General features: G+C 50.9%; 2 protein-coding genes and 1 pseudogene across 2 annotated transcripts in view; 1 reads left to right on the top strand and 2 right to left on the bottom strand.

Moving 5' to 3' along the window:
* Positions 1-9,870: 9,870 nt before the first annotated feature.
* Positions 9,871-15,853, bottom strand: LOC125637822 (tryptase gamma-like; annotated as a pseudogene).
* A 5,882-nt stretch (positions 15,854-21,735) lies between these two features.
* LOC125637821 (RING finger protein 112-like) lies at positions 21,736-40,240 on the top strand. Its single transcript, XM_075129051.1, has 13 exons — positions 21,736-21,989; positions 22,423-22,440; positions 27,368-27,583; positions 27,970-28,107; positions 28,372-28,476; positions 28,692-28,742; positions 29,832-29,888; positions 30,094-30,180; positions 31,176-31,305; positions 31,460-31,590; positions 31,797-31,850; positions 39,018-39,092; positions 39,956-40,240. The coding sequence occupies exons 1-13, from the start codon at positions 21,741-21,743 to the stop codon at positions 40,238-40,240; spliced, it is 1,596 nt and encodes a 531-aa protein (XP_074985152.1). The 5' UTR covers positions 21,736-21,740.
* Positions 40,241-52,222: 11,982 nt separating this feature from the next.
* Positions 52,223-58,099, bottom strand: part of LOC125639068 (RING finger protein 112-like) — a 16,605-nt gene continuing 10,728 nt past the window's right edge. Inside the window, 5 exon segments of the mRNA XM_075129160.1 lie at positions 52,223-52,744; positions 53,216-53,290; positions 57,307-57,360; positions 57,567-57,697; positions 57,845-57,974. Coding sequence (XP_074985261.1) covers positions 52,223-52,744; positions 53,216-53,290; positions 57,307-57,360; positions 57,567-57,697; positions 57,845-57,974 — 912 coding nt within the window.

Below are 58,099 nucleotides of genomic sequence, written 5' to 3'. Positions count from 1 at the left end.
GGCTGCACAACTGGCTCCCCTGGTGACATGTGACTTGCCCAGGTGGCTACAAACCTCATCTTCTTGCTGTGACTTTGCAAAGAAGAACAAAGGCCCACAAGAGAGAGAATATAAAGGGCCTTGGAAGCCCCTCCATTTGGTCTGCAGCTGGCTCAAGAGACAGACTCTCCACCCCAAGGAGATGCCTGAAAGAAATTGGAACAAAGGACAGTAACCGCGGGGGGTGTTAGTGATTGCTGGACAGAGTCCAGTCTGTGAAAAAAACGTATCGGAACGTCTCCAGGGTGAGAATTCATCTATGATCAGTTTCTTAAATGTATTGGCTTAGACTTGCGTATTTGCTTTATTTTACTTGGTGACTTACTTTGTTTTGTCTGTTCTTACTTGGAACCACTTAAATCCTACTTTTTATATTTAATAAAAACACTTTTGCTTATTAATTAACCCAGAGTAAGTAATTAATACCCGGGGGAGCAAACAGCTGTGCAGATCTCTCTATCAGTGTTATAGAGGGTGGACAATTTATGAGTTTACCCTGTATAAGCTTTATACAGGGTAAAACTGATTAATTTGGGGGTTGGATCCCATTGGGAACTGGGTATCTGGGTGCTGGAGATAGGAGTACCTGCTAAGTGGTTTTCAGTTAAAGCCTGCAGTTTTGGGGGATGTGGTTCAGCCCTGGGTCTGTGTTTGCAGCACGCTAGCGTGTCTGGCTCAACAGGGCAGGGTTCAGAAGTCCCAAGGTGTTACAGGGAAAACGGGCTCAGAGGCAGTCTCAGCACCTCAGGTGACAGTCCCAAGAGGGTCTCTGTGACCCAACCTGTCACAATCTCCCCCTCCTCCATACAGTCACGGTCGATGTAGTTAGGCCGACACACTGTCAGTGTAGGTGCTGCGTTGCTTGCGATCCACTGTTGTGAGCCTTCCCACAATGCCCTGCACTGTCAGTTCAATCGATACAGATGCTATGAGGATGCGCATCGCCGACACAAGGAGCAAAGTCTATCCAGGCACAAGCGAAGCAATTACTGCGGTGACTCTAGGCCAACATAAGTTAGGTCGACTTCATTTGGTCGTGTAGACACGGCCATAGTCTTGCTTTCACTACATCTGTAGCTCCGTGCTGTGCTACCGTGAAGCACAGCGTGGGTTCTGAGCTGAAGTTGTTCCAGCCGCTGTGTAGCCTCCCTGTGGGACAGCACACCTGGTACTTCTGTGCCTGTCCAGTGGATCGGGGATGGATGCTCCAGGGGGACGCTTGGAGGATGCAGGGGTCAGTGGGTGCCTAATCCTAACCCAGATACGGCCTGCGGGGCCCGGGCAGGCAGTGCTTGTCGGACCAGAAGCAGGTGGTTTTGGGGAGCTGATGCACACTAGCCCCAGACAAAAATGCTTCACGTGGAGGGCAGGGAGAGGAGAACCTTACGGCGAGAAAGCTTTTCCTAATGTTCAGCGTAAATTTCCCACACTGCCAGCTAAGCCGGTGCCTTCTTGTGCTGCCTATGGAGACTGTTCCATCTCCGTCCTTTTATAACAACCTAGCACATATTTGAAGCCTATTCTTAGGTCCCGCCTCAGCCTCCTTGTCTCTAGGTTCTTTCAATCTTTCCTCGTAGGTCAGGTTTTCTAAAGCTCTGATAATTTTTGTTGCTCTCCTCTGGACTCTCTCCAATTCGTCCACTTCTCCTTAAAGTGCAGCACCCAGAATTCGACACAACACTCCAGCTGAGGCCTCCCCACTGCTGAGTAGAGCGGGACAAACATCTCCTGTGTCTCACATACGACTCTCCTGTTAACACAGCCCAGAATGACATTAGGGGATTTTGCAACTGCATCACGCTCTTGACTCAAATTCAATTTGTGATCCACTGGAACCCCAGATCCTTTCCAGCCGTACGACCCCCTAGCCAATTGCTCCCCAGTTTGTAGTCGTGCATTTGATTTTGCCTTCCAAATGCAGCACTTGACTCTTGTCTTAATGGAATTTTTTCTCATTCATTTTGGACCAATTCTCTAATGTGTCAAACTCACCTTGAATTAAAATCCTGCCCTCCACGTAGCTAAGAAGAAACCAGCCACCACTGACAGCTGGAAACAATCCTAGCAAGGACCCTGCCCATGTGAGACTTTGTGTCAGTTGACTTGTCAGCATCTGCACGATTGTCCCAGTGAGGAAGATGATCTCACGGGCATATTTGTGTGACGCTGTCCCTATCTGGAGAGCATGAGGATGGGTGTGGTATCAACCCCGAGCTAACTAGTTAGATCTTTGTATGTACTGTGCCCTGTCCAGCTATCCAGCCATGTCCCATCTATAATCCCTGTCTCTAGCTATCCCTATCAGCTCTGTCTCGATCTCTATATCTTTTCTCTCTGTCGCATTATAAGCGAGGGTGGTAGAGAGGCTACCAGTCAGGGCTGCCCGACACTTTCCATTTTAAGACCCTGTTTTCAGTTGCCTATAACTTTGCCAAACTAACCATTTGGGGTGAAATTTCCCAGGTCGGGTGTCTGCCTCCAGCTGAAGTTTTGGGGAAAGTTTCCCTAAAATCATAGAATCATAGAATCATAGAATATTAGGGTTGGAAGGGACCTCAGGAGGTCATCTAGTCCAACCCCCTGCTCAAAAGCAGGACCCATCCCCAATTAAATCATCCCAGCCAGGGCTTTGTCAAGCCTGACCTTAAAAACTTCTAAGGACGGAGATTCCACCACCTCCCTAGGCAATGCATTCCAGTGTTTCACCACCCTCCTAGTGAAAAAGATTTCCTAATATCCAACCTAAACCTCCCCCACTGCAACTTGAGACCATTGCTCCTTGTCCTGTCCTCTTCCACCACTGAGAATAGTCTAGAACCATCCTCTCTGGAACCACCTCTCAGGTAGTTGAAAACAGCTATCAAATCCCCCCTCATTCTTCTCTTCCGCAGACTAAACAATCCCAGCTCCCTCAGCCTCTCCTCATAAGTCATGTGTTCCAGACCCCTAATCATTTTTGTTGCCCTTCGCTGGACTCTTTCCACATCCTTCTTGTAGTGTGAGGCCCAAAACTGGACATAGGACTCCAGATGAGGCCTCATCAACGTCGAATAGAGGGGGACGATCACGTCCCTCGATCTGCTCGCTATGCCCCTACTTATACATCCCAAAATGCCATTGGCCTTCTTGGCAACAAGGGCACACTGCTGACTCATATCCAGCTTCTCGTCCACTGTCACCCCTAGGTACTTTTCCGCAAAACTGCTGCCTAGCCATTCGTTCCCTAGTCTGTAGCTGTGCATTGGGTTCTTCTGTCCTAAGTGCAGAACCCTGCACTTATCCTTATTGAACCTCATCAGATTTCTTTTGGCCCAATCCTCCAATTTGTCTAGGTCCCTCTGGATCCTATCCCTGCCCTCCAGCGTATCTACCACTCCTCCCAGTTTAGTATCATCTGCAAATTTGCTGAGAGTGCAATCCACACCATCCTCCAGATCATTTATGAAGATATTGAACAAAAGCGGCCCCAGGACCGACCCCTGGGGCACTCCACTTGACACCGGCTGCCAACTAGACATGGAGCCATGGATCACTACCCGTTGAGCCCAACAATCTAGCCAACTTTCTACCCACCTTATAGTGCATTCATCCAGCCCATACTTCTTTAACTTGCTGACAAGCACACTGTGGGAGACCATGTCAAAAGCTTTGCTAAAGTCAAGATACTATACATCCCCTGCTTTCCCTTCATCCACAGAACCAGTAATCTCATCATAGAAGGCGATTAGATTAGTCAGGCATGACCTTCCCTTGGTGAATCCATGCTGACTGTTCCTGATCACTTTCCTCTCATGTAAGTGCTTCAGATTGATTCTTTAAGGACCTGCTCCATGATTTTTCCAGGGACTGAAGTGACGCTGACTGGCCTGTAGTTCCCAGGATCCTCCTTCTTCCCTTTTTTAAAGATTGGCATTACATTAGCCTTTTTCCAGTCATCCGGGACTTCCCCCATTTGCCACGAGTTTTCAAAGATAATGGCCAATGGCTCTGCAATCACAGCCGCCAGTTCCTTTAGCACTCTCGGATGCAACTCGTCCAGCCCCATGGACTTGTGCACGTCCAGCTTTTCTAAATAGTCCCTAACCACCTCTTTCTCCACAGAGGGCTGGCCATCTCTTCCCCATTTTGTGATGCCCAGCGCAGCAGTCTGGGAGCTGACCTTGTTCGTGAAGACAGAGGCAAAAAAAGCATTGAGTACATTAGCTTTTTCCACATCCTCCGTCACTAGGTTGCCTCCCTCATTCAGTAAAGGGCCCACACTTTCCTTGACTTTCTTCTTGTTGCCAACATACCTGAAGAAACCCTTCTTGTTACTCTTAACATCTCTTGCTAGCTGCAACTCCAGGTGTTATTTGGCCTTCCTGATTTCACTCCTGCATGCCCGAGCAATATTTTTATACTCATCCCTGGTCATTTGTCCAATCTTCCACTTCTTGTAAGCTTCTTTTTTATGCTTAAGATCCGCTAGGATTTCACCGTTAAGCTAAGCTGGTCGCCTGCCATATTTACTATTCTTTCGACACATCGGGATGGTTTGTCCTTGTAACCTCAACAGGGATTCCTTGAAATACAGCCAGCTCTCCTGGACTCCTTTCCCCTTCATGCTAGTCCCCCAGGGGATCCTACCCATCCGTTCCCTGAGGGAGTCGAAGTCTGCTTTCCTGAAGTCCAGGGTCCGTATCCTGCTGCTTACCTTTCTTCCCTGCGTCAGGATCCTGAACTCAACCAACTCATGGTCAGCGGTAGCTGAGAATAAGGCTAGGAGGAGAAAATACATTGTTTTGCCCTGTGTCTTGGTTACAGGGCTCTCACTACTTCTCTGAGACTGCCTCTAGGTGCACCCCATCATGGGCCATTATTAGCACAGACAGACACACAGCCTACCCCTCCTTTCACTGGCTGGGAGGGACAGTTCTGGGTTTCCACTCAGCAAAAGGGCCTGGCACTTTGCTCTAGCTCTTCACACAGGTGGATCCCAGCCAATCCCCCATGGCGTGGTCATTCACCTCCTCGGGAACCTGCCCCCCCGTATCTTGGCTGACACGTCCAGCATCACATCCCTGGGAACCTGCCTATTCAAAGGTCTTTCTGGGACCTTTTGCCCAGGAAGATCCCAAAGCCCTTTATGAAGTGAGGGGAGCTGCTGGTATCTGGAGATTAGGCAGGGGACTTGGTGGGCAACCGTTAGGAGAAGGCAAAAGAGGGATCCCTCCATGGGGTTCCCCACCTGGACATGTGGGGTACAGGGCTGGCTGTGCCTCACTGCATCTATGCAGGGGTCGTCCCTGTTACCTCTCCTGTGGTGGAGTCGTGCTCTTGGCCTGCTTCCAGACCGAGCCCTCATGGATCCATTGTTTGTGTCCTAGCAGGACTGAAAACGTGCTGTCCTGCCCTTACGAGTGGTATCCAGTGACCAAACAAGCGAAGCATTGTTTATTTAGCAGCAGAAATGTGGCATTAGAGAAAAAGTTGTTAAAACAACAGCCTGTATGTATGTCTGTCTACCTAGAATCCTACCATTTCCTGATGTTAGCCCTGGTAGGTCGGGCTTCTCCAGCAGGCTCCTGTGCCTGGATCCAGTTGCCCTCCCTTTGCTCTTCCACCCGCCCCAAGACTTGGGCCACATTTAACTCCTTCTGGGGTTCTTTTTTCTCCTGAATTCACAGGAATTGGCCATTCCCAGTGAAAACAATTTTGTAGGTTGGAAGGAGACAAGAACTGGGGGGAGGGATCGCTCAGTGGTTTGAGCATTGGCCTGCTAAACCCAGGGTTGTGAGCTCAATCCTTGAGGGGGCCATTTAGGGATCTGGGGCAAAAATTGGCGATTGGTCCTGCTTTGAGCAGGGGGTTAGACTAGATGACCTCCTGAGGTCCCTTCCAACCCTGAGATTCTATGAAAATCTAATAACTCTGCCATTGTTCCTTTAACATTAGAGCTGGCTGAAACTTTTGGAGACAAACTCCCGCCCCAATCCCCACCCATTAAAAAAGGCAGATTGAGCCCCAGCTTCTGTTTTTGAAAGTAAAAGTTGAGACTTTACAGTTGGGTAGAAAATAGGGACAACGTGGCTGGAGGGTAACAGAGGCCTGTCTGGTTTCAAAGTAGCAGCAGTGTTAGTCTGTTTCCGTGAAAAGAAAAGGAGGACATGTGGAACCTTAGAGACTAACAAATTTATTAGAGCATAAGCGATGAAGTGAGCCGTAGCTCACGAAAGCTTATGCTCTATTAAATTTGTTAGTCTCTAAGGTGCCACAAGTACTCCTTTTCTTTTTACAGAGGCCTGCCTGAGTCTGCAGAAAGCCTGAGATGGGAAAATACCATATACCTCTTGACAGAGGGTGTAAACTTCTAGGCCCACTACTCTGCGGGGTCCTGCGAGCCCCACCCCAGCAGTGCTATCTATGTAGCACAACAGAGGATGAACCCAGTCAATGCTGTGAATGAACTAGGGAACCCCACTGCTGTCACCAATGCCCCCTCCAGAGAAAGGAGCGGAGCAAGATGCATCATGCTCCTTTCACTTCTAATGTTGTTGTGGCCACAATATGCGGGTGTTGCCATAGGCTGGTCCACGTGCCTACAGCTCCAAAGGGATGGATTGTGAAGCCTGGAGTGGGAAGGAACCTCTCAGTAATCCCAATTTCTCTGCCACTCTAGAGGGATTCTGGCGGGCCGCTGATATGTGACCACAATGGGGCCTGGTTCCTGATGGGGGTTGTGAGTTGGGAGGATGGCTGTGGCCAGCCCAATAGTCTGGGTGTCTATGTTGAGACGGTGCCCTATGCTGAATTTGTATGGGGATATGTGGGCTCTGGGGGTCCAAGCCATGAGCCTGGAGTCCTGAACCTTGTTAGGATAAAGATATTCAGGCCTGTCTGCAAAGGCCTGTACTTTAAGAATTTAGGTGTATTCTTATCACTTGGCTAGTTCTAGAGGTATAAAAGAAAGAATCAAAATCACTGTCTGCTGGTGTAAGGGCCTTCTCTTACTGTGACAGTCTGAGGCCCTGTTCTTAGGCTAAGGCCTTTGGCTAAGCAGCAGAGGCAGCCATAAGCTGGGAAGCGACCGGTCACCTCCTCACATTCCAAACTAGTCACATTGAAATAAGGTGCTATTGGGCTGTTAGGCACTATCAGGACAGGATTGTATTCCTATCACCTCCAGAGAAAGGGAAGTGCCTAGAAAATGTAAAAGGAAACTTAGTTTGATAGCATCCTGTCTGGCAAGAACTCACTTATCAATAGCTGGGATGTGAAATCCTCACTTCTGTATTGTCTTGTCATTATAGTTCCCACTTTGCTATTGTTTGTCTGTATAATCTCTGTCTGGTTCTGTGATTGTTCCTGTCTGCTGTATAATTAATTTTGCGGGGTGTAAACTAATTAAGGTGGTGGGATATAATTGGTAACATAATCATGTTACAATATGTTAGGATTGGTTAGTTAAATTTCAGGAAAATGATTGGTTAAGGTATAGCTAAGCAGAACTCAAGTTTTACTATATAGTCTGTAGTCAATGAAGGTGTGGGTGTGGGAGATGGGAACAGGGAATGGGGGTAAGGAAATTGCAATCATGTTTTGCTAAAGGGGGAAATGGGAACAGGGAATGGGGTAAGAAAATTGGAATCATGTTTTGCTAAAGGGGGAAATGGGAACAGGGAATGGGAGTAAGGAAGTTGGAATCATGTTTGGCTAAGGGTAGGAATGGGAACAGGGACACGGGTGTAAGGCTCTGTGGTGTCAGAGCTGGGAAGGAGGATACTAAGGAAGGAAACTGGAATCATGCTTGCTGGAAATTCACCCCAAAAAACATTGAATTGTTTGCACCTTTGGACTTCGGGTATTGTTGCTCTCTGTTCATGCGAGAAGGACCAGGGAAGTAAGTGGGTGAAGGAATAAGCCCCCTAACAAACCTCAAGGATGAATGATGCCAGAACCTCCTTCAGCACGTTCATTCTTCTCTTCATCACTCTTCATATGTCACTGTGACCCCCCTTACATCTGTCCCTCTTCCATTCATCCAATAATGAAACTCCATTGTCTGGGGGCAGCGTGACATGACTACAGGAGAGGATCTGAGATCTACCAGCAATGCCCACAAGCCTGAGTCTGCAGAGAGCCTGAGCCAATTGCTCTGAGAAGGAGGAGCTGCTCTGTCATAAATATAAAGGGAAGGGAAAACCCCTTTAAAATCCCTCCTGGCCAGAGGAAAAATCCTCTCACCTGGAAAGGGTTAAGAAGCTAAAGGTAACCTCGCTGGCACCTGACCAAAATGACCAATGAGGAGACAAGATACTTTCAAAAGCTGGGAGGAGGGAGAAAAACAAAGGGTCTGTGGCTGTCTGTATGCTGCTTTGGCCGGGGACAGAACAGGAATGAAGTCTTAGAACTTTTAATAAGTAATCTAGCTAGGTATGTGTTCGATTATGATTTCTTTAAATGGCTGAGAAAAGAGCTGTGCTGAATAGAATGACTATTTCTGTCTGTGTGTCTTTTTTGTAACTTAAGGTTTTGCCTAGAGGGATTCTCTATGTTTTGAATCTAATTACCCTGTAAGGTATCTACCATCCTGATTTTACAGAGGTGATTCCTTTACTTCTATTAAAAGTCTTCTTGTAAGAAAACTGAATGGTTTTCCATTGTTCTAAGATCCAAGGGTTTGGGTCTCTGGTCACCTATGCAAATTGGTGAGGATTTTTACCAAACCTTCCCAGGAAGTGGGATGCAAGGGTTGGGAAGATTTTGGGGGGAAAGACGTGTCCAAACTACGTTACCCAGTAAACCCAGATAGAGTTTGGTGGTGGCAGTGGAAGTCCAAGGGCAAAGGGTGAAATAGTTTGTACCTTGGGGAAGTTTTAACCTAAGCTGGTAAAAGTAAGCTTAGGAGCGCCTGCACTCTGCCATCCCACAGCTAATGCCAAGCCGCGGAGCCCGTGGGAGGCTGTGGCCGTGGCAGCACTGGCCCTAGCGGGAGGAGGCACCGGCTGCTGCGGGGCAGGTCACGGTTGCTACCAGGAGGAGACAGAATTTGCAAGGCTGATTTATTGACGATCTTCAGAGCACAAGTCCTGAGATCAGAGTAACGACAGGGCCCTTCCCTGTCGACTTCCCAGTCACCCAAGGGGGTGCTGCAGAGCTGCAGGAAGGGCTGGATATAACCCCCCACCCCCTGCCCTCCCCACCCCTGTAGCACCCCTGTTCTTCCATCCACCAGCCTCTCCCAGCGACGTCCCGCAGACCCCAGCAACGTGAGGCCCACACCCAGTGCTAAGGGGGGGTCTATACACACCCCAGCTGATGGGGGGCTGCCAGCTCTGCTTTCTCTGCAGCTCATGCTCAGGAGGGGGGTGCTGCTCCCATGCTATCTGTGCTGGGGGGGTTGGCAATGGGGCAGGTCACAGGCCCGTCAGCAGGAGCCCAGCAAAATGGGCACCTAGGCTCCCTGCTCTAACCCACCAGACCCCACTTCCCTCCCAGAGCTCGGGATAAAACCCATTTCCCTCTCATGCCATGTCCTGCTGCAGTGCTGGGGCAGAGCTACCATCCTTGTTAGGTTTGTTTTCTCTGGCATTAAGCTCAGGTTAAGTTTAACCTTCTCAGTTCAGCAGGCCCAGAGCTCAGAGAGTCTCCCCCCATTCCTAGGGTGATTTGTGAGATGTCCCAGAATGCACTGCTGCGGGGCGAGCTGCTTTCTCTATCAATGAGATGCGGAGGAAGATCAAATTAGAACATCACCCACGCGAGCCTTTTTTGAGAGTGGGGGAGGAAGGGCCAATATTTACAAACAGAACAATGGGCCAGATAGTTTCTAGGAGCACCAGGGCTGCCCCCCTAAGCCAAGAAGCCCACCTGGCAGGGGCCGCTAGGGTCACCTCTGGACCCAGGGCATAGCATGTCATTTTTGATCCAATGGCTGCATTTCCCAAAGCGTTCTCTGCAGGTCGGCACAGTGATGAGAGAAACCTGCAGCTCCTGAAGGGTCTTGGGCGGCTTCAGCGTATCTGGAACGAGAGAGCCGGGGATGGAGCATAGTGGGAGGCCGAGGGAGCTGGAAAGGACAGGGGGGAGCTGGGAAAAATCTCTCCCAGTGTAACGGACTGGCCAAGCGCGTGAGCTACATCGCCGTCTAGGGGCTGCAACTCACAATGCACAGAAACGTCACAGATTCTTTGTGTGTGTGTGTGTGCTCTTGTGGCTACACAGCCCTGTGTGTTCAGAGCTCCAGGGAAGGCCTCTCCGACTCTGGAGGCATCAGCCACCCCCGGGAATAGGGGCTGAATAGCAGCCCCCTCAATCGCCCCTTAGATCCATCACACTCCCATCCCCCCTCACCATCACAGCCCCATCCAATGCGGCCCCAGCCCATGACCCAGACTTTTCCCCTGCTGGGAACGGGGTGGAGAAGCCCAGCAGGGCAATGGGGCGGATGGTGTCCGTGAAGGTGACAGGTTCCGTCAGCTGCACGAGGGCGATGTCGGCGATAGACGTCTTCTGGTTGTAGTCGCGGTGGACGACGATGCGACGCACGGGAGAGGCGCTCCCGGTTGGGAGGGAGAGCTGGTACCTTCCCAGGTGCATGCGATACGCAGAGTCAGGGAAAGAGCTGGGAGAGGAGGGGCAGAAAATACCGATCAACACCCCCTTCTGGCCCGGGCCCCTCCCCCACTCCACCTCTTCCCCTAAACCCCCACCCATCTCTTCCACCCCCTCCCACGAGCGACACCAGAAGCCGGTGGGATGGAGCAGAACGGGGTGGGGTCGGCTGCGGCTGGGTCGCTCACTTTTGCCAGCACCAGGCGCTCCGCTAACCCCCCAGGCCAACCTGGACCTCACGTCCAGAAGCACGGGTCCCCCCAAAGCACAGGGCACGGGGAAGTTGCCCCACTCTATCCTATGGATGGGATGGCTCTGACTAACGTAACACAAGGTAGCTCACATCGACCTGACTCTGGAAGTGTCTTCCCTAACCTTTTGCTGCTGCCGATGTAAGGGCCCCACTGCGCCAACTTAATAACTCCACCTCCGTGAGCGGCCTAGAGACAAGGTCGATGTAATTAGTTTGATACATGTCAATGGTGACACTGCGCTGCTTACGTCAACTGTTAATGGCTTTCACGAGCCTTCCCACAATGCCCCACACTGACAGTACAATCGATACAAGCCCTGCTGATAAGGACACGCACCACCGACACAAGGAGAAAGGTGTAGCCATGCACAAGCGATGTAATTACTGCGGTGGCTGTATGCTGACGTAGGTTAACGTCAGTGATGCTGATGTCTTATCAGACCTGTATGTTTGCCTGAGATAGACTATTTTTGTCCTTTTGACTTTTGATACTTTTATATACTTAATAATGTAAGCGGAGTCTGAATGAGCTCTCCCCTGACATCTAGCGGTGAGCTGTGTGAAAGGACTTCAGGAGCTGATCTCATTTGCATGGACACACCCACCCTGCCTAAGTGCTCAGCATGATGGGATTGCTTGCCCAAATGATCACTTGTGTCTGGTGTTGGATCCCCAGTCTCCTTGTTATTGGGGCAGGAGTAATAAAGGGTTGTGTTACCCTTGTTGTGTGAACCGAGGGCAGCAGAACTGTACCTGGCATACCCCGATAGAAGGACTCACCCTCAACTGAATGGCACTTGCTAGGCTGGGGACATGGGTTCCAAAGTGCCATAAGAAGAAAGGGTTGGTGGTAGGTACTTGTACTTGGGTCTGGCAGACACACCATTTGACCTTTCTCTTTCCATGGTATAATAAAAGAAATAATTTAGATTCTATTGAGAGTCTTGTTACATGCTGCAGAGCTAAAATCACTGATAACCAGGTCTAAATAATAAACCTTCTTTGAGTCAGTGTCTCTATTGCAAGAGACTGCCCAGTGTACACTAGGAATGGGGCTCCCTGACTAAGCTAAAATCACTGAAATCTGTGTGAAGTGGGGGACCCTGAAGACATCTTGGTGAGCGGCCAGCAGGGAAGTTGGCAGAGAGGGGTGTTAATTGGCCATTGGGGCAACTAGCGAGTGCTTGAGCAGCAGAGTGTTTGAGGTGCCTCCTTCTCCCCCCACTTCCATCCAGGGTGGGAGGTGAACTCGGCGGCTGAACCTCTGAACTCTGGGACTGCACTGGCCAAGGACAGCAACTGTGAGTGGGGTGCAGAGAAGGGACGGGCACGTTAAAGGGACTTTTGGGTTACTGGACTTAAGAACCTGAGGGGAAAAGGACAGTGCCCAACTTACTTGGGGGTGGGTCTTTTGCTCATGGTTTATGTTTATGAATCCTAGTTGCGATGTTTCCACAAATTAATGCAGAGTTACTTCCCTCCTTTTATTAAAAGGTTTTACTACACTCAGACTCTGTGCTTGCGAGAGGGGAAGTATTGCCTCTCAGAGACACCCAGTGGGCGGTGTGTAATTGTCCCAGGTTACTGGGTGGGGGCTCGAGCCGGTTTTGTGTTGTATTGTTGAAAAGGAACCTCCAGCTATTAAACCAGGCCCTTGTCCTGCTGGCTCTACCTGGCAGAAGGGTGACACTAATCTGTGTGAACAAAGAACCAAGACGCTGTGTGTTGCTTCTGCCTAACTAGTTGGGGGTTTGAGCACAATGAGAAAAGATAAGAAACAGAGTTAAAGTGTTACCAGGTATGGTGGGAGTGGAACTTCCCCAGGCCACTGGCTAAAGTGACCTCACTCCGTTCGGTCTCAAAGGGGGCAGAGATGTGACGAAGTGGGGATTTTCCCTTGTTATGTTGTATGTGAGTCTTACTGTTGAGCCGATGAGAGTTTTACTGTTTTGCATGAATACGGTGTGTGGCTCAGTTTCCCTGTGGGCTGCACCAGTTCCTCGGTGGTGGGAATAGAGGTGTGTGACTTTGGCTGAGACCTCTAGGGCAGGTGAGGCTGCTCCTGCTGCCTGCACCTATGCTGTGACCAGTGCCCTTCGTAGCCTGAGACCCATGAGGGGGATGCAACCAGGTGATGACCAGGAAGTGAGGCAAAGACAAGGAGGAGGAGCAACGGGCGTGTTGGAGGTTGGGTCGCTGGAAGTCTGCTTGGGGGGACTGGAAGATGGGGAATCCAGGCTGCCTGGTCCAGGACTCCCCAAGATGGATTTGGCTGAAAGTCACTGATGTCTGTGCCACAAGTACTCCTTTTCTTTTTGCGAATACAGACTAACATGGCTGTTACTCTGAAAACTGTGATATCAAGGTCTGTTCTATGCTGTGTTCCTGTCAACTTATAAACTTTTACTAGCTGGCTGAGAGTCACTTTTGACTGTGGAGTTGGAGTGCAGGGCCCTCTGTCTTCCCCAGATCCCCGCCCGGGCAGACTTATTGTGGGAAGTGCACAGCATGGAAGGGGATGCTGAATGCTCTGAGGTCAGACCCAGGAAGGTCAAAGCTGTGTAAGCTTCTTGCCCTGGCACAGGATGCTCAGAGAGAGGAGGCTTGCTTTCCCAAAGTCCTGACTGCCTTTGTATGGAGTAGTTCCAGAGCATTGGTCCAGTGACTCCATGAAAGTGGTTTGTCAGACAGAGCCCAGAAAACATAACCCTCTGGTCTCCCAGAGGATATGAACCGCCTTTGGGTTATGGGGTCCCACAATTAGGGTGTAATCTTACCATGTGTAATCATAATGGTACCTCCATAAAGGAAAATCCCTGAGCTTGCTGTTATGTACATAGGATCATAGGACTGGGAAGGACCTCGAGAGGTCATCTTGTCCAGTCCCTGCACTCATGGGAAGACTATTCTCTAGACCATCCCTGACAGGTGTTTGTCTAATCTGCTCTTAAAAATCTCCAATGGTGGAGATTCCACAACCTCCCTAGGCAATTGATGCCAGTAGTTAATCACCCTGAGAGCTAGGAAGTGTTTCCTAATGTCCAACCTAAACCTCCCTTGCTGCAATTTAAGCCCACTTGTCCTGTCCTCAGAGGTTATCAGACTGGGCATAAAGTCTCCCCTGGGATGTTGGGTCGATGACATTTAACCACTTTGCAGAATGTAACCTACAGGTAATATGAATACCAAGCTAAAAAAAAAATACAAATTTAAGCTGGCCACAGCCAGGAGCTGGAAATACTCCCTGATGGGTGAATGTATGGAATCCTCTGTGGAAGCAAGTGCAACCCGCACTCTCCAATGTGTCCTTTCAGACCATTACATGGATGGTGCACCCCAAAGAATGGTGGGTGGACTGAGTACATCCCAACTGCAGTACATACACAGAAGGGTTAAAGCAGTAATTTAGTTGGTGGGTGAGGGGACACACATGGAATCGTCGCCGGAGAAGGGATTTGCGGGCAGCAGGAAACACAGGGTTGGGTGCATGGACCCTGGGGGACAGCTGGGTACCCAAATAACTGATAAGCCAAAATGTGAAACTTCAAAACCAAATCAATGAACTACTCGCTCAGCAAGTGTCTGCAATGGTGACAGGATGGAGAAGGGCAGCAGAGGTGAACTGGCAGTTAACTCAATGGACAGGAAACCTGGTAATGTGGGTGGGGGATGGTTTCAGAAGGCTAACCTGGAGGGAGGTGTATATGCTCAGCTAGCAATGTTAATGAATGTCATGAGGGACACATGGGCGGGACGATGTCCTTCAGCTTTAAATCGTGAAGCTAGTCCATAGTTATCCACACTTGCCCGACACACCCGTCTGCATGGAAAATAACATCTTCCACCTGTGGGTTTAGCACCTGGGTAATAGTCACCATGATACTTTGGAACAGGACGGTAACAAAGGTGGTCCCCAGGAGCCCTGTGGGAGTAAGGAGAAAGGGGTTAGCTCACTGGGAACCATTGGGGGATAGAGAGGGAGGGTTGAATGGTGTAAGTTGGACAATAATCAAGTAGAGCAATGTATGTATCTTTCAATGTCCATGAAAGATATTTGGATGTGCCCCTCCTCAGTGGCCACAGAAGAGGAGGATCAGTGGCCTGTTGCAAAAGGGGAGTGATTAGGGTGTTGTAGATGGGGTATGATGTGTTTTGCTGGGAATGTACACAATCCTGTAATATAACACTAGGGGGCACAATTATACCAGCACATGATGAAATTACACACATCTACACACTGCCATCAGGACTATGGTGCATGAAAAGGGGTGGCTTTTGAGATTGCTTGTGGTGATAATGTCGTATTCAGGCCTGTATATTTGCCTGAGATAGAGTTTTGGGTCTTGTTTGCCCATTTGACTTTTCATATTTTTATATCCTTCCTAATATGTGTGTGAACAAAGACACTGTGTGTTGCTTCTGCCCAACCAGATGGGTTTGTTAGTACAATGAGAAAAGATAAGGAATAGCGTTAAAGCATTGCTGGGTTTCGTGGGAGTTTAATATACGAGTGTACACTTGCAGGACAGTCCTGCCTCAACTCCTTTCCGGAGATAAGGTCAATCTACCAGTTGGGAGGGGCGAGTGGGATGGGAGGGGTGGGGTGGCATAAGAAACACTAAAAGCCAACAAATGCCTGGCCTTGTCCAGTACACAACCTCACTCCTTACCTCTCCCATGGGATATAAAGAAGGTGGTACCAAAGCCCCCAGACTCAAGACCCTCCAGAACAGAATATGACCACAAATTGTAAGGGGGTGGGACCCAGGGCGTGCGCTACAGGTATAATTAAGCCTGCTAAGAAGAGGGAGGTGGGGAAAAAGGAGACAAGGGAAAAAGGCTCTGTCAGCAAGCAGAGCTATTGATATGCTTGCTTGATTAACCCCAATAAACATTGCCTTGCCTGCACTTCAGATGTTGAAATGCCAATCATGATCCTGGGAAACCCAGCCTACCCCTTCCTACCATGGCTCATGAAACTGTACACAAGCAGCCTGGAAAGCAGTAAGGAGCAGTTCAGCCATCGGCTGAACAAGCGCAGAATGGTGGTGGAATGTGCCTTTGGACATTTAAAAGGTCGTGTGCGTTGTTTGCTTCCTAGGTTAGACCTCAGTGAAAGCAATATCTCCATTATTATTTCTGCCTGCTGTACGCTCCATAATATCTGTGAAACAAAGGAAGAAAAGTTTCTGCCAGGGTGCGGGGTTGCAGCAGATCACCTGGCAGCCGATTTTGAGCAGCCAGATACCAGGGGAAGAAGAAGAGCCCACCGAGCAGCTCTGCATCTCTGTGAGGCTTTGAAAACCAGTGTCAGCAATGAGCCAGAATAAGGTGACACTTATCTGTGTTGTTCCTTACCAATCTGTCTCATTCAGTGCATTTTCTCCCTTGTTGACTCCACCCCCACAAACCACCATGTGTGGAATGAATAAAGAGCTTTTTTCCCCCTCAGTCTATTTTGTTTTATTATGGACACAAACATACAGACAGCAAAGAAAAGTAAGAGAGTCTTGAGCAAAAGGGCTGATAACACTATGAATCAGTGACCTGTCCTCTTCATTATTTACCACGTCCCCAAATTTTGTGTCATCAGCAAACTTTCTCAGGGATGATTTTATGTTTTCTTCCAGATCATTGATAAAAATGTTAAATACTGTAGGGCCCAAACCAGATCCTTGTGGGATGCCACCTGAAATAGCCCAGCTCAATGATAATTCCCCTTTTACAGTTACATTTTGAGGCTTAACAGTAGCCCAATTTTTAATCCATTTAATGTGTGCCATGAGAATTTTTTAATCAGAATGTCATGTGGTATATTCATTACTATCACCTTCCCCTTTCTTCCAAATGTTAGATATTATTTTTATTATTATTTTTACAGGTGCCTTCACTTCCCCTCTAAACCGGGTCAGTTTGTTAACTAGTACAACCTTCTTCCTCAGTTGTGGTATTGTGGCTTTTTGGGAATCTAGTTAGGTCTTCTTAAACGATTCCCAATCATCATTCACGTTTTTCTGATTAAATTTTTCCTCCCAGTTGATTTGGCTCATAATTTGTTTTAGCTTTGTGAAATTGGTCCTATTAAAACACTATTACTGCTCTGGACTTTATTCCGCTCGCACATTAGAAATGTGATCAAGTCATCAATAACCATTAACGTTTAGTTCTTGCGATCCATTCCTCTTTATCTGTTAGGACAAAGTCTAACATAGAATTCACCCATGCTGGCCACAACAGTTTTTGAGTTAGGAAATCGTCTTCTGTTATGTTCAGACATTCCAAGGCTGTTTTAGTCCTGGCAGTGGGAGACCTCCAGCATATGTCACTCACATTGAAGTCCCGCATGATCACACAGTGTTTTTTCCTACACATTCCTTCCCCATAAGGAAGCAGTTGTCCTGTTCCCTAGTGTGCTTTGGTGGCTGTAGAAGATGCCAACTAGTACCCTATCTTGTGCTTTTATCTATAAGGACTTTAATCCGTAAACATTCAAAATCATTTTCTTCTGAGCCATGAGTGACGCAGAAACAGATAATGCCATATTAAAGGTAGAGTGCTCCTCCCCCGCCCCTTTTCCCCACTTGCTCCTTCCTCGGTTGATTTTAGCATTACTATTGTGTCATTCATTCCAACGGTTTTCAGATAGAATTATAAATGAACAATTCCAATTCCTCTTGTTTATTATGCAGGCTCCTAGCATTGGGGCACAGGCAACTAAAGAATTTCTTCTCTTCAAGTCCTTTGGTTTCTTGTCCTTTGTTCTGAACATCTCAGTTTCAGAGCTAGCGGAGTGCTCTTGTCGTCCCTCTTTTTACCTTCCCTGTTTGCTAGTAGTTTAACCCCCCTCCTGACACTTCTAGCCAGTCTGTCCCAGAGCAGATTGGTCCCCCTTCTGCAGAGATGGAGGCCATCCAAACTGAATAGCCCCCTGTCACTATAGACGGTGGACCAATGTTCCACAAAACCAAACCCCTCCACCCTACACCACTTTCCTAGCCAGTGGTTCTGTTGTCTGCTTGTCCCTTTGTAGAATCTTCTTCCAATTCTTCTGAGAATTGATTCTCCAACAAGCATTGTCCATCTTGCTTGGACGGTTGGAGGACTCTTTGTGGGTGAGCTTGATTTCTTTACAGTTTGGGCCAAGCTGCCATTTGATACATCTCTCCATTTCCTCAGACCAGCTGGATCTTCAGAGGGATCTTCCCTAGTTTCAACATAGATGACCTAGAATTGATTGAAACTTCCAGCAGTGTGCAATTTCTCCCAGTCCTCTTCTCTGTGGTGGCCACAGCCTGCCCATCCTCATCTATCTCCAACGGTGTAGAAAGCCACCGAGACCTCCTGCCTGCGGTGGTTATGAGTCACCAGGCCTCTTCTCTGATTTCCTCTCTCTCAGATTCCTTGGTGGCCAGCTCCTTTCTTCCTTGAACCTGGGCTACTGGTGTTTCCCGAACACGGCTGTCTAGCTGCTCCTCAGTTTCTCTGACTCTTAGCATCTCAGTTTGTCCCTCAAATCCAAGATTCGTGTCCTCCAGCCACCAGCATGGACTCCATGCACATGTAAGCAGGGGATTTGTCCCAAGTTTGCTTACATGTAGTAGGGGGATTTCTCTAAGTACACACCATCCTGGCTGAACTGAGTGACGAAAGGATCTGTGTCCCTGACCAAAATCACTTCACCCTGATCCCTGCCCACCCTTGACTTTCCCTTTGGGCACCAGGTGAACAGGACTCGCATCACACAGGGAGATCTCAGCCCAGGAGATCCTGGGAGTTTATCTCAATCTCTCCATGGGCAACTCTGGCCAGGGACAAGGGTGCCCCTACTGCAGGACATTCCTAATTCACCCTTTCAACCCATAATTACTGCAGTTCACTTCAACATGGACAAAACATACTTACCGCTAAACCGTTTCTTTGGGGCTTGCAGGGTAAACCCCACGATGAAATGGCTTGGGTGAGGTTCAGTGCAGCAGTCTGTAAAGTGCAATGAACTTTACAGTTAAAACAAATTTATGAGTCTGGTTTCTTTTTCTGGGGGCCGGATGTGCTGCTCGGAAATTGCTGGGGGGCACCCCCAGTCTACGGAGGTGGTGAAGCTGTGTGACTTAACCTGGAGGAAAAGTGAGACCCCCCAAGGGGGTCTGGTACGCTGACAGGTTCTTCCTAGAGATGGTTCCAAAACTGGGGCCAGAGCACAGATACTGGGGCTCCGTGACACGGCTGTCCTGGCAGGGCCTCCCCCTGCACCCCAGCTGTGGCCTTTAGTGCCCTCTTGACCAGCCACATCCCCCTCAGAGGTGCAGAGCCATGGAGAATGAACTGGAGGGGACGATTCCACCCCCCGGAGGGTGGGACAGACAGGAACAGGCATGGGCAGTGTGCGCTGAGCAGGGGCTGGGTCTGCAATGTAGCCCAGTCAATCCCCAGTCAGGTGACGCAATGTCCAGCACCTGCAACGTGATGTGTAAAGGGGTACAGAGGAAGAGGTTTGCTGTGTGTGACGAAGTGGGAATGTTCTTAATGTTTTCTCTGAATACTGTGTGGGTGCCTCAGTTTCCCCCGGGCATTTCTTAAGTATCTAGGTGGTGGGATAAGGGGGTGTGATTGTTGCAGAGCCCTGGAGGGCAGATGTGAGGCCGTCTGCACAGAGAATGGCCAATACCCTGTCTCCTGGCGACTGATGGCCTGGCCCTTCCCCCCTGCAAGGTGCCAACTGAAGGTATTGGAGAACAAAGAGATCAGGTGGCCTCCTGGCCCGGGACAGAGAGAAAGGCCGGAGGAGGAGATGGAGAGGGTTGTCAGTTTGGAGATGGCTGGGGAGACGGGGGGAGGCCCAGAACCTGGGTGTGGGCTCCCCACCCCCCAAGATGGACCTGACTGAGGGGTCCTGTTCTCTGCACCTACAAGCTCTGTTTGGGACTGTGTTCCTGTCGTCTAATAAACCTTCTGTGTTCCTGCCTGGCTGAGAGTCCCGGGGAATCACAGGAAGTGGAGGTGCAGGGCCCTGACTCCCCCACACTCGCTGACACTGGGTGACCTGGGATGTCTCTGCATCTAAAGAAAAGCTCATGCTCTCTTCCTGACATGGAAATGGAGATAAATGGAAGGGGGCTGTTGTTCCCTCACGGAAGCTCAGGAGAAAGGCGCAGGGCTGAAGAGAACTCAGGATCCCGAGACTGACAGTCCCCAGGGCCAATGGGGTGATGCAAATGCTCCAGGTGAACCTGATGGACAGGGCAGCAGGCCTATGAGGGAGTCAGGAGCCCAGGGACCCCTCCTCCGAGTGAGCTGGGGCTGCCTGGGGCAGAGAAGGGCAGAGTTAAGGGGACAGCAGCAGCAGAAGCTGGGCTGAGGGCAGTGCTGGGGAGCTGGAGCTGGGGCAGGGCAGACCAGCCGTGCTGACAAGGAGCCAGGGCTGAGCTACAGCGGGAGCCGTGGGCCCAGAGCTGGGATCGGGGGGCAGAGCCATGCGACACCACACCAGAGCCAAACAGCTGAGGAGAGCGAGGGGGGAAGGGAGCAGAAGGCCAGACTCGGGGGTGGGGGGCGTGACCCAGATCGGGGGCTGATGCTGGGGAGAAGGGTCCTGCCACCTGCAGCCTGCGGGGGTGTAGCCGGGGCCAGAGCCGTGTCTGACCCCAGTGTCACCGCAGTGCAGGAAGAGCGGGGAGGCCTGGGATGGGTGAGGAACAGACGCTGACCTTTCCTTACGCCCCAGAGACGGATGTGTGTGGTGTCCCCATGCCCACAGGGCGGGGCCCCTTGCTCCTTTAACCTGTCCCACTTTACCTGCTTTTCCTTATTGTTTCTCTCTGTTTTAATAAATTGTATTTGGTCTGAACTTACTGCAGGGACAGTGGGCCAGGGAAGTGGCTTTTGTGGAGCGAGCACCCTGGAGTGGGGACACCCTGGCCCTTGCCCTAAGTGACCATGACAAGATTGGGGGTTGAGCCCCCCAGGACCTCTGGGCCCAGCTCTGTCGGGTTACGAGAACTCTGGCGCTTGGGAGACGGGAAGGGGAGCCCTCGAGGGCAGGTAGGTCTCCCTGTAAAGGGGTTTGGAGTGAGGACTAGGATCCTTTCGCTGTCTGATTCCACCGGGGCCCTGCAGAAGCCAGGAAAGTTGACCGCATCAGTGGGACCATTCCCCCGCTTACACAAGCACCCCCTTGGCAAAGGGCTCTAGGGAAAGCCCTCAGTCATGCCCACGATATCCAGTGACCAAACCCAGACGCTGAAAGTGAAACTGAGTAGGGAGTGGCCCGCCCGTCACTCTGTGCAGAGAGACACGCAGAGAGCCAGGGAGGCAGAGGGGAAAAATCAGAGACAAACGGAGAATTAACCACAAGATTTGCACTCGAGTCGGTTCTCAGGGTGAGCTACAGGAACAGAGCTGGAGCGGGAGGGAGCCCAGGGCTGGGCTAGCAGGGGGCTGTGGGTCAGGAGTGAGGGGCACCGGCAGAGGTTGGGGGGAGCCCAGGGCTGGGCTAGCAGGCGGCTGTGGTTCGGGAGTGACGGGCACCGGCAGAGAAGGGGGCAGGGCTGGGATAGTAGGGGGTTATGGGTTGGGAGTGAGGGGCATTTGCAGAGCTGGGAGGGGGACAGGGCTGCACTCCCGGGCTCCAGGTAACCCAAAACCCCAAGAGCAGAGAGGCACTTGCCAGCCCTGCCCCAAAATGGGAGTGGCCAGCGCACAACAGTGATTGGAAACTTACCCAGCCGAGTGGTGAAAACTAACAGTAGAGCCCAGGAGTCCTGGCTCCCAGCCCCTCTGCGGTAGCATCTTAGCCCCGGTGTTCCCATGTGCTAGCTACTAACCCAGTGGATCTCCCCAGGCCTGCGGGATCAGCGGGATGGAACAACTCTGGGAGGACGTCACCTGCTCCATCTGCTTGGACGTCTTGAAAGACCCCCTCTCCATCGAGTGCGGCCACAACTTCTGCCGGGGCTGCCTCTCGGCTCACTGGAGCCAGATCTCAGCCCAGGGGCACCGCTGCCCGGAGTGCCGGGCTCCCTGCTCCGGGGATAGGATGATCCCAGACACACACGTCAAAAACCTAGCGGAGAAAATCGCGAAGCCTCTGCAGGAAGAGACTGAGTCGGTGAGACCAGACAGGCCGGATAAGGGGAAAAGGAGCTTTCTCTTGTAGGGGATGCTGGGCCCAATCCATCCGCAGGGCAGGGACTGGCTGACTCATGGGGGCAGGGGATGGGACACCAGGCCTTTCCCCTTTAGAGGGCACCAGCCCTGATCTGGGCCCAGGGTGGGGACTGGCTGTCTCAGAAGGGTGAGGAAGGGGACACACAGACTCATAGACTGGTAGGCCAGAAGGGACCATCATGATCATCTAGTCTGAACTCCTGTACATTGCAGGCCACAGAACCTCATCTACCCGCTCCTATAATAGACCCCGAACCTCTGGCTGAATTACTGATGTCCTCAAATCATGATCGAAAGAATCCAAGTTACAGAGACTCCACCATTTACTCTAGTTCAAACCTGCAAGTGACCCATGCCCTATGCTGCAGGGAAAGGCAACCCCCCCGCCCCAGGTCTCTGCCAAACCGACCGGTGGGAAAATTCCTTCCCCACCCCAAATATGACGATCAGCTAAACCCTGAGCATTTGGGGGAGACCCACCAGCCCGACACCTGGGAAAGAATTGTCTATAGTAACTCAGAGCCCTCCCCATCTAGTGTCCCATCACTGGCCCTTGGGGATATTTGGTACGAGCCTTCACACATGAGCCATATGCCTTTGTAGACAACCTCATCATACCATCCCCTCCATAAACTTGTCACGCTCAGTCTTGAATCCAGTTAGGTTTTTTGTTCCCCTTGGGAGGCTGTTCCAGAACTTCACTCCTCCAATGGTTGGAAACCCTTGTCTAATTTCAAGGCTAAACTTGTTGCTGGCCAATTTATAGCCATTTGTTCTTGTGTCAAGGTTGGTGCTTAACTTAAATCACTCCCCTCCCTCCCTGGTATTTATCCCTCTGTTGTGTTTCTAGAGTGCAGTCATAGCTCCCCTCAGCTTTCTTTTGGTTCGGCTAAACAAGCCGAGCTCTTTGAGTCTCCTCTTCTAAGGCAGGTTTTCCAGTCGTTGAATGATCCTAGTAGCCCTTCTCTCTACCTGTTCCAGTTTGAATTCATCTTTCTTAAACGTGGGAGACCAGAACTGCACACTCTGCTCCAGATGGGGGCTCACCAGTGCCTTGTATCATGGCAATAACACTTCCTGTCTCTGATGGAAATACAGTACCTCACCTGGTACATCCTAGGGTTGCATCAGCCTTTTTCACGGCCACATCCCATTGGCGGCTCATTGTCATCCAGTCATCAGCCAATAAACCCAGGTCTTTCTCCTCCTCTGTCGCTTCCAACTGAGATGTCCCCACCTTGTAGCACAAATTCTTGTTGTTAGTCCCAAAATGCATGACCTTGCACTTTTCACTATTCAATTTCATCCCATTTTTATTATTCCAGTTTCAAGGTTGTCCAGATCGTCTGTACGATATTCCGGTCCTCCTCCGTACTGGCAATACCTCCCAGCTGTGGGTCATCCCAAAATTTGATCAGCACACTCCCACTCTTTGTGCCTAGGTCATTAATGAAAATGTTAATAAGATTGCTCCCAAGACCGATCCCCGAGGAACTCCACTAGTAACCTCCCTCCAGCCTGACAGTTCACCGTTCAGTTTGACCCATTGTAGTCTCCCTTTTAACCTCTCCTTACCCACCTTTCGATTCTCATCTTAATTCCCATCTTCTCCAATTTAATTTCCCATGTGGCACTGTATCAAACGGCTTACTGAAATCCACGCAGATTAGATCAACTGCGTTTCCTTTGTCTAGAAAATCAGTTATCTTCTCAAGGCAAGAGATCAGGTTGGTTTGGCATGATCTACCTTTTGGAAAGCCAGAATGTATTTTATGCCAATTACCATTTATCTCTATGTCCTTAACTCCTGTCTCTTTCAAACCTTCGTCCAAGACCATGCATACAATTGAGGTCAAACTGATGGACCTGTGGTTTCCTGGATCACTTCTTTTCTCCCTTCTTAAATATATGTACTATATTAGCCATTCTCCCGTCATGGGATACAAGCCCTGACTTTTACAGATTAATTACAAATCCTTGCTATTGGGCTTGCAATTTTGTGTGCCAGTTTCCTCAATATTCTTTGGTGGAGATGGTCCAGACCCCCCCAGTTTGGTCCCATTAAGCTGTTTGAATTTGGCTTCCATTTCAGCCAATTCAGTGACAATTTCTACTCCCGTATTCTTGTTCTCATTAGCCATCTTGCCACAAGCATCTCTATCCGCTTATTAAAAACGGAGGCAAGATATTTGTTTAGCTGTTGGGCCATACCCATGTAACCCTTCTTCCAGGTGGAGCCAGCAGCAACCAGGGCCCGGTTCAATATCTAGGGGTTTCTTTTCAACAATACAACACAGAACCGGCACGAGCCCCCACCCAGTGATCTGAGAAATTTACACACCACCCTTGGGAGCCTCTCAGAGGCAAAACTTCCCCACTCACAAGCACAGAGTCTGAGTGTAGAAAAGAAACTTTGAATAAAAGGAGGGAAGTACCTCGGCATTAATTTGGGAAAACACCACAAACAGGGTTCATAAACATAAACAATGAGCAAAAGACCCACCCCCAAGTAGGTTGGGCAGTGCCCTTTTCCTGCAGGGTCTTAAGCCAGCAACCCAAAATTCCCTTTAACGTGCCCGTCCCTTCTCTGCACCCCATTCACAGTTGCTGTCCTTGGCCAGTGCAGCCCCAGAGTTCACAGGTGCATCTGCAGGGTTCACCTCCCACCCTAGGTGAAAACGGGACGGGGGAGAGAAGGAGGCACCTTACTCACTACGCGGCTCGGGCACTCGCTTGTCACCCCTATGGCCGATTGCCGTGCCTCTCTGTGGGGCTCTGCTCTCTGGCCGTCTCTTCCAGCCGCCCTGCTGGCCGCTTGCCACCCCTCTCCGCCAGCCGCCCTGCTGGCCACACCAAGCTGACTTCTGGGCCCCCCACTTCACACAGCTCTCAGTGATTTCAGCTGTTCGTGGGGGAGCCTGACGGCTGGGGCACACTGGGCAGTGTCTTGCATCAGAGACACTGTCCCAAAGCAGATCTAATCCATTGACCTAGGTATCAGCCATTTCAGCTCTGCAGCCTGTAACAAGACTCTCAACTGAGTCTCAATTAGCTTTGTTGTTACACAGTGGAGAGAGGAAGGGACAAGTGGTGTTTGGGACCCTTAGGCAAGGCCCACAACACACATACATGTGTGTGTGTGTGTGAGTGTGAGTGTGTGTGTGTTCCATCGGGGTCGGCCAGGTACAGTTCTGCTGCCCTTCATGCCCCAATGACAAGGAGACTGGGGATCCAACACCAGCCAAAGGTGACCATTTGGGCAAGCAATCCCATCATGCTGAGCACCTAGGCAGGGTGGGTGTGCCCATCCAAAGGAGATCAGCTCCTGAAGTCCTTTTCCACAGCTCACCACCCGATGTCAGGGGAGACCTCATTCAACCTCTGCTTACACCTATATCTGAAATCTCCACCCCACCCTCAGTGCTTAGTGGTCCCACTTCTTCTTTCCTTGTTTTCTTTTTATTTATAAGGCTAATTAACCTTTTAGTGTTTGTTTCAATTCCCTTTGCACGGTCTAATTCTGCTAGGCCTTTGGCAGTTCTCAATTTTCTCTCCACTTTCTGACCTCCAGGAGGCAGCTTTCCTTGCTGATCCATCCCATCTTCCATTCCTCATAGGCTTTCTGCTTTCTCTTAATTTCTCTTTGAGATCCTGGTTCATCCAGTTTGGTCGGCAACCCTTCCCTATGGGATTCTTTCTGGATGCAGACTCCAGAGAGTTTCTGCAATTTTCACTTAAAGTAATTCCAAGTCTCTTCCACATCCAGATCCTTGAGGTTTGCAGGCCATCCACTTCCCTAATTCCCTTAATGTTTTACAGTTTGGCCTTTTGAAATCCAGGACCCCCGGCTGCCAACCTGATTTCCTTTATCCTTCCATTTAATTTAACCTGAATAGCTCATGATCACTCGAACCAAGGCTATCCTTCACAGCCAGTTCTTCAGTGCGGTCCTCGCTACTTACCAATACCAAATCTAAACTGATCTCACTTCTTGTTGCTTCAGTGACTACTTGGTGAAGAAATCTGTCAGCCGTCACATACAAAAATATCCAAGCCCTACCATTATTAGTAGCTCTTCTCCCCCAATCTCTGTCTGGAAAACGAAAGTCTCCCATAATCACACAATTCCCAGTGGTATTTATTTCATTCAAACTATTCATGGGGTTTCTATCCACCCCCAAACCGGATTCTGGGGGTCTTTAGCAGACCCGAAGCACTGTCCCAGGGGAGCCTCTGGTAGCTTTCTTCCCCACAGTGATTTTGACACAAACTGATTCTGTTTTATCCATTCCATCCCTTCTCGTTTCTTTCCACTCCACCTCGTCATGAGCAGACAATGCTACTCCACCACCTCTGCCTTTCTTCTTTCTTTCCTGTAATCCAGCCATGGCTGCTACTGCCCCATGGTTCTGTTCACCCAATAATATCTGTTTTCCCGTCCTGCACCCATAGTTCTACTTCCTCCATTTTGTCACGCAGCCTCCTGGCATTGCTGAGCAGATATCTTGCTGATTCTGCTTGGCTTTGCTCAGATTTCTCACGCGGGTAGGTACAGTCATTTTACTGCCAGTATCGGCCACCTGACTGTTAGTGTAGGTGCTCTTGGCACTATTGATCTTCTTCTCGTGCGTTCTCCTTCTCTCTGTCATTCCTTTCTCCTTTGCTGCGCCCTCTCCTACTTGATTTTCCTCCCGCTCAGTGTGAGAATCAGGCCTGGAGGTTCCATGAGCATCTCCCAGGGTTCCTAGTTTAAAGCCCTTTTCCTCAGCTGTCCCAACCTCCACCCCGGAAGTCTATCTCCCTCCCCACGCAGGTGGCATCCGTCCCATAACCAGTCATCTGTCTGTGAACACCGCCCAGTGGTTGAACATCCCCAAGCCCTCATTAGTCCCAGTGCCTGAGCCATCTGTTGATTATCGGCATCTTGTCTAGCCTTCGCTCTCCTCCTCCAGGGACAGGTAACATCCCACTGAAGATCACTTTAGCCTCCATTTCTTTATATGTCTTCCCTAGCCTGGCACAGTCTCCCTTGATGTGTTCCAGCAAGAATCTAGGGGTATTTCCCCTCCAGAGAGTTCTGGCTCTGGTGCAGCCCCAGGGCAGGGGGACTGGCTGGTTTGGGGGGGTGGGAATGGGGACCGGGGCTCTGATCTCGGGCACTGGCTGGGTTGGGGCTTGGGAAGGGTCACGGGGCTTTGGTGCAGGGGACTGGCTAGCTCAAGGGGGTGGGAATGGAGCATGGGGCTCTTATCAGGGGGCCATGGGACAGTCTCTCTTGGAGGGCGGGGTCCCAGCTCTGACCCTGCTCTCTCCCTGCAGCAGGGGCCGGGGGCTCAGCGGGAGCCGGGGCGCCCAGTGCAGCTGGTGCATCTGGACGAGGAAGAGAACCTGATCCTGGATGAGGAGGCCCTGAGCCGCTGCCTGGAGCAGGGTGGGGTGGGGGATGCCCCCGTCTGCCTGGTGTCCATCATCGGGGAGCAGCGCCGGGGCAAATCCTTCCTGCTGAACTACCTGCTGCGCTGCCTCCGGAGCCCGGTGAGTGTGAACGGGGGCAGGAGTGAGCTGTGGGTGTGAGCGGCCCCATCCTGCCCCCTGCTGGCAGGCTCAGAGCTGCACACGTGGTTGTGAGCAGCCCGCCCCCCACCATGTCCAGTTAGCTCGGACCCTGGCTGGACCCTAACGCGTCTGTCGGCCTGTCTGGAACACAGCGTGTCTCTCTCTCGTCTAGACAGCCGTGGATCTGTTTGTCTATCAGATTATGATCACACTCGTCACCACGTATTCCTCCCTGCCCCACACTAGCACAATTAACCCCTGCCCCCCTCCCAGGGTTTGCAGCCTAGGGTTGGGGGGGGGGGTATCAGTCACTCTCCTCCACCACCCTGCACTGACCTCTCCCCCACCATGTTCCCTCCCAGCAGGACGCAAGGGACGGGTCATGGATGGGCCGGGAGGATGAGCCCCTGGAGGGGTTCGAGTGGCGTGCGGACGAGGAGCGAGTCACCAATGGGGTGTGGGCATGGAGTCAGCCCTTCTGGGTCCCGGCCAAGTCGGGGAAAGTAAGTGGGGGCATTGGGGGTGCACAGGGAAGGGGGAGGAGGCCATGCGGGGGCTGGGAGAAGGGAACCAGGTGGAGAGAGAACAGGGGGGAATGGAGAAGAGACAGAAGTAAAGAGCTAACCCTGGGGGACTTCTGGGGGAGGTGAGAAGGAGATGCCAGGGGCCATGGGGGCTGAGCAGGGAGCAGGCTCTGGGGGCGGAGGGGCCGTGGGTGGCTGGACAAAGCCGGGAGCTGACCTGGGGCTCTCCCTCTTGGCTCCCAGGTGGCCGTGCTGCTGGTCGACACCGAGGGCTCCATGGACATTGAGAGCAACAAGGAGACCAGCATCAAACTCTCCGCCTTTTCCATGCTGCTCAGCTCCTACCAGGTTGGGGGGCTCCCCGGGGGGCGCTGTGCTGCAGGGAGCAGGGTGGAGGCTTAGCGGGGGGCGCTCTCCCCTGGGGGTCAGGGCCGGCCCCAATGCCCCAGTGAGGCGCTAGGGGGCGCTGTGCTGCAGGGAGCGGGTGACGTGGCTGGGAAGGGGCCTGGGGCGGCCGTCCCTGCTCATTGCTGTAGCTCTGTCTGTCTCGTGATTATTTGCAGATACTGAACACTGGCTGTCGGGTGAAGGACCCGGATCTCGAATACCTGGAGGTGAGGCCGGGCAGTGCAGAACGTGGCCGGACCAGGTTCTCCCATGACGCCCACAGCATTATTATCCCTCCCCATAGCTCCTGTGGGGAAACTGAGGCCCAGAGAGAGAAACCGACTCTCCCACGGTCACGTGGGCCTCTGGAGTCAGCACTGTCACTGCACGGCCCAGCCTGGCTCTCTGCTCCCAGGTGTCTGGCGTGGGCCACTGGGCCAAAGTTAGGACCCCTCCCTCCCCTCCAGCCCAGCTCTGCCATTGGTGGGAAGCTGCTGGGGCCAGGTCCTGGGGCGGTCGCTCTGTCCCCCTGCACTGCTTTTCTCTCTAGCCTCTTACCCAGCCCCAGCCCCGCTGGGTCGAGCCTCTGTCAGTCGCACCCTTAGTGACATCACTGCCACCTGTGGTATATGGCTTCTCCGCCCCTGTACTGAGCCCTGGGGGGATTCTCTGTTCAGGGGAGGGGTCGGCTTGGGAGGGTTTTATCTGCCCTCGCTGCCCCGGGTTCTGTCATTGGCAAAAACCTGGTTCACGCAGAGATATGGAGGCCTAGTCAGAGCTCAGGGAAATGCTACGTGCTGACATTGTTCAAGGTGTGAGCAGAGCCGTGGTTTGACCCCTGGGGCTGTGCAAAGAAAGTTGGAAGCATCCATCAGCCCTAGGCAATGGGGTGTTTGTGGAGTGGAACCCCTTTGTAAAAGGACCCCAAATTTCGATCACTGACTCCCCCCCGCATTCCTCCCTCACCTCCATGGAGCACCTTGAGAGAAGGAGAAAGCCCTGAAACCGGATAGAGGAGGGGTGCGCATTGACAGTCCTCCCCGCCCGTGCCAGACCCTCGTGTCCCACAGCCTCCCTCTCACTCCCATGGCCGGGTGCAGCTTCTTTCTCTCTGACCCACTGAAATCGTCTCTGTCCATCTCACGATTCGTTTTGCGCTCGCTGGGCCTCGCTCTCTGCCCTGGGCAGAGGGAGAAGCTCAGGTGTGGGGGTGGGGGGTGATCAGGCCCCTTTTTGTCCACAGGCAGGATCATTTCCCCCCAAACTAAACACCTCCCAGGTCCCAGACTCACCCCGCCCCTCTTTTCTCTCTGCAGATGTTTGTGCAGGTGGCCGAAGTGGTGGGAGAGGCCTATGGACTGGAGCCCATTCAGGTGAGATGGCTTCTCCCCCATCACCTGCTCTGCCCCATGTATCCCCACACTGCACCCCTCCTCCACTCCACAGCATGCTCCTGCCCCTTGCACCCCAGCCCCACTCCTGAGGGGTTGAGGTTTCCCCAGCAGACACTGTCCTTCTCCACGTCCCAGTGTCCCCCCACCCCCAGTGACCCCCACTCCCCTTCTGTCTCCCCTGCAGCACCTGGACCTACTGGTGCGGGATTGGAGCAGCTCCCGGGTCCTTGGAGCCCAGGGTGGGGAGCAGCATCTGAGACAAGTCAGACAGGTGAGTGTGGGGCTTGGGGGGGATGGGGAATGGGACCCAGGGCCTGTCCCCTCTGGGGGCACTAGTTGTGATCCAGACCCAGTGTTGGGGACTGGCTGGCTCAGGGGTTAGGGAATTGGACACGGGGCCTTTCCCCTCTCAGGGGCTGGTAACCCCACCCTTTATAAAGGTTGTGTGACAAATCCCATTATAAGACCCCTTTAAAGTTGCTTATAACTTTGCCAAACTTTAACTGTTTGGGCTGAAATTTTCCATGCTTGTTCTCTGCCGCCAGCTCAATTCGCGGATGCTCCCTCCAGCTGTTTCTGAGAATGAGGCTAAAAAAACCAAGTTGTTTGGCAATATTGAAAGAAAATTCTGATGTTCCTTTTTTTTTTTTTTTTTTTAACATCTCTATCCTCCCCGCCCTCCCCGCTTCAGAGTAAGGACTCTAAATTTGGTGGGGGGTGGGGTGGCCAGTGTTTCGGTGATATGGTAGAGTTCATCCACACTAACCATGCTCCACCCCTCCCAGCTCCACATGATGCCCAGACTGAGCATGCCCCGTCCCCACAGAGCGACCCAGCACGCTCCAGCCTCGGGCTGCAGGAGCAAAGCTGGACTTTCCCTGCAAGTGCTGCTCCAGGCCAGGCACCAGAACTGAGAGGGGACCTCCTGTCTCTCCCATGCTCTCAGTGAGCCCAGGTGGCTGGAGAAGGAAGCTGCTTGATTGCAGTGTGGAGGGGAGAAAAGCCAGAGCAGGAGGAGGGAAAGGAGCAGGGTGGGACAAGGCATCTGGATAGACTGGGAATGGGGTAGGGGGTGTGAGGAGGCTGAGCCCTGGGACTCACTCCTTTCTCTTCCTGCCATCCCCTGCCTTGTTCACTGCACCCCTTCCAATTCCTACCACAAACGAGGCCGGGCTCCTCCAGACCCTCTCTGACTGCCTGGCAGGTCTGGCTAATGTTAACACAGGTTTTTGTGTGTGAATGTAACGATTCCCCCTGTCTCGGCAGAAGCTGGAGGCGAGGTCCCCTTGCAAACACCCCAAGGCCCTGGAAGCGCTGAAGAGAAGCAGCAGCTGCTGTTATCTGATGCCCTTTCCTGGCGAGCGGATCACGATGGGGAGCGAGGGAACTCTCAGAGGTAATGGACCCTGGTCATTGGCTCTAAGCCCCCTGCCATGTGCAGAGCAATGTGATTGGGGCGCTGATCATGCCTACATGTGGAAGGTAGAAAGTAGGGGGATCAGACAGGCCCTATATTCCACCACCATTGTCCATCTCTCTCCCCTTTGCAGACATGGGTGAGAATTTCCGGGAGAGCCTGAGGGACTACGTCACCACCCTGGTGAGCTCGGCCAGTCAACATGTCCAGACAGACCGGCATCGGGAGATGCTCACCGGGACACAGCTCGCTGCCAAGATAAAGGTGAGGACTGGCCAGCTGTGCTGGAGGGAGCAGGAAGGGGATGCTCTCCCCTTGCAGTCAGTAATGACCCCAATACCCCCAATTCCCCAGCTGCCCCACCCCAGAGGTGGCTGCATCTCAGCGCCAGGGGAGCCATCTCCATGTTCCCAGCCTTTCTAAGCCTTGTGGAGTCTGTGACATGGTGATTTCTTTTGGTTCCTTTTCAGAATTTATCTGATGTGATGAAGAAACATCGCTTCGGCTTCTCCTCTCCCTGTCAGGTATTGTCTCTGCCTCTGACCTGATCGCAGGGTGTCTCCCCTCTGTCGTCCATGCCAGGGCTGGTGAGGTGCTTGGAACTGGGGCCATCCTACTGGAGGTGACTGGGAAAGGGTCTCGGGTTCTCGGACTCCAAGGTAGAAGAATTTGACTAGACTAGAGGGTGGCTGATGCTGATGCTGGTGGCTGATGCTGGAGGGTGTGACTGGTTCGGTCTCAGAGACCCCCTTGGGACTGTCACCTGACGTGCTGGAATTACCTCTGAGCCCATTTTCCACTGCCAGCCTGGGCCTCCAGAACCCTGCCTTCTTGAGCTAGACACACTAGCCTGCTGCAACACAGACCCAGGTCTGGGTCCATGCCCCCAAAGCTGCAGACTTTAACCAAAAACTGCTCAGCAAGTCACCTATCTCCAGCACCCAGACACCCAGCTCCCAAAGGGATCCAAACCCCAAATAAATCTGTTTTATTCTGTATAAAGCTTATACAGGGTAAACTCATGAATTGTCTGCCCTCTATAACACTGATAGAGAGGTATGCACAGCTGTTTGCTCCCCCAGGTATTAATCACTTACTCTGGGTTCATTAATAAAGAAAAGTGATTTTATTAAGTAAAAAAAGTAGGATTTAAGTGGTTTTAAGTGATAACAGACAGAACAAAGTAAGTTACCAAGCAAAATAAAACAAAACACACACGTCTAAGCCTAATACATGAAGAAACTGAATAAAGGTAAATCTCACCCTCAGAGATGTTCCAATAAGCTTCTTTCACAGACTAGACTCCTTCCTAGTCTGAGCCCAATCCTTTTCCCTGGTACAGTTCTCGTTAGTTCCAGCTCAGGTGGTAACTAGGGATTTCTCATGACTGGCAGCCCCCTTTGTTCTATTCCACCCCCTTTTATATCTTTGGCACAAGGCGGGAATCCTTTGTCTCTCTGGGTTCCCACCGTTCCTTCTAAATGGAAAAGCACCAGGTTTAAGATGGATTCCAGTGTCATGTGACATGTTCACATGTCCTGTGAGACTTCAAGCCTCCATTCTTCCCGGCCTGACTTATAGGAACACAGGAAGGCTTTCAAGTAAACAGAGCCATTTACAACCAATTGTCCTAGTTAATGGAAGCCATCAAGATTCCAAACCACCATTAATGGCCTGCCCTTTGCATAGTTACAATAGGACTTCAGAGTAAAACTTCATAATTATAACTTCAGATACAAGAACGATACGTTCATACAAATAGGATGACCACACTCAGTAGATTATAAGCTTTGTAATGATACCTTACAAGAGACCTTTTTGCATGAAGCATATTCCAGTTACATCATATTCACTCATAAGCATATTTCCATAAACATATGGGGTGCAATGTCACTAATACTGGAGGGGTTGCCCAGTCTACGGATATATCTCCAGTTCATGAGGCCCGTAACATCAACACGCCTGTCCCCAGGCATGGAGACACACCAGCCCTGTGTGTGTCGGCATGTGAATAACAGCAGTTTATCAGAGCTGGCCCAAAAGTGACGATTTTGGTTTGGTTTTTCATGCAGAAACCATTGAGGTGCCCACAAACCCCCCAAATGTTTCCATTTGGCAACGCTGCCAAGGTGGCTCCTGGGAACTGTTGTTCATGCTCCTCACATGCCCCATTCTCCTCTATGGGTTGGTGTGATGAAGGAATAGTCACCTCTCATGAGTGCCTCCTGCCAGCTGGGGCGATCCTGCATTCTTCCCATTTTCTGTTCCCGGTGCTCCCTGTTGGCAGTTGCCTTAGTCAGGGGTGGCTCAGCCCTCCGGCTAAGTCACACATAGTCTGAGATACACGAAGGAGCCCCTTTCAGGGTAACACAGTCCAACAAACGGCTGGCCCTCTGTGGGGGCTTGAGCCTCATCTCTGGGCCTGTTTACACTCTAGCATCTAGCCCCTTTCTCAGGCTCTAAAACTAAACTTGCCCCCTTTTCAGGGCTTTGGCCACTGCGCTAGTGGCCGGCTGGGGCCATAGGCTTGCTCACTACTCCAGGTCGCAACTCAGGAACCCTGCAAGTAGCAGCCACCTGCTGCTTTCATTACTAGTTGCTACTGCTGAGTTTCCTGGGGTGCTTCCCACTCTGTCCCATCACCTTCTTGGGTTCTCTCTCTGTTCCCTGTATGAGCAGGGTCTCCCCTAGGCCTCCTTGCCTGGAGAGTTTCTCCATCTCTGTCCTGAGTTCTCAGGGTCTTCTCTCAGGCCTCTTCACCTGCAGAGTTTCCCAGACCTATCCCTGCGTGAGCAGGGTTCCTTCCCCAGTCTCTTTCCCTGTGGAGTCGCACAGTCTTTTAGTCTTTCTTTACCCTTCTGGTCCCAGCCAGCGACAACCCGGCTCACCCCTGCAGCTCCTTTTAACTGAGCCTGCCACACCCTGATTGGCTGCTTCCCTGCAGCCTTTCTAGGCAGGCCTGAGGTTCCACACTGATTGCTCCTTTTCCTGGGGTGGGGTGTGCCAGGACTGCAGTCCTAACCTGGGCTTACAAATGCGTGTAGATGCTCCAACCTTAGGTTAACAACCCCAGGGGCTGCTAACTCAATTCCTACTAACTCTGGCCTTACATCGCAGTGTAGACTTACCCATAAGCACGGACTGCAAAGTGCTCTTGGGTTTCAGCCTCAGATCGCCTGGGACAGGTGCTACCCAGGCCCTCTTCTAGAGGAGAATTTGTGGTGAGAGGGGTGCAGTTTATGTCCTTGGGGGGGGGATAGACCAGCCTAGCCATTCTGGAATGACTACTCCGCAATTGCCACTCCACAATAGTGCCACAGCAGAGACTGTTCCGGAGTCATTGTGTTCCCCGGTCGATTTAGGGCCCCCCCGCCTATACCCTAGCTAGGGTTCAAGGCGTGACCCAGTCAATTTAGGGCACCCTCGCCCTTTCTCTACTGAGGTCTCAGGGTGGAAGACACATAAGAACATAAGAACGGCCACACTGGGTCAGACCAAAGGTCCATCTAGCCCAGTGTCCCGTCTGCCGACAGTGGCCAATGCCAGGTGCCCGAGAGGGAATGAACAGAACAGGGAATCATCAAGTGATCCATCCCCTGTTGCCCATTCCCAGCCTCTGGCAAACCTATTGGTACCCACGGGGCTCAGGAAGAAACCGGGTCAATTTAAGTACCCACCCTTTCCCCTCGGGGCTCCGGGCTGTACGGGTCTGCGGTACCTTTTCCCAGCGAAAGTCTTACACAGTTGTGCTCTTTACATTCATTTATTAACAACACACACAGAATACATATACCAAGCAAATCTTATATGCTCACCACTCCCAATATATGGAGAAATTTCATCAATGGTGAGTCAGGATCCTCTCATGGGGGGTTCCCGGTGCCCATACATGTCACGGTCTTGCAGGGGGTAGGATGTTTTGCAGCTTGATGTTGTTCTGCTCTCCGGAGTTGATTCCCAAAGAGCATTGTTTTTTCATTTACATCTATCGGTAAAATTAGCTCCCTCTTTCAAATTTACTAAACCTGTCACAATATCCCACACCCCTAAATAACAGAATTTTTAACCAATTACACCCTGGCACCTATGTGTCCTTCTTACTGCCCAGGTTCTTTACATTTTCTCTTTCATGCCCAAATGGTAACTTAGGTGTGACCTTCTCTGTGCAGAGGGTCAGCATAAAAACATGGCTCACAGCTTATTTTACAAAAACGAGACAAGCCATTTACAACACACACTTTGCTTCTCTACAAAAGAAAAAGGACACTAAACTATCTAAACTACTACATGCCACAAGGGGCCACAACAGTGGTTCCCTTAACCCACCCAGCAATATTGTTAACCTATCCAACTATACTCTCAGCCCAGCAGAAGAATCTGTCCTATCTCGGGGCCTCTCCTTCTGTCCCTCCACCCCCATGAACATGATACAGTTCTGTGGTGACCTAGAATCCTATTTTCGAAGCCTCCGTCTCAAGGAATATTTCCAACACACCTCTGAACAACATACTAACCCACAGAGACCTTCCTACCAACACTACAAAAAGAAGGATTCTAGGTGGACTCCTCCTGAAGGTCGAAACAACAGACTGGACTTCTACATAGAGTGCTTCCGCCGACGTGCACGGGCTGAAATTGTGGAAAAGCAGCATCACTTGCCCCATAACCACAGCCGTGCAGAACACAATGCCATCCACAGCCTCAGAAACAACTCTGACATCATAATCAAAAAGGCTGACAAAGGAGGTGCTGTTGTCATCATGAATAGGTCGGAATATGAACAAGAGGCTGCTCGGCAGCTCTCCAACACCACTTTCTACAAGCCATTACCCTCTGATCCCACTGAGAGTTACCAAAAGAAACTACACCATCTGCTCAAGAAACTCCCTGAAAAAGCACAAGATCAAATCCACACAGACACACCCCTGGAACCCCGACCTGGGGTATTTAATCTGCTACCCAAGATCCATAAACCTGGAAATCCTGGACGCCCTATCATCTCAGGCATTGGCAAACTGACAGCAGATTGTCTGGCTATGTAGACTCCCTCCTCAGGCCCTACGCTACCAGCTCTCCCAGCTATCTTCGAGACACCACTGACTTCCTGAGGAAACTACAATCCATCGGTGATCTTCCTGAAAACACCATCCTGGCTACTATCGATGTAGAAGCCCTCTACACCAACATTCCACACAAAGATGGACTACAAGCCGTCAGGAACAGTATCCCCGATAATGTCACGGCTAACCTGGTGGCTGAACTTTGTGACTTTGTCCTCACCCATAACTATTTCACATTCGGGGACAATATATACCTTCAGATCAGCGGCACTGCTATGGGTACCCGCATGGCCCCACAGGATGCCAACATTTTTATGGCTGATTTAGAACAACGCTTCCTCAGCTCTCGTCCCCTAATGCCCCTACTCTACTTGCGCTATATTGATGACATCTTCATCATCTGGACCCATGGAAAAGAAGCCCTTGAGGAATTCCACCATGATTTCAACAATTTCCATCCCACCATCAACCTCAGCCTGGACCAGTGCACACAAGAGATCCACTTCCTGGACACTACAGTGCTAATAAGGTGGGGGGAGGGATAGCTCAGTGGTTTGAGCATTGGTCTGCTAAACTCAGGGTTGTGAGTTCAATCCTTGAGGGGGCCATTTAAGGATCGGGGCAAAAATTGGAGATTGGTCCTGCTTCGAGCAGGTGATTGGACTAGATGACCTCCTGAGGTCCCTTCCAACCTGGATATTCTAAGATTCTATGATGGTCATATAAACACCACCCTATACCGGAAACCTACTGACTGCTATACTTACCTACATGCCTCCAGCTTTCACCCAGACCACACCACACAATCCATTGTCTACAGCCAAGCTCTGCGATACAACCGCATTTGCTCCAACCCCTCAGACAGAGACAAACACCTACAAGATCTCTATCAAGCGTTCTTACAACTACAATACCCACCTGCTGAAGTGAAGAAACACATTGACAGAGCCAGAAGAGTACCCAGAAGTTACCTACTAAAGGACAGGCCCAACAAAGAAAATAACAGAATGCTACTAGCCATTACTTCAGCCCCCAACTAAAACCTCTCCAACGCGTCATCAAGGATCTACAACCTATCCTGAAGGACGACCCATCACTCTCACAGATCTTGGGAGACAGGCCAGACCTTGCTTACAGGCAGCCCCCCAACCTGAAGCAAATACTCACCAGCAACCACACACAACGCAACAAAAACACTAACCCAGGAACCTATCCTTGCAACAAAGCCATTGCCAACTGTGTCCACATATCTATTCAGGGGACACCATCATAGTGCCTAATCACATTAGCCACACTATCAGAGGCTCGTTCACCTGCACATCTACCAATATGATATATGGCATCATGTGCCAGCAATGCCCCTCTGCCATGTACGTTGGCCAAACTGGATAGTCTCTACGTAAAAGAATAAATGGACACAAATCAGACGTCAAGAATTATAACATTCAAAAACCAGTCGGAGAACACTTCAATCTCTTTGGTCACTCGATTACAAACCTAAAAGTTGCAATTCTTCAACAAAAAAACTTCAGAAACGGACTCCAACGAGAGACTGGTGAATTGGAATTAATTTGCAAACTGGATACAATTAACTTAGGCTTGAATAAAGACTGGGAGTGGATGTGTCATTACACAAAGTAAAACTATTTTCCCTTGTTTATTTCCCCCCAACTGTTCTTGTCAACTGCTGGAAATGGCCCACCTTGATTATCACTACAAAAGGTTCCCCCCGCCCCCCGCCGCTCTCCTGCTGGTAATAGCTCACCTTACCTGATCACTCTCATTACAGTCTGTCTGGTAACACCCATTGTTTCATGTTCTCTGTGTATATAAAATCTCCACACTGTATTTTCCACTGAATGCATCCGATGACATGAGCAGTCGCTCATGAAAGCTTATGCTCAAATAAATTTGTTAGTCTCTAAGGTGCCACAAGTACTCCTTTTCTTTTAGCTTATTTTATGTTTGTTGAGTCTCCTTCTCTATCCTCCCTAATTTCACAGCACCTGGCTGTTTCTACTTTACAACCTGGGTGGTTATAACTCTCGTTAGGGGCATTCCTGGGGAGGGAATACTTTGTCAGCAGCAGAAAATTCTCTTTTTTTTCACGTTTAGTGGTGAGATCTCTGAGTTTCGCCCAAAGCTGGTTCAATATGGGGGGTTGATCAGGTCTCAGACCAACAATTGCTCCTCCACAACAAGAGTTTACCCAGCCCAGAATAATACGCCTCCCCCCAGCAAAAAAGAGCTGAGATTCACACCCAAACCACCTGCTCCCTGATCAATAAAAGCCCCCACACACCACCAGACCCGTGAGAACCGGCGTCACTGATGTGCTCTCGGGCGTCAGCCTCAGGCCGAGCCCGGCTGGGACAGGGGTTTGCAAAGTCTTTGGCCAGAGGAAAGTGCTGCAAGGGCAAAATGCAGGTCGGGGCGGGGAAGGGAGCCGAGGCTGGGCTGCCGTTAGGGAACAAATTGGAGACCAGGGGCACCAGACGCCGAAAGCGGCCGCCATGCCACCTAGTGGCATCTCTCTGTTACGTGAGGCTGCTGCGGTGGAAGCTTCAGCCACTAAATGGAGTCGGGGCCCCATGAACTGCGGCTCACCCCGGTCTTGTCCCCCCGGCACAGATGGCCATCACCTTCCACAACCAGAGAGTCGTGGACAGCGCCCGCACAGACCACGCTGTGTTTCTGAGGGAGAAGGTGAGTTCAGGGGGCGGAAGGGTCTGCGCCCCCAGCCAGAGGAACCCCAGAGGGAAACATCCCGGCCAACCCGGTGGGCTTTGGGCTTTGGGGAGGAGACGGGAGCTCATATCTCCAGCTCCCAGGGTGCTTGTGGAGATTGGTGAATCCAACCCATGTACAGTGGAAGCCCTGATCTCAGTCACAAGAGTGAGGGGAAGTTTCTGTGCTGTAGCTGGGGGGTCCATGGGTGAGACAGGGTCACACACCCACCCCTTCTAACAGCCTGGGCCCCTCCTCTCCCCCTCCTCTCCCGCTCAACGCAGGACGGCCTGTCCCAGTTCATGGCCGACTGTCTGACGGTGGATCCGAGCGCAATGGCGGAGCAGTTCATGGAGCAGCGCAGGTCACTGCTGGAGCGGTGTCAGAAGGAGATGAAGGAGCCGGAGGAGACCCTGCTGACGGCGCTAAAGGCGGAGTTGACTCGGGAGGCCGAGACCTTCCTTGGGACCTACCGAAGACGCTATCAGAGTCACAACATCAACCAGAGAGTCATGGACAGAGCCCGCCAAGACCACGCTGACTTTCTGAGGAAGAAGGTGAGACAGGGTGAAACTGTGCTCCAGCCCGGGGAACCCCAGGGAAACATCCCGGCCAGCCCCGTGGGTTGTGGGTTGTGGGGCAGGAGACAGGAGTTCATATCTCCAGCTCCCAGGGTGGCTGCAGAGATGGGAGACTCCAACCCATGCACGGGGGGGGCTCTGATCTCGGTCAGGGGGGTGGAGAGAAGTTGCTGTGCTGTAGCCAGAGGGTCCATGGGTGAGACGGGGTTCAACCCCCACCTTCTAACAGCCTTGGGCCCCCTCCTCTCCGGCTCCACACAGGACGGCCTGTCCCAGCGCATGTTCAGCTGTCTGACGGTGACGCCGAGTGCAATGGCGGAGCAGTTCGTGGAGAAGCGCAGGTCACTGCTGAAGCGGTGCCGGGAGGAGATGAAGGAGCCGGAGGAGACCCTGCTGACGGCCCTAGAGGAGGAGCTGACTCGAGAGGCCAACATCTTCCTGGAGACCTACAGAGAGCGCTATCTGTGTCACTTAACCAATCTGGGCCGGAAGTTGGGGCAGGGGCTGATATTGTTGTTTGCAGCGAAGTCAAGTTTTCGTCACTGAGGCTGCAGAGCTAAGCAGCAGCTGTTAGGGTGGGGCTGGGGGTGGGAGTGGGGTGGACACTACAGCCAGGATGTACATGTGCAGGGAGGTGGGTAGCAACATCAGGCAGCAGGAACCGCGAGAGCTGCAGCTGCCCACATCGACAGGGCATCACCATCGACACAACAGTTGGACCATGAGCCCCTGCTCTGTGATTTTCACTAAAACACCTTCCAGGGAGGCCTCCAGCCAGGATGGGAAGCCATCAAGGCACAGAAAATTCACATCTGCCCTCAGAAGTTAGTCCCAGTAGTTATCCTCCCACACTCTGGAATACAATAGGAAGGAAAAGAATGGCTTAAGACAGACACCTGTCAGCTATCACTTCAGAGCTTAGTTGAGCTGGGTGAACAATGGGGATTTTTGTTCTCTGGTATGATGGAGGTGGGAGTAGGGAGCATTAACCTTTTAATGTTGCATGGGAGTTTTACTAGTCTACTTGTAGGCATTTTACTAGCTGCTTGTAGGCATTGTGTGTATCCTCTTTGCAGCTGGTTGTGAACTTGAATGTTCTTTCCAGGTACCATAGTTTTGAACGAAACTTCTGAATTCTACTAGGTTAAAATATATAAAAGGAGAAGAATTTTTTCAATATTTTTATTAATCTTTTTCTAAAACAAAAAAGCAAATTCCTCCTGTGCTGGCTGAGGAAAGTCGTGGTTTCATTTACCTTCAGCTTTACATTTACAATGTTCTGAAGAGGTTTAGCGAATAGCTCAGTGGTTGGTGAGCCTGTCGGGAGGAGAGGCAAATTCATGCACAGGTATAGTGTGTGCACATGCTGTAAAAAGACATCAGCCTCTGCCCCCCTGCATCTCTGCCTTCCCCAGGATTGCTGGGCCTCCCCCAATCACCTGCTAACTGTAGTTTGTTCGACTTGAACAGTCCCTGTTTAGTAACCCCCTAAAGTTCGTTTCAACTCCTCATGCAAATAAAAATTAAATTAAATTAAATTGAAAAAACCCCAGTATCCCAGATAATGTCACGGCAAACCTGGTGGCTGAACTTTGTGACTTTGTCCTCAACCATAACTATTTCACATTTCGGGACAACGTATACCTTCAAATCAGCGGCACTGCTATGGGTACCGGCATGGCCCCACAGGATGCCAACATTTTTATGGCTGATTTAGAACAACGCTTCCTCAGCTCTCGTCCCCTAATGTCCCTACTCTACTTGCACTATATTGATGACATCTTCATCATCTGGACCCATGGAAAAGAAGCCCTTGAGGAATTCCACCATGATTTCAACAATTTCCATCCCACCATCAACCTCAGCCTGGACCAGTCCACACAAGAGATCCACTTCCTGGACACTACTGTGCTATTAAGGGATGGTCACATAAACACCACCCTATACCGGAAACCTACTGACCGCTATACTTACCTACATGCCTCCAGCTTCCATACAGGACACACCACATGATCCATTGTCTACAGTCAAGCTCTAAGATACAACCGCATTTGCTCCAACCCCTCAGACAGAGACAAACACCTACAAGATCTCTGTCAAGCGTTGTTAGAACTACAATACCCACCTGCTGAAGTAAAAAAACAGATTGACAGAGCCAGAAGAGTACCCAGAAGTCACCTACTAAAGGACAGGCCCAACAAAGAAAATAACAGAACGCCACTAGCCATCACCTTCAGCCCCCAACTAAAACCTCTCCAACACATCATCAGAGATCTACAACCTATCCTGAAAAATGATCCCCCGCTCTCACAGATCTTGGGAGACAGACCAGTCCTCGCTTACAGGCAGCCCCCCAACCTGAAGCAAATACTCTCCAGCAACCACACACCACACAACAAAAACACTAACCCAGGAACCTATCCTTGCAACAAAGCCAACTCTGTCCACATATTTATTCAAGTGACACCATCATAGGACCTAATCACATTACCCACACCATCAGGGGCTCGTTCACCAGCACATCTACCAATGTGATCTATGCCATCATGTGCCAGCAATGCCCCTCTGCCATGTACATTGGCCAAACCGGACAGTCTCTACGTAAAAGAATAAATGGACACAAATCTGATATCAGGAATCATAACAATCAAAAACCGGTAGGAGAGCACTTCAACCTCGCTGGCCACTCAGTAACAGACTTAAGGGTGGCAATTTTATAACAGAAAAGCTTCAGAAACAGACTCCAATGAGAAACTGCTGAGCTTGAATTAATATGCAAACTAGATACCATTAACTTGGGTTTGAACAGAGACTGGGAGTGGCTGGGTCATTACACATATTGAATCTATTTCCCTATATTAAGTATCCTCCCACCTTCTTGTCAATTGTCTAAATGGGCCATCTTGATTATCACGACAAAAGTTTTTTTCTCCTGCTGATAATAGCTCATCTTAATTAATTAGCCTCTTACAGTTTGTATGGCGACTCCGACCTTTTCATGATTCTCTGTATGTATATATCTATCTTCTTACTCTATGTTCCATTCTATGCATCCGACGAAGTGGGCTGTAGCTCACAAAAGCTTATGCTCTAATAAATTTGTTAGTCTCTAAGGTGCCACAAGTCCTCCTGTTCTTTTTACTAGTTTGCTGTCTGCATTAATACTAGATGTTCGTGGGATATAAGGGTGTGACTTCACTGAGGGCTGATACTTGACGGCCAGCATGTAACCTGAGCCCAGGGGGGGTTTGGGGCCAGGTGACACCTTCTGCCTGAAAACTGGACAAAGGCTGGAGGGGCAGCTAAGGTGTGTGGCTGGGGGAGACTGCTGGAGGCAGTTTCAGTTTGGAGCTGTCTGGGGAGATGGGAGAAGGCCCAGAACCTGGGTCTGGGTTTCCCACCCCACCACCTAAGATGGACCTGACTGTGGGGTCCTGTTTTCTGACCTACAAGCTCTGTTTTAGACTGTGTTCCTGTCGTCTAATAAACCATTTGTTTTCCTGGCTGGCTGAGCGTCACAGTGAATCACAGGAAGTTGGGGGTGCAGGGCCCTGACTCCCCCACACTCTGTGACATCTGGCTGCTCTGAAAAATTGAAAAAAAAATGGCAGATTGAAAAGTCAAAAAAATTCCATTTAGGATCAAATGAAACATTTTGTTTGAGCTGAAATTAAAGGGTTTTTTTTTTCAGTTTCAAGCAGGGGGGGTTTGTTTTTATTTTTTTTCTTTAATTTTTAATTTTAAAAAATGGAAGTAAATTCAAAACTGAACATCATTTGGAACTGGAAAAATTGTACTGTTCCATTTTTAAAATGACAGCATGGGATTTTTGGAATTTTGGCTGTTATTTTCTTTGTTCCCAAAATGAACAAGTTGGCAAAACTGACAAAAAAATTTCAACCTGTTTTGTTGTCTCTCGATCTACTTTTTCACTGGGGGTGGGGGGGGGGTAAGAAGGGGAGTTTGGGCCCAAAAGCTTCCGCCAGCTCCAATGTTAAAGGGAGAGTTATTAGCTTTGGTTATCAAAGCCAGAATTATTAGCTTTGGTTCTCATTCTGGTATCCCGCCAACCTACAAAATTGTTTTCATTGGGAATGGCCAATGCCTGTGAATTCAGAAGAACAAAGGACCCCAGGAGGGGTTAAATGGGGCCCCACTCTTGGGGCGGGTGGGGAGCAATGGGAGGCAACTGGACTCATGCACAGGAACCTGCTGGAGAAGCCAGACGTTCCTGGGCTAACATCAGGGGATGGTAGGACTCTAGGTAGACAGACATACAATAGGCTGTTGTTTTAACAACATTTTCTCTTAGGCTACATTTCTGCTGCTAAATAAACAATGCTTCAGTGGTTTGGTCACTGGATACTGCTGGTTACAGACTCCTGAAGGGCAAGGCAGCACATGCTAACCCCATTGGTTCCGCTAGGACACAACTGTATATCCATGGGGGGCTCGGTCTGAGAGCAGGCCAAGGGCCTGACTCCACCCCAGAGGTAATGGGGACAAAACCTGTAGGGATGCACTGGGGTGCAGCTAGCCCTGTACCCCATATGTCCAAGGGAGGCTACCAGGTGGGGAGCCACATGGAGGAATCCTTCTTCCTCCTTCTCCTGATGGTTGCCCACCATGTCCCTGCCTGACCTGCTGGCATCAGCAGCTCCCCTTGCTCATAAAGAGCTTTGGAATCTTCCATGACAAAAGGTCTCAGAAAGACCTTAGAATGGGCAGGTTCCCAGGGATGTGATGCTGGGTGTGACAGCCAGGATACTGGGGATATGTTCCCAGGGAGGTGTATGACCAGGCCATGAGGGATTAGCTGAGATCCACCTGTGCAAATTGCTAGAGCGAAGTCCCAGGCCCCTCTGGTGAGTGGAAACCCAGAGCTGTCCCTCCCAGGCAGTGAAAGGAAGGGCAGGCTGTGTGTCTGTCTGTGCTACGAATGGCAGGTGCCAGGGTGCACCCAGAGATGGTGTCAGAGCAGCAGCGAAAGCGAAACCATGACACTTGGGAAAACAAAGTCTTTCCCTCTCCTAGCCTTATTGTTGGCAACTGCTGGCCTATTTTAGTGGAAACTTTCTCCAAATTTCAGCTGGAGGCACACACCCAGCCTGGAAAATTCCAGCCTGAGCAGTTACAGTTTGGCAAAGTTATAGGCAACTAAAAACTGGGACTGTTAAGAAAGCGTCGGTCAGCCTTGACTGGTGGCGTCTCCACCACCCTCACCTATAATGAGAGAAAGAGAACACATATAGCGATTGAGACAGAGCTGATAGGGATCGCTAGAGGCAGGAATTATAGAGAGGGGACATGGCTAGAGAGCTGGAAAGAGCATACCACATAGATAGATATAACTACTAAACTCAATACTTAATCCTTACACTACCCTGATAGTGACAGCATCACACAAATATTCCTGTTAAAGATGATAATGAATGATGCAATAAAAAATTGAGTGATGTCCTGCTTTAAAACACCTTGTCATAAATATAAAGGGAAGAGTAAACCCCTTTAAAATCCCTCCTAGCCAGAAGAAAAATCCTCTCTCCTGTAAAGGGTTAAGAAGCTAAAGGTAACCTCGCTGGCACCTGACCAAAATGACCAATGAGGAGACAAGATACTTTCAAAAGCTGGGAGGAGGGAGAAAAACAAAGGGTCTGTGTGTCTGTCTGTATGCTGCTTTTGCCGGGGACAGAACTGGAATGGAGTCTTAGAACTTTTAGTAAGTAATCTAGCTAGGTATGTGTTAGATTATGATTTCTTTAAATGGCTGAGAAAAGAACTGTGCTGAATAGAATGACTATTCCTGTCTGTGTATCTTTTTTGTAACTTAAGGTTTTGCCTAGAGGGATTCTCTATGTTTTGAATCTAATTACCCTGTAAGGTATCTACCATCCTGATTTTACAGAGGTGATTCCTTTACTTCTATTAAAAGTCTTCTTGAAAGAAAACTGAATGCTTTTTCATTGTTCTAAGATCTGGGTCTGTGGTCACCTATGCAAATTGGTGAGGATTTTTACCAAAGCTTCCCCAGGAAGTGGGGTGCAAGGGTTGGGAGGATTTTGGGGGGGAAAGATGTGTCCAAACTCCGTTTCCCAGTAAACCCAGATAAAGTTTGGTGATGGCAGTGGAAATCCAAGGGCAAAGGGTAAAATTAATTTGTACCTTGGGGAAGTTTTAACCTAAGCTAGTAAAAGTAAGCTTAGGAGGTTTTCCTGCAGGTCCCCACATCTGTACCCTAGAGTTCAGAGTGGGGAAGGAACCTTGACACACCTCTGTGTGACATTGCACGCCATATGCTTTATGAAGATATGCTTGTGAACATGAATATGACATAACTGAAATATGCTTTATGCGAAATATCCCATGTAACATATCATTAGAAAGGTTATAATCTACTGAATGTGTTCATCCTATTTGTTTGCATATATTATTTCTATGTCTGAAGTTAGGAAAATAAGGTCTAAACTTGTACTACTGATGTAGTCATATTACTTGGAGGCCATTAATGGTGCTTCAGAAACAATGAGTAGTAAATGGCTGTAATTGTAAATGCATCCGATGAAGTGAGCTGTAGCTCACGAAAGCTTATGCTCAAATAAATTGGTTAGTCTCTAAGGTGCCACAAGTCCTCCTTTTCTTTTTGCAAATACAGATTAACACGGCTGCTACTCTGAAACCTGTAAATGACTTTGTTTACCTGCAAGCCTTCCTGGGTATGTGTGGGACAGCCTGGAAAGAATGGAGACTGGGGTCTCACAGAGACATGTGACCATGTCACCTAACACTGAAATCCATCTTGAATTTGATACTTTTCCCCAGGGGGGTGGGGTTTCAAAGAAAGCTTTCCCACCTTAGGGAAATTCTATGTAAGACAGGGGAAGTAAACAATGGGGGTCTTCAGATGGCTTAAGAGATGGCCTCACCTCCTGAAAGATAAAGCACCGGGAAACAAGAGGATTGCAACCACAGGGGTGAGAGAGAACAGGCTGTACCCAGGTCAGAAAAGGCAAGTGGCCTGAGAAGGATTTTACCTGAAGTAACATTTAAGGTGAGAAGTTATCATTAGTAACGAGTTTCTTAATGTATTAAGCTTAGACTTGCGTGTTTTGTTTTATTTCGCTTTGTGACTTACTTTGTTCTGTCTGTTATTACTTAAATCCGACTTTTATACTTAATAAAATCACTTTTGTTTATTAATAAACTGAGTGTAAATAATTATTACCTGGGGGGAGGGGGCAGTTGTGCATATCTCTCTTTCTGTGATCTAGAGGGCAAATATTTATGCGTTTACCCTGTATAAACTTTATACAGAGTAAAACAGATTTCCCTGGGCTTCAGACTCCCAGAAAGGCAGTACACTGGGTGATGAGAAAGTCCCTGTTAACTGAGAAGCTCCATGGCTGAGTGAATCTCAGGGTCTAAGGAACTCCAGAGGGGTGTGGCCCATTCTCTGAGTCCATGCTGGGACTGAACCGGAGCGTCTGGCTCAGCAAGATAGAGTTGAAGGGCAGCCATGGTGACAGGAGGGTTGTTCTCAGTGGTATCCCTGTGCATCAAGTGTCAATCTCAAGGGGGTCTCTGTGAGAGAACCTGCCACAGAATGAACAGACCCCAGATAATCATCAGGTGATCCATCCAATCCCATATTCTCAGCTTCTGGCAAACAGAGGCTAGGAACAATATCCCTGCCCATCCTGTTGATGGACCTATCCTCCATGAACTTATCTAGTTCTTTTTTGAACCCTGTTCTAGTCTTGGCCTTCACAACATCCTCTGGCAAAGAGTTCCACAGGTTGACTGTGCGTTTGGTGAAAAACTCAAGTGTTTTGCTGAAGTGGTTCCTCCTAGAGACAGTTCCTCCAGTTCCAAAGATGGGGCAATAGTACCGTTCCTGTGGCTCTGTGACAAGTGGTGGTAGCGGTGGGATGCTGAATGCAGTAGAAGTATTGTGACCTGCAGCAGTAAAACTAGGGTAGTCAAAGGAAACAGCAAGAGAATGGCAAAAACCAGCTCCCTAAGAAGGATATCGCCAAACTGTGAAGGCATGGAGGTTCAACATGGTGCAGCTGATTTCATGGCTGAAGAGGGTTGATTTAACCAAGAAGCAGGTTCCAGACCCAGGCAGGGAGCCAAGAGGGAACAACAGAGGCAGCAGCAGGGACTTGCTGGCTGGGAGAGGGAGCAAGCTGAGACCATGCGAAGCAGCTAAAACAGGAACTGGAGATGGAGAAGGGGAGGGACAGGAGAACCCAGAGAAGGGTCACTGGGGAAAGGCCCCAGATGCCAGTTGTACAGGGAACCTGATACCAAATTGTTGCCCCAGTTTAAGGAGGGGGTGTGGGGTATAGATGTTGATAGAAGCAGTCCCGAGTGTGAAACACTAGCTTCCCCCAGGAGGTGTCATCTCTGGCCCACCAAAAGACTTTGTTAATTGTTTCCCCCCAACCCATGAAAAGGAAACGTAGACGCATAGGTGATGCATAAGTGGGATACGTCAACTTTGGCCTGCCATGGGAGCCTGGGCACGGAGCGTCGTCGGTGGGCTGCCACCGCCTCCTCCAGCCAGGCGCTCTCTCGGGCAGCTGCCACAGAGAGCCAAAAGCATAACGGGCAGGGGGTGGGCAGGACACAGCAGGAGTGGGGGCTACTGGGTTAGAGCAGGTGTTTTGGGGATTCTGGATTCTTTGCTCCTCCCCTTGTCATGCACCATGGGGTCACAGACAGGCCCCTTAGCCTCTCCAGCCTATCTTCCACCCAGACAAATTGAACTTAGTGATGAATGGTCCCAAAAATCACACCACACTAGGCTGGTTGCAGCCCCAGGACACCAGTCACGAACCCCAGCTCAATTGGTGCCCTAGATCCTACACCAAAGACAACGCCTGTAGCCTTGTTGAGATTCCCAGTGTTCACCCACCGCACCCCCACTCACTTCTCCCTCCCTGCACAGTTCAGCGATATCCTTCTTACGGAGCTGGTTATACGCATTTCTCTTGCTGTTTCCGTTGACTACCCTAGTTTTACTGCTGCAGGTCACTATACTCCTCGTACATTCAGCATCCCACAGCTAACACCATCTGTCACAGAGCCATAGGATTGGTGCTACAGCCCCAGCTTTGGAACTGTCTCTCGGAGGATCCCCTTCAGCAAAACACTTGGGGTTTTTCACAGAACGCTCAGTCAACCTGTGGAACTCTTTGCCAGAGGATTTGGGAAGGTCAAGACTATAACAGGGTTCAAAAAAGAACTAGAGAAGTTCATGGAGGAGAGGTCCATCAATGGCTATTAGCCAGGTTGGGCAGCGATGGTGTCCTAGCCTCTGTTTGCCAGGAACTGGGAATGGGCGACAGGGGATGGATCACTCAATGATTCCCTTTTCTGTTCATTCCCTCTGGGGCCCTGGCGTTGGCCACTGTCGGGAGACAGGACACTGGGCTAGATGGACCTTTGGTCTGACCCAATGTGGCCGTTCTTATGTTCTTACATTTGGTTTGTTGGTCACCTGTCACACGGCACATGGGGTCCTTTCGGGAGCACAGAGAACTGAAGATTAAAGCACGGCCCATGCTGGTCAGCCCAGTGTGATGAAGTGGGATTTTATTCATTCTGTTATGTTGCATGTGAGTCTTACTGTCCTAAACTGATACTGTGTGTGCCTCAGTTTCCCTGTGTGATGCACCAGTACTTAGGTGGTGGGAATTGGGTGTGTGATTTTGCTGAGGCACTCAGGGCAGGTAAGACTGCCTAGCTATTTGCACCTATGTAACTTGAGACCCAGGAGGTGGGGTGTGACCACGTGACAACTTTGGTCCAGGAAGTGAGACAAAGAGAAGGAGGAGGAGCATGAAGGGGGGTGTCAGGGTTCCCTCCCCACTCTGAACTCTGGGGTACAGATGTGGGGACCCGCATGAAAGACCCCCTAAGCTTATATTCCACCATCTTAGGTTAAAAACTTCCCCAAGGCACAAATTCCTTTCCTTGTCCTTGGGCAGTATTGCTGCCACCACCAAGTGATTTAAACAAACATTCAGGGAGGGGCAACTTGGAGCCCTATCCCCCCAAAATACCCCCCAAACCCCTTCACCCCCTTTTCTGGGGAGGCTTTAGAATAATATACCAACCAATAGGTTAAACAAAGTGAGCACAGACCAAATCCCTGGTGTTTTAGGACACTGAAAATCAATCAGGTTCTTAAAAGAAGAATTTTATTATAAAGAAAAAAAGTAAAAGAAGCACCTCTGCAAAATCAGGATGGAAGACAACTTTACAGGGTAAATAAAAAGATTTAAAACACAGAGGATTGCCCTCTGATTTTGCTTCCCAGTTACAAAACAGAAGAGCTGGCTGTATTTTAAAGAATCCTTATTGAGGTTACAGGGACAAACCATCCTGATGTGTAGAAAGAATAGTAAATATGGCAGGCGACCAGCTTGGCTTAACAGTGAAATCCTAGCGGATCTTCCACACAAAAAAGAAGCTTACAAGAAGTGGAAGATTGGACAAATGACCAGGGATGAGTATAAAAATATTGCTCGGGCATGCAGGAGTGAAATCAGGAAGGCCAAATAACACCTGGAGTTGCAGCTAGCAAGAGATGTTAAGAGTAACAAGAAGGGTTTCTTCAGGTATGTTGGCAACAAGAAGAAAGTCAAGGAAAGTGTGGGCCCCTTACTGAATGAAGGAGGCAACCTAGTGACAGAGGATGTGGAAAAAGCTAATGTACTCAATGCTTTTTTTGCCTCTGTCTTCACGAACAAGGTCAGCTCCCAGACTTCTGCACTGGGCAGCACAGCATGGGGAGGAGGTAACCAGCCCGCTGTGGAGAAAGAAGTGGCTCGGGACTATTTAGAAAAGCTGGACGAGCACAAGTCCATGGGGCCGGATGCGTTGCATCCGAGAGTGCTAAAGGAGTTGGCGGATGTGATTACAGAGACATTGGCCATTATCTTTGAAAACTCATGGCGATGGGGGGAAGTCCCGGACGACTGGGAAAAGGCTAATGTAGTGCCCATCTTTAAAAAAGGGAAGAAGGAGGATCCTGGGAACTACAGGCCAGTCAGCCTCACCTCAGTCCCTGGAAAAATCATGGAGCAGGTCCTCAAGGAATCAATCCTGAAGCACTTAGAGGAGAGGAAAGTGATCAGGAACAGCCAGCATGGATTCACCAAGGGCAAGTCATGCCTGACTAATCTAATTGCCTTCTATGACGAGATAACTGGCTCTGTGGATGAGGGGAAAGCAGTGGATGTGTTGTTCCTTGACTTTAGCAAAGCTTTTGACACGGTCTCCCACAGTATTCTTGCCAGCAAGTTAAAGAAGTATGGGCTGGATGAATGGACTATAAGGTGGATAGAAAGTTGGCTAGATTGTCGGGCTCAACAGGTAGTGATCAATGGCTCCATGTCTAGTTGGCAGCCGGTATCAAGTGGAGTGCCCCAAGGGTCGGTCCTGGGCCCGGTTTTGTTCAATATCTTCATAAATGATCTGGAGGATGGTGTGGACTGCACCCTCAGCAAGTTTGCAGATGACACTAAACTGGGAGGAGAGGTAGACACGCTGGAGGGCAGGGATAGGATACAGAGGGACCTAGACAAATTAGAGGATTGGGCCAAAAGAAATCTGATGAGGTTCAACAAGGACAAGTGCAGAGTCCTGCACTTAGGACGGAAGAATCCAATGCACCGCAACAGACTAGGGACCGAGTGGCTTGGCAGCAGTTCTGCAGAAAAGGACCTAGGGGTTACAGTGGACGAGAAGCTGGATATGAGTCAACAGTGTGCCCTTGTTGCCAAGAAGGCCAATGGCATTTTGAGCTGTATAAGTAGGGGCATTGCCAGCAGATCGAGGGACGTGATTGTTCCACTCTATTCAACATTGGTGAGGCGTCATCTGGAGTACTGTGTCCAGTTGTGGGCCCCACACTACAAGAAGGATGTGGAAAAATTGGAAAACGTCCAGCAGAGGGCAACAAAAATGATTAGGGGTCTGGAGCACATGACTTATGAGGAGAGGCTGAGGGAGCTGGGATTGTTTCGACTGCGGAAGAGAAGAATGAGGGGGGATTTGATAGCTGCTTTCAACTACCTGAAAGGGGGTTCCAAAGAGGATGGCTCTAGACTGTTCTCAGTGGTAGCAGATGACAGGACAAGGAGTAATGGTTTCAAGTTGCAGTGGGGGAGGTTTAGGTTGGATATTAGGAAAAGCTTTTTCACTAGGAGGGTGGTGAAGCACTGGAATGGGTTACCTAGGGAGGTGGTGGAATCTCCTTCCTTAGAGGTTTTTAAGGTCAGGCTTGACAAAGCTCTGGCTGGGATGATTTAATTGGGGATTGGTCCTGCTTTGAGCAGGGGGTTGGACTAGATACCTCCTGAGGTCCCTTCCAACCCTGAGATTCTATGAGTCTAATGTCCCTTCTTAGAATCGGTGGGCGACGGCTGTTCCACTGTGGGGTGGTTTGTGGGTGACGTGTCTGCCACGCTGCAGCCCCGTCACCCCATTCATCACCCCCAGAATGGGGGGGGGTGCCGTTCAGAGCAGGGGAGCCGTATCGGACACCTCCACAGTGCCGTCCCCCTCCTCCCGTTGGCCGGCGGCAGCCTTGGCCCTCTTCTTGTCCTTCTGGGTGATCTTCCCACCAACTCCCATGCCCACACCCCCGCCCACACACCCCCCGGCCACGGCACCCGCCCCAACCCCAATGCCTGCTGCCCCCGACACACTGAGCGCCACAGCCGCTTCGGCACCCATGGCAGCAGCGGCAATTCCTGCACCAGCAACTCCGCCCACGGTTGCCAGGGCCACCGCCCCCGCGCCCACGCCCACCGCCGTGACAAATTTCTTGAAGCGCTTCCCGTAGCTCTGCAGGAAGGTCTCGGCCTCCCACATCAGCTCCTCCTCCAGGCCTGTCAGCTGGGCCTCTTTCTCCGGCGCCGGCTCCCGCATGTCCGTCCGGCATCGCCCCAGCAGCTGCCCACGCCGCTCCGCGAACAGCTCCGCCATCTTGCCCGGCCGCACCTTGAGGCAGGCGACCATGTTCCGGGAGCCGCCGTCCTGCGCCCGCCGGGAGAGGAGATGGCCAAGAGCATTAAAAAGGGCAAGCAAGGCACACCTCCATCCTAAGATTGGGGCCCACTTCACATGGGGCATTGCACAGACCTCCTCACCGTCCGAGATCAGGGCCCGGGTCATACAGACAACCCTCAGCTGAGATCAGAGCTCCCACTGGGCCGGGCACAGCTCAGATTTCCTGCCTGAAACTGGCCCCCTCCCATGCGAGGTGCTGCACAGACCAACCCCCACCTGAATTTGGGGCCTCCATCATGCTGGATGCTGCACAGTCCTCAGGTTCGAGATTGGGCCCCCTCTTGTGCCAGGTTTGGAGTCTCCCGTCCGTGCAGCATCCCTGGGAGCTAGAGGTCTGAACTCTTATCTCTTGCCACAAATCCCATAGCCTGCAGGGCTGGCCAGGAAGTTTCCCTTGGGTTCCCCTGGCTGGGGACAAAGCTGCCCCCTTGGACTCACCTTCTCCTTCAGAAACACAGCGTGGTCTGCGCGGGCTCTGTCCAGGACTCTCTGGTTGTGGAAGGTGATGGCCATCTGTGCCGGGAGGACAAGGCTGGGGTGAGCCGCAGTTTATGGGGCCCTGTCTCCACCTAGCAACTGCAGCTTCCACCGCAGCAACCTCAAGTAACAGAGAGACGCTGCTAGCTGGGGTGGCAGCTGCTTGGGGCTTCTGGTACCGCCAGCCTCCAGTTTGTTCCTCATGGCAGCCCAGCCTCGGCTCCCTTCCCACCCCGACCTGCACTTTGCATCTGCAGCACCTTCCTGTAGCCAAGGACTTTGCAAACCCCTCTCCCAGCCGGGCTCGACCTGAGGCTGACACCCGACAGCGCATCAGTGACGCCGGCTCTCATGGGTCTGGTGGTGTTTGCGGGTTTTATCAATCTCCAGGAGGCAGGTGGTTTGGGTGTGAATCTCAGCTCTTTTTTGGTGTGGAGAAGGAGTAGTGTTCTGGGCTGGGTTAAATCTTGTTGTGGAGGAGCAATTGTTGGCCTGAGACCTGATCAACTCCCACATATTAAACCACACTTGGGTGAAACTCAGAGATATCACCACTAAAATTGAAAAAAACCAACCACCCCCACCTCAGGAATGTCCCTGATGAGCGTTAGACCTGTGGAGGTGGTAAAGTAGAGACGCCCGGGGGCTGAGAAATTAGGGAGGATACAGAAAGAGACTCAACAAATGGTGAAATAAACTCTGACCAGCGTTTTATGCTGCCCTCTGCATAAACAGAGAAGGTCACAACTAAGTTACAATTTGGGAATGAAAGATAAAATGTAAAAAACTTGGGCAGAAAGGAGGACACATAGATGCCAGTGTGTAATAGGTTAAAATTTCTGTTATTTAGGCGTGTGGGATAATGTGATAGGTTTAGTCAATTTGAAGGAGGGAGCTAGTTTTACCTGTATAATGTAAATGAAAAACATTGCTCTTTGGAAAGCATTTCCGGATTGCAGTACAACATCAAACTGCAGGAACTCTGACCCCTCTGCACGATCGTGATGTGTGTGGGCTCCGGGAACCCCTTGATGTGTGAATCCTGACTGGCCATGGGGTGAAATTTGTCTGTATGTTGGGAGTGGTGAGCATAAGGGATTTGCTCGGTATATGTGTTCTGTGTGTGTTGCTAATAAATAGATGTTTAGAGTAAAACTGCATAAGGCTCTTTCGCTGGGAAAAGGTACCGCAGACCCCTACAGCCCTGAGCCCCGAGGGGAAGGGCGGGTACTTAAATTGACCCGGTTTCTTCCTGAGCCCCGTGGGTACGGATAGGTTTGCCAGAAGCTGGGAATGGGAGAGAGGGGATGGATCAGTTGTTCATAACCTGTTCTGTTCACTCCCTCTGGGGCAATGGCCATTGGCCACTGTTGGAGGACAGGATTCTTGGCTAGATGGACCTTTGGTCCGACCCAGAATGGAAGCTCTTATGTGTCTTACACCCCAAGTCCTTTGTAGGGAAAGGGTGAGGGTGCCTTAAATTGATGGGCTGATGCCTTCAGTCCTAGCTAGGGTATAGGCGGGGAGCCCTAAATTGACTGGGTAACACAATGACTCCAGAACAGTCTCTGCTGTGGTGTTATTCTGGAGTGGTTTTTGGGGTGTAGTTATTCCGAATAGCTAGGCCGGTCTATCCCCCCAAGAACATAAGCTGCACCCCCCACCCCAATTTTCCTCTAGAAGGGGACCTGGTTAGCACCTGGCCCAGCCAATCTGAGGCTGACACCCAAGACAACTTTGCCGTCCATGCCTCTGGTTATGTCTACACTGCGATGTAAGCCCAGAGTTAGTAGGAATGGAGTTAGCAGCCCCTGGGGCTATTAACCTAGGGCTGGAGCGTCTACACTCATTTGACACCCCAGGTTAGGACTGGCTGAACCCTGGGTTCCAGCTTGGAGCTCCAGCATCCACACTGTATTGTGCAGGCCTGAGTGCAACCACCCATATCTCAGACTTCCTAGCGCCCTCCCTAGCTGCTTCTGCCCTTTTCCCCTTTGGTGGTGGTGCAGCCTGGGAAAACTGGACTGTCCAGCAAGCTTGACTGGCCAGAGGGGAAAGAAAGTCGGCCCTGTGGGATTGTGGGATACTCTGGGTGGCCTCCCAGAGCACAAGTCCAGCAGGGCTAAGGCTATGCTGCAAAGCAACAGGGCTTGAACCCAGCTCCTGGCTTGACTCAGGCTTGGACCCTCCATCGCCGGGCAGTCCTGGGACCCTGGCTGCCTGAATTCAGGATCACAATAGTGGATTTAGAGCCACCTTCCCCCATCTTGCCACATGTGCCTCCCATGATGCACTACAGCCATGATGCCTGGCTTCCCCTCACCATAAAAGGATGTTGTGGTGCAGTGGGAAATGTAGCTTGGCTGCCTCATTCTCCTCTATATGTCCAGCTCCCTGGTTGGACTAGAACTCCCATGGTGCACCGGGGCCATGATGCCAGGCTTCCCCTCACCAAACAAGGAGATGCTGGTGCATCATGGGAGATGAAGTCTAGTTGCTCCATTGTCCTCTGAGGCCAGGCTCCTGGGAAGTGCCATCCAATCAGGATGCTCAACTGGGATGGGGAGCACCTGGCCCTTTAGGTTCCCCTGCTGGAGGCCCTGCAGTCCTAGCACACCCCACCCCAGGTAAAGGAGCAGTGAGGGTGGGTCCTCCAGGCCTGCCTAGAAAGGCTGCAGCGAAGCAGCCAATCAGGGTGTGGCAGGCTCAGTTAAAAGGAGCTACAGGGGCTGAGCAGGGCAATCGCTGGCTGGGACCGGAAGGGTAAAGAAAGATTAAAAGGCTGTGAGACTCCACAGGGAAAGAGACTGGGGAGAAGCCCTGCTCACACGGGGACAGGACTGGGAAACTGTCCAGGCACAGAGGCCTGAGAAGACCCTGATAAATCAAGACAGAGAAACTCTCCAGGCAAGGAGGCCGTGGGGGAGACCCTGCTGAGAGAGGGAACAGAGAGAGAACCCAAGAGGGTGATGGGACAGAGTAGGAAGCACCCCAAGAAATGCAGCAGTAGCAATTAGGAAAGAAAGCAGCAGGTGGCTGCTACTTGCAGGGTCCCTGAGTTGGGACTCCGAGTAGTGAGCGAGCCCAGGTCCCCCACCGGCCACTGGTGCAGTGGCCAAAGCCCTGAGAAGGGGGCAAGTTTAGTTTTGGAGCCTGAGAAAGGGGCTAGAGTTTAAAGAGGCCCAGAGATGCGGCTCAAGACCCCAGGGGGGGCCAACCGTTTGTTGGACTGTGTTACCCGGGAAGAGGTTGCTTGGTGTGTCTTTAGACTATGTGTGACTTAGCCGGAGGGCTGAGGCACCCCTGACTATGGCAACCGGGGGAGGGATTCCTCAGTGGTTTGAGCATTGGCCTGCTAAACCCTGGGTTGTGATTTCAATCCTTGAGGAGGCCATTTAGGGATCTGGGGCAAAAAAAAAAAAAAAATCTGTCAGGGACGGTACTTGGTCCTGCTGTAAAGGCAGGGGACTGGACTCCATGTCCTTTCAAGGTCCCTTCCAGCTCTATGAGATAGGTATAGCTCCATATTAAAACCGCAACAGGGGCACCCGGAAGAGAAAAAGGGAAGAATGCAGGATTGCACCCAGCTGACTGGAGGTGCTCATGAGAGCTGAGTGTCCCCCTGTTGCACCAACCCCTAGAGAAGAATGAGGCACGTGAGGAACATGAACTATGGGAGCCACGTCGGCAGCGTTGCCAAATGGAAACATTTGGGGGGGTTGTAGGAAACTCAATGGGCTCTGCACAAAAATCCCCACTTTGGGGCCAGCTCTGATAAACTGATGTCATTTACATAGGGCAGGTATGTCCCCATGCCTGGGGACAGACATGTTGATGTTATGGAACTGGACATGCATCCGTAGACTGGCCAAACCCTCCATCATCAGCCACCCTCAAGTCGAGTCAAATTCTTCTACCTTGGAGTCCAAGAACCTGAGATCTTTTCCCAGCCACCTCCAGTAGGATGGCCCCAGTTCCCAGCATCTCACCAGCCCTGGCATGGAAGGGGGAAAGGAGACACCCCACTATCAGGTCAGAGGCAGAGACGGTACCTGACAGGGAGAGGAGAAGCCGGAGTGATGTTTCTTCATCACATCAGATAAATTCTGCAAAGGAACCAAAAGAAATCATCACGTCACAGACTCTACAGGGCTTAGAAAGGCTGGGAACATGGGGACAGCTCGCCTGGCGCTGAGATGCAGCCACCTCTGAGGTGGGGCAGCTGGGGAATTGGGGGTACTGGGGTCATCACTGACAGCAAGGGGAGAGCATCCCCTTCCTGCTCCCTCCAGCACAGCCGGCCAGTCCCCACCTTTATCTTGGCAGCGAGTTGTGTCCCGGTCAGCACCTCCCAATGCCGGTCCCTCCGGACGTGTTGACCAGCCGTGCTCACCAGGGCGGTGACGTAGTCCCTCAGGCTCTTCCGGAATTTCTCACGCATGTCTGCAAAGGGGAGAGAGATGGACGATGGTGGAGGAATACAGGGCCTGTCTGATTCTCCCTTCTCTCTATCTGCCACGCACGGGCAGGATCAGTCACATTGCTCTGCACAGGGCAGGGGGCTTAGAGCCGCTGTCCTGGGTCCGTTACCTCTCAGCCTTCCCTCGCTCCCCATCGCGATCCGCTCGCCAGGGAAGGGCATCAGGTAACAGCGGCTGCTCCTTCTCTTCAGCACTTCCAGGGCCTTGGGGTGTTTGCAAGGGGACCTCGCCTCCAGCTTCTGCCGAGCCAGGGGCAATGGTTACATTGACACACAAACACCTGTGTTAACATTAGCCAGACCTGCCAGGCAGTCAGAGAGGGTCTGGAGGAGCCCGGCCTCGTTTGCGGTAGGCATTGGAAGGG

The sequence above is a fragment of the Caretta caretta genome, chromosome 6 (assembly GCF_965140235.1).
Source record: "Caretta caretta isolate rCarCar2 chromosome 6, rCarCar1.hap1, whole genome shotgun sequence".
NCBI classification, from domain to species: Eukaryota; Metazoa; Chordata; order Testudines; family Cheloniidae; genus Caretta; species Caretta caretta.
This window is presented reverse-complemented; position numbering and strand designations above follow the sequence as displayed.

Bases quoted from the DNA above. Each gene is read 5' to 3' on its own strand.
- LOC125637821 (XM_075129051.1), top strand. From the start codon at position 21,741: ATGGAACAACTCTGGGAGGACGTCACCTGCTCCATCTGCTTGGACGTC. The intron at 28,108-28,371 runs GTAAGTGGGGGC...CTTGGCTCCCAG, and splicing joins TCCCGGCCAAGTCGGGGAAA to GTGGCCGTGCTGCTGGTCGA. The intron at 39,093-39,955 runs GTGAGTTCAGGG...GGCTCCACACAG, and splicing joins CTGTGTTTCTGAGGGAGAAG to GACGGCCTGTCCCAGCGCAT.